At 38.8% G+C, this 62,729-nt stretch overlaps 2 protein-coding genes across 4 annotated transcripts; both read left to right on the forward strand.

The window, feature by feature from the left end:
• The first annotated feature begins 217 nt into the window (after positions 1-217).
• LOC140156085 (propionyl-CoA carboxylase alpha chain, mitochondrial-like) lies at positions 218-38,846 on the forward strand. Of its 2 annotated transcripts, XM_072179204.1 has the most exons (23): positions 218-380; positions 5,050-5,130; positions 5,374-5,490; positions 5,926-6,039; positions 6,999-7,052; positions 7,464-7,557; positions 7,637-7,711; positions 10,348-10,426; positions 11,107-11,209; positions 19,534-19,628; positions 20,073-20,155; positions 20,628-20,695; positions 22,333-22,476; positions 22,742-22,885; positions 23,403-23,478; positions 24,622-24,732; positions 25,693-25,795; positions 26,379-26,481; positions 27,747-27,845; positions 31,120-31,173; positions 31,483-31,623; positions 33,015-33,092; positions 34,944-38,846. In XM_072179204.1, the coding sequence occupies exons 1-23, from the start codon at positions 291-293 to the stop codon at positions 35,010-35,012; spliced, it is 2,175 nt and encodes a 724-aa protein (XP_072035305.1). In that variant the 5' UTR covers positions 218-290; the 3' UTR covers positions 35,013-38,846. The 2 variants fall into 2 exon arrangements, with proteins under 2 accessions (XP_072035305.1, XP_072035304.1); XM_072179203.1 differs by lacking the exon at positions 7,637-7,711 and having other exon boundaries at positions 7,464-7,632.
• Positions 38,847-47,813: 8,967 nt separating this feature from the next.
• On the forward strand, positions 47,814-59,955 carry LOC140156086 (uncharacterized). 2 transcript variants are annotated; one of them, XM_072179205.1, is made up of 10 exons: positions 47,814-47,967; positions 51,374-52,324; positions 52,735-52,935; positions 53,299-53,400; positions 53,558-53,737; positions 55,355-55,513; positions 55,898-56,014; positions 56,722-56,856; positions 57,272-57,373; positions 58,034-59,955. In XM_072179205.1, exons 2-10 carry the CDS (start codon positions 51,487-51,489, stop codon positions 58,276-58,278), a joined length of 2,079 nt encoding a protein of 692 aa, XP_072035306.1. In that variant the 5' UTR covers positions 47,814-47,967; positions 51,374-51,486; the 3' UTR covers positions 58,279-59,955. The 2 variants fall into 2 exon arrangements, with proteins under 2 accessions (XP_072035306.1, XP_072035307.1); XM_072179206.1 differs by lacking the exon at positions 56,722-56,856.
• Positions 59,956-62,729: the final 2,774 nt, after the last annotated feature.

The following is a 62,729-nucleotide window of genomic DNA, read 5'->3' on the forward strand; positions in this document are numbered from 1 at the left end:
CAATGAATCCATGGGGATCCATCCATCCATCAATCCATCCATCCATCCATCAATCAATCAATCAATCAATCAATCAATCAATCAATCGACATGATCAGGCAATTACTCATGATACAAAAGCTTACAAAATACTGTACAACATTTAGTAGAACATCAGAATAGGAAATCAACCTCGAAATCTCGCGAGATTTTGCCCATAAAATGTCGAACACTTGAGGGCGCTATTACCTCCATTTTTTTTACACGCATACAATGTGCACGGTCTTGTTTTCGTGATTTATCACAAAATCATGGCACATTCTGTCAGATTTGCAAATGCTGTATGGAGATCCAGAGTTACGAAACCTGGATCTTTGTTTAGATTGACGACATCGTCCAGGGTATGTATTATTTTAGGGCCCAAAATCGAGCTGTGATGCATCCAACAACCTTCCGAATTTTGCACCCGGCTCCCGTACTAGTAATACGCAGAGTATAGTCCGAATAATCAGACCCAGAACAAAATATTAATTTCTGACATGATCGTGTACTGGGTCTGAACTGTTTCCATATGAAATCTTGATGGCAAATTGACAAGGCGGTAGACGAAGCACATTCTCCCACTGTTCTCGCAGGGATTATTATTATGACTCAATCACCCTATCGAATTATCGATGTTGTAACATGGACTTATACTACAGTGACACTGCCGTCCTGCTGCTGTTGCTTCACATAGGCCTACATGCGTGTATTTATAATTATTTTATATTATTTTAATAATACTTTATTAAAACATTTTATCAAATTAAAGCATTTTATCAAACTGATTGAGTCTCGAGTTATTTTAATAAAAGTTATTAAAAGTCCATTTGTTTGTTTATTTATTTATTTTATTTGGCTTTTTTTTCTTGGCTTTTCTTTCTTTCTTTTAATATTAAAAAGTTATTAAAAGTCCGTTTGTTTATTTATTTATTTATTTTTATTTGGCTTTTTTTTTTTTTGGCTTTCTTTCTTTCTTTTAATAAAAGTAATTAAAAGTCTGTTTGTTTATTTATTTATTTATTTATTTTTAGTTGGTTTTTTTTTTCTTGGCTTTCTTTCTTTCTTTTAATAAAAGTAATTAAAAGTCTGTTTGTTTATTTATTTATTTATTTTTATTTGGTTGTTTTTTTTCTTGGGTTTATTTCTTTCTTTTAATAAAAGTTATTAAAAGTCTGTTTATTTATTCATTTTTATTTGCTTTTTTTTCCCCTTGGCTTTCTTTCTTTTAATAAAAGTTATTAGAGAGAGCAAACATCGCTGTGTGCAAAGTATCCTTTAGATGGTTTCTGTTTTAACATTGATAAATAGCACATGCTCCGTTGGACACATAGAGCACATGCTCCGTGCAGCGACACTACTACGATTATTGATCAACAACCGCAGGATCGATTGGGAGATTATAATCCAACGAGAACAGTGGGAGAATGTGCTTCGTCTACCGCCTTGTGCAAATTGGACAATAGAAGCACATGGTTCTACGTGACAGCTTTTTAATCCCTATTCAGGTTACGTGAATCACGCTATTGTGGACCATCCTTCTGATACCTGAGTGTTTGGACAAGCGGAACGTTTTTTGTCTACCTCTCTGTTTGTAAACAAACCAGGAGGTCGAAATCGCCTCCTCGCCGAATCACGAAAGTCAGCGTAATAGTAACGGCACTGCGCAGAGTAGTGGGGATGTCCACTATCAACACATTCCAACTCAGTGTATGTGGCCACTTACTCGAGAACTCTAGCTTCGAATTTGCACACGATAGTTAGGCCATCATGGGAATTGAAGTAGTAGATTTGCGTCCAGAACTTTTTGAAAGTTACAAACATCGAAAATGTTGCAATTCTCAGTCCCGGTGATGATACTATATCCGCATCGCTGTTTCTTTTCATACATGAATATGCAGGGGGGGCCGGCCAAGATTGGCTGAATTTTGACGTCGTCATTGGTTTTACACGTAAACACAAAAATGTCTCAAATTATTCCAAAACTGTACGTATGTTATTAAGCACTATTTTATCAGTCTAAATCCGTTGAGGTTTGCCAGTGAACCTCATTGTAAGTACTGTTTTTTGAATGTTTTGTATGAATAAGGCCAAGTAAAATAAAATACAAGTTTCTCGTCCCCGCCCGCCTCCTTTTTGGCCGCCGCCTCCTTTTTTTTACTATTTACTATTCAAAAAAAAAAAAAAAAAAAAATTGATTTTTTTTTTTTTTTTTTTATTTTATTTTTAAAGTTTTAACCTGTTTTTCCAACCCTTCCCCAACTCTAACCCACCCCCAAACCTTACTACATGTATACAAACCCACCCAAGCCCAACTAGCCAAACACCTTGCCCCAACCCCCTAAAGGGATTGAGGTGTAAAATTGATTTCAACCCCAAAATCGGACCTATATATTTAGCTTTTAAACTAAGTTAGTAAATGCATGAATTAATAAAGTTTCAATTACTTTATTTAGCCTCATCTCATCAAAATTTTGTATGGCTAAAGGAGAAACCTTTCACATAATTTTGTAAATTAAAAAAAAAAAATTCTAAAATTCTAAATATACCAAAAAAATACATTCAAGTGCAAAAGCTTTTTCTTCTGGGTAAGAATTTTTTCTTACGTGCAACAGCTTTTTTCTTGCAGGTTAGACATTTGATAAATAGGCCCATGCATGCATTTTTTATTATGATGACATACGGTATTTATCAAATTTCTAACGTGCAATAAAAAAGCTGTTGCATGTAAGAAAAAAATTCTTACCCCGAAGAAAAAAGCTTTTCCTCTCGAATGTATTTTCTTGGTATTTTAGAATTTTAGAAAAATGTTCAATTTCCAAAATTATGTGAAATGTTTCTCTTTTATTTTGTTAGGGATGAAAATAACAATTTCGATGAATTGAGGCACAATAAAGTAATTAAAACGTTTGTCAAGCTGAACAAATGTACATTTTCACTGTTTCTGAGTTTTGAAACATGCTATACAAATCATTTGTTTTGTCATACATTGCATCAGTATACTCAAATAGCACAATATCGGTGATTAAATATACATTGAACAGCCATATTTGGCATGGCGGTCATCTTGGAAAAAATAGCAAAAAATTGAAAAATAGTAAATTTATAGTAAAGCCCTGCCTCCTCCTTTTTTGAAAAAAGTCCGGACGAGAAACTTGTTTTTTTTACTTGGCCTAACGCACGGTATGTTTATGATATATACCTAAAATTTCCCCATTGTGTATCACGGTTAGCGTGGTGTAATGGTAACAGTTGCCGCCTGCGCGCGGTGCATAGGGTCCCGGGATCGAGTCCCGTTCACTCCCGGCTATAATTTTTTTCTTCTTCACATTCATTTTGAATCCAAAAATATTTATTTTTATGTGAAAATTTATACAGTCACTGAGAAATATATTTTGTGCATTTTTTTTCTGTAACGGGGCCAATAGAGCTAAAAACACAACTCGGCACGGGGCGTCCAATGTCCAGGCAGTGTTGCCGTCAGAGTCTTAGCCAGAAATCAGAAACCACCCGTCCAAGCAGACACCAAAATTTGACCCTCAAATATAAAACAACTTGTCTATACCCATGGAAGGGTCACTAGGGTCAAATATGTCCTGATTTGGCCTTTACATGTCACTCTGAATTAGTCTCAAGTTCATATGACCTTAAAATCATCTGTTTTAGAGCTATCACATCTGTAAAATCCATTAAATCCACCCGTCTAAAATTAGATTAGGCCGTCTTAAAGACTGGTGGACGCATGGCTGGCTAAGACCTTGGTTGCCGTCATATTGTCTGTTTTGTTTACGATATTGGCTGTTGCCACAGTGAATAATGTATTCCACCCTCGTCTGTGAATATGCATATCTCTGACCCCTGTAAGGTCAAAAACGTGGCGTTGATTTCAACCAATCCGATCCACCGATTGTGATACTGACGACTGACGTCATATCTGATGTGACCAGGATGCAGGAGATACCATTTTGGTCAACTGAACTCGACTTGTGCGTTCTTTTGGTTGACATAAATCGAACAAATTTTTGGAAACTTAGATGTTTGTTTCAACTGATGATGTAGGATCGCAAGGTGAGTGAATTCGTGATGAGATTTGCCTGTTTGAGTGATAGTAGGATACGGGATGTAGGCTAGTCCTCTGTGTTTGACCGGCTCCGGCGTCTCAATTCACGCTGAATTATTCGTACCTGCTAACCAGACAGCAATACTGCGTATTGCTGTATGGAACCAGACATACATAGAAGGGCTGCTCGCATGGTGACGGGTGATTATGACAGAACTACTAGTGCTTCAGGACTCATACGGGAACTCAACTGGGAAATGTTATCGACGAAGAAAGATTTCGCGGGTCAATACACTTCACAAAGCCTTATGGGGTCACCTGGCCCTTCCGGTGTCAGACTACCTGCGCCCAGCTAATCGCCAGACTAGGAGATCGTCCAGCAGCTCATACGACCAATCGGCGTCCTTCTACCGGGCATTTACACAAACAGCATGGAGGTTATTTCATTCCTGTTTCGTGTCAAATGACACGAATAGGCACCATTCCAAAATTTTGACAGTGCCCCCTATCGAAATTCCAGAATTCTGACAGTTCCAGGTTTCTGACGCAGCCTGTCAAAATTCTAGAATTCTGACAATTCCAAGTTTTTGACAGGCTGCATCAGAAACCTGAACTGTCAAAATTCCAGAATTCAACAATTCCAAGAATCTGATGCAGCACTGTCCAGCCGACAAGGTTGTCAAGGTCTTTCTGAAGTAGGATTTCATCTTCAGGTCCTCTGATTGTCTGGTAAACCAGACAATCGTCGGCAAAAAGGCGAATTTTACTGGATACAACTTCACTAATGTTGTTTATAAAAAGTAAAACGAGGTGTGGTCCAAGTACTAATCTTTTAATAACCCAACTCTTAAGAGTGATTTAAATGTTTTAACTTTGTGGAAACAAAAATAAGTTAAAACATTTTGGTATTTAGTGTTTGCTGGGGATGGTGACAGTAGATTGATAATATGATTGTGTTTGTTTTCTTGCAGCCTGTATACCATCCAGCATGTTCTTCACTCATCAGACATTACTGTATCTACACAACATCACCTCTAGATCCAAATGAAAAGGTACAATGCTTTCTCCTCTACATATACTAACATATAGTACTCTTGTTTTTTATTTGCTTTGCTATTACACTTTTACCCATGTGCTCTGTAACTTGTTAATAGTTAAACTCTGATCCCTCTCAGGAATATATGGTATGGGCATATTTAAGAAGATTTTGAAATCTCTAGATTGCTGTTCTACCATGTCATTTAAAGTGTTGATCTTGCTTCCAAACTATTTTCTTGTAATGTTTTTTGTGGTAGACTTTTGACAAGATCTTGATTGCTAACCGAGGTGAGATAGCCTGTCGGGTAATGAAAACATGCCGTGCCATGGGGATCAAATCAGTAGCAATCTACAGTGAGGCTGATGCAAATTCAGTAAGTACGGACTTGACTTCAAGTCTATTTTATATTTTGTTTCAACATATCAACAGGGAATTGGTGTCAACTTTTTCATAGTTAAAAAAAATAGTATGATAGAATTCACTTTACCTTTAATTTAACATGAATACTTTCAGTATATTGGAATGCATGTGTACTATTTACTTAGAAATGGTTTAGGGACCCATATCAAGCAATAAGTCCTCAACAAGTATGATGTCTTAGTGGTCAAGATGTCAACAAATTATAGGCACTTCTGACAAAGTATGACTCCCAGTTTGCCAGTGTACCAAACCTTCTTGTTTCTTATGAATATTTCAACATCCTATTATCAATTTGCACAACTTTTAAATATATTTTCATGATTGAGCAGTACCCATCTACCCAATTTTACTCTGCCCATATGAAGCAATTATTTGTTTTTTCTCACAGCTTCATGTTGAGATGGCTGATGAGGCAGTATGTGTTGGTCCAGCAGCATCTAAAGACAGTTATCTACGCATGGATAGGATCATGGAGGCAATACACAAGACCGGTGCACAGGCTGTGAGTCATTAGAGCATGGGTTTTAAGTTAGATCTGACCAGGTAACAAGTAGGGTTAAGATCCAACATCCAAATTTAAAGAGAATTATGTCGTATTTAGAATGTTTTAGAGATACATGCAAATCTTATTCTATTTGTAATAGAATTCAGCCTTTGGCCCACCTTAGAGCAGTTGGTGCCACTACTATGTTCCATAGAATGTTCTAGGGGAATGCTCCGGAGTTATTATGCCAACTTCATGTACTTCCTGACCAGCTCCAGACTGACCCTCGTCTTCGCTGCTCCCTTAGATCTCACGACCTTGCAGTTCAAATTCCAAGATCCAACCTTGTTAGTCATGAACGGTCCTTCATTCCACGAATTGTGAAACAGTCCCGCTTCAATAAGAAGGTTAATAGATCTCTAGGCGCCAACCCGTCAGCTTTATCGTAATGATAACAGCTGTTAATGCCTGATATGTCTTGACATTTAAAAAAAATGATTCAGACAGCATTATCATGATATGTATGCATTGAATTTCCATATAAAATCACAATTTTTAAAAAGATTTGATTAAATTCTTAATTTATTTTAATTCATTTGTATTTATTTCTATTTTATAATCATTGTTATTCACAAGTTAGTTCTTGGAGAGCATTCAAATGGAAACACAGCATTTGTCTTCCAGAGGAAAATTCTAAATAGAAAACCATAGGACTATAATTGTCTCAATGCTTTCTGCCGATAATAATTAAGTTTATGGTACATTCTCACAAATAATTTGAAAATAGACAATTAGGTGATTCTGAATTCCCTTCAGTTAGGACTACTTTGCATTTTCACACTTTGGATTCTTCAAGCATAGTGTCAGCAAATGCTTTCTTCAAAATTGTGATGGTGACATTTATAAACGGCAGATATGAAACTTTTAAAAATTGTACATATTTGTTTTACTAACATTGGTTTATAATTATATTACAGGTACACCCTGGCTATGGTTTCCTCTCTGAAAACAATGAATTTGCTAAACAATTGGTAAGTTTATTTATAAATAGTTATCATGTTAATGACAAGCAACTAAAAGTACCAATAATAAGCTGATTGTGCACAGACAATCATTTGTAATAGGGCCAAAGATAGAAAAATAATCTATGCATTTTTGGTTGTTATTATTGACAGAAGTACTGTTCTGTTCTCAATATCTCTGGTGTTTTAATTCTAGAAGTTCTTATATTATAATAATATTAATATGTTTATTAGTGATTATTTTAGTTAAGTGCCTAGTATGTTTTAATGAATTGAATTCAAAGTGTAATCAGTGGCCTGAGATTTCAGTACTAGCAGAATCATTGTCAAAGGTAACGTAACAAGATATGACAAACAAGAAAAAGAATACAATTAAAAAAACTATCATTTGGTTATACCATTTCTCCTTCATTCCTGCAGGCATCAGAGGGCATTATATTCATTGGACCTGGTACACAAGCAATACAAGCAATGGGAGATAAGATAGAAAGTAAAATTGTGGCCAAGAATGCAGGTGTCAACACTATACCTGGCTTTGAGAAGGTCATCAAAGATCCGGATGAAGCTGTTACAATAGCGAATCAAATAGGTAGGTGTCAACACTATACCTGGCTTTGAGAAGGTCATCAAAGATCCAGATGAAGCTGTTACAATAGCGAATCAAATAGGTAGGTGTCAACACTATACCTGGCTTTGGTCATCAAAGATCCGGGTGAATCTGTTACAATAGCAAAACAAATAGGTAGGTGTCAACACTAGACCTGGCTTTGGTCATCAAAGATCCGAATGAATCTGTTACAATAGCAAAACAAATAGGTAGGTGTCAACACTATACCTGGCTTTGGTCATCAAAGATCCAGATGAAGCTGTTACAATAGCGAATCAAATAGGTAGGTGTCAACACTATACCTGGCTTTGGTCATCAAAGATCCGGGTGAATCTGTTACAATAGCAAAACAAATAGGTAGGTGTCAACACTAGACCTGGTTTTGGTCATCAAAGATCCGAATGAATCTGTTACAATAGCAAAACAAATAGGTAGGTGTCAACACTATACCTGGCTTTGGTCATCAAAGATCCGGGTGAAGCTGTTACAATAGCAAATCAAATAGGTAGGTGTCAACACTATACCTGGCTTTGGTCATCAAAGATCCGGGTGAATCTGTTACAATAGCAAAACAAATAGGTAGGTGTCAACACTATACCTGGCTTTGGTCATCAAAGATCCGGGTGAAGCTGTTACAATAGCAAATCAAATAGGTAGGTGTCAACACTATACCTGGCTTTGGTCATCAAAGATCCGGGTGAAGCTGTTACAATGGCAAAACAAATAGGTAGGTGTCAACACTATACCTGGCTTTGGTCATCAAAGATCCGGGTGAAGCTGTTACAATAGCAAATCAAATAGGTAGGTGTCAACACTATACCTGGCTTTGGTCATCAAAGATCCGGGTGAAGCTGTTACAATAGCAAAACAAACAGGTAGGTGTCAACACTATACCTGGCTTTGGTCATCAAAGATCCGGGTGAAGCTGTTACAATAGCAAATCAAATAGGTAGGTGTCAACACTATACCTGGCTTTGGTCATCAAAGATCCGGGTGAAGCTGTTACAATAGCAAATCAAATAGGTAGGTGTCAACACTATACCTGGCTTTGGTCATCAAAGATCCGGGTGAATCTGTTACAATAGCAAAACAAATAGGTAGGTGTCAACACTAGACCTGGCTTTGGTCATCAAAGATCCAGATGAAGCTGTTACAATAGCAAATCAAATAGGTAGGTGTCAACACTATACCTGGCTTTGGTCATCAAAGATCCGGGTGAAGCTGTTACAATAGCAAATCAAATAGGTAGGTGTCAACACTATACCTGGCTTTGGTCATCAAAGATCCGGGTGAAGCTGTTACAATAGCAAAACAAATAGGTAGGTGTCAACACTATACCTGGCTTTGGTCATCAAAGATCCGGGTGAAGCTGTTACAATAGCAAATCAAATAGGTAGGTGTCAACACTATACCTGGCTTTGGTCATCAAAGATCCGGGTGAAGCTGTTACAATAGCAAATCAAATAGGTAGGTGTCAACACTATACCTGGCTTTGGTCATCAAAGATGCGGGTGAAGCTGTTACAATAGCAAATCAAATAGGTAGGTGTCAACACTATACCTGGCTTTGGTCATCAAAGATGCGGGTGAAGCTGTTACAATAGCAAAACAAATAGGTAGGTGTCAACACTATACCTGGCTTTGGTCATCAAAGATCCAGATGAAGCTGTTACAATAGCAAATCAAATAGGTAGGTGTCAACACTATACCTGGCTTTGGTCATCAAAGATCCGGGTGAAGCTGTTACAATAGCAAAACAAATAGGTAGGTGCCAACACTAGACCTGGCTTTGGTCATCAAAGATCCGGGTGAAGCTGTTACAATAGCAAAACAAATAGGTAGGTGTCAACACTATACCTGGCTTTGGTCATCAAAGATCCAGATGAAGCTGTTACAATAGCAAATCAAATAGGTAGGTGTCAACACTATACCTGGCTTTGGTCATCAAAGATGCGGGTGAAGCTGTTACAATAGCAAATCAAATAGGTAGGTGTCAACACTAGACCTGGCTTTGGTCATCAAAGATCCGGGTGAAGCTGTTACAATAGCAAAACAAATAGGTAGGTGTCAACACTAGACCTGGCTTTGGTCATCAAAGATCCGGGTGAATCTGTTACAATAGCAAAACAAATAGGTAGGTGTCAACACTATACCTGGCTTTGGTCATCAAAGATCCGGGTGAAGCTGTTACAATAGCAAATCAAATAGGTAGGTGTCAACACTATACCTGGCTTTGGTCATCATAGATCCGGGTGAAGCTGTTACAATAGCAAAACAAAGAGGTTAGTGCCTTTCTTTGTAAGTAAGAAGAGGCCATATCACATCGTTTGCTCTTCAAAGAATTGTAAAGATTGTACTGAATAATAGGAATTACAGGGATCATCAGTAATTTTCGAGACCAAAATACTTTAAATTTATTGCATTTCAGATTTTTGCATTGTTAGAACAAGCAAAGATGTGATAATCAGCTGGATAAATGTAAAAGTATTGTGGCAAAGACAACTGACATTCAAATGAAGATATGATAAATGAATGTGTATCTATTATCATGTGAGTGAGGATGTTGAGTTTGGGAAGGACAAAAGTTTCTGTCCAGTTAAGAGAACTGTCACTAAAATTCATTTCATTAAAATTGTATCCAATTATTTTTATGCCCTGTGAAGTACTACTAAAGCCATGTATGTTCTGTGTCTGTTAGGTTACCCAGTAATGATCAAGGCATCCGCTGGAGGAGGAGGAAAGGGTATGCGTATAGCATGGAGTGATGAAGAAACAAGGTCAGATATATTGTGGGATTCCAGGTCTATGTTTTTTCTGAAAATAATTAACAAAAACTAAGTAAAAACAAGAAAGCAAATGAAATGTGCTGAATCTGCTGATGTCTTTATGTTTTCCTGGTCTCTTTTCATTTTTGGCCCCCACACATATGTGGGGCTTATCATCCAAATGGTTGCCTGCCTTTCAGGTTGTTTGTTTGGTTGTTTGTATGGCTGTCCGGGTGGAAGTAAATTCATTAATCCACTCTGCAGCTCCAACCCAATAACCAATCAATTTCAAACTTGGTATAGTGATAGGATATATAAGTTGTTTTTATCCATGTCATGCATCTTGTTTCTCTTATAACATTGATATTGCCATTATATTAAGTAGATCAAAGAGGCAGTGTGCTTTATGCTGTTATTCCCATTGGGCTATTCCACTTGAAATCCATACACCCCCTGTTGAAGACATGACTCCCACACAGGGGTGTAGATTTTAAATGGAGTCACCCATTCAGGTGGAGAATTAAGGACATGTCGTCCATTGGGGTATTAGCCTGTTCTTTGTGTTATTTCTCTCATATATAATTTAATTTTTGTGTAATGATTCCTAAAGGGCTTAAAATGTGTGATATCAAAATTTTATCTTTATTAAAGCATGCCTATATCAAACATGAAATATCTTGTAACTTTTGCAGGGAAGGATTTAGGTTATCGTCACAGGAGGCTGCATCAAGCTTTGGGGATGACAGGCTGTTGATAGAAAAATATATTGATAATCCTAGACATATAGAAGTACAAGTAAGTGCTGATATACATTGTATCTCTCAAACTTTGACAGTTTTGGGGAATAGTGGGAATCGCCCAGCAAGTGGTACATGTAATCAATATTCATGTTTTTAATAATGTTCAAGGCAATGACAAGGCAATGAATAGTCATGCAAAGGAACTGTGAGGAGGAGGAGAAGAAGAAGAAGGAGAAGACTAAACAAAACAAATACAATATCTATGCCCCGTTGCACGGGCATAGATAAATTGACTTGTCCTTGCTCTTTCAAGGGTCTTTGTCCTTGGATCAGTTAGCTAATTGCTATATAAACTAAGATGATATTCCCTTTGAAAATTATGATTTTTCACAGGTTTTTAAACTGTATCGGGTACCAATGAGACATTTTACCCCGTTTACAGAATAATGCCCTGTGGGGCAAGAATTTTTCCACCCCACTCCTGGCATTCCCAGAATAATACCAACCTAGTCCGAGCAATTTGTGACAATCCCCTCCGATCCTGACCTGTTTAATTTTTTAATACCTTACCGACCTATCCAAACTTCTGCTAGCATCATCCCAATCCATGCAAGCCTTTTCCAGATCCGATCTGATGAAATGTTAATTGAAAACTAAGAATTATGACTGAATATGCATTATAATGTAAACTAAACTTTTGATGTACTGTAAGTAATATTACTCCACAATCATAGCAGACTCAGTACACCGGTCGATCTTACCGTTTCCGATGTTGATTAAGATACTTCTTGCATCGATCCCGAGATGCGGAAAAAACCAATAGTCATTTTGTCCCACATAAATGAATAAATAACAAAAACCCCGATCCCCGAGTGGACTCACCCATTCGGTGACGTCACACACGATAATCACCCTTATCCTCCTTGGTTTCTAGATGAGATAGACGTGTGGATTTTTCTTTACCAACGCTAAGTATCATTACGAACCAAAGGATTGAGATATACAGTTTGTTTGTTACACTGAGGTAAAAACCAACCAGTATAGTCGCTAGGGAGATAGTTTTGACGACATTTTTCGCTAGAAAAGTGACAAAACGATCCAAAAACTTAGCTTGTATGTGTGTTTCCGTTCATATACGGGACACACGTTTTCAAAATGGCCGCCCTTAGGACGCCATTTTATTTTTGTTCTCACGTAAAACGACTATAACAGACTAGTAAGTTACAATAGATGTTTGTACAGTACTGTGTATACATGTATGGTGAGTGATTATCGCTATGTTTATGGTGTGCTCTATCGTTATATCTTTCAGTACGCGTCTGATGACGAGTTACTGCTAAGAGTTCGGTGGGTTTCGAAGGACCAGCCTGACAAATCTTCCCCAAAAGGTTTTCAGTTTTTCATCCCTTTATATATATATTTTTATATCATACCACTACATCAGCGTCAGCCACTGTGCGTGTGGGTCTGTTTATTGGGCTTGAGCTTGTGTTCGGGGGGGTAGTGCTGTACGCTCCCCGATTACTACAATGTCTAGGCCTTGTCAATCATGCCCTTCCCTTGTGCCAGAGTGGGACCCGCATCCACTCTGCTACTCCCACAGGGATTGCTCTAAATCAAATAAGTGTGCTTCCTTTTGCATAGGCTTATCGGACATCCACTTCGAGGATTTAGAAAGTAGCGCTCGTTTAGGTCTTCGACACAGACAGAAGACGAAGACTAAGAAACAGAAGCCTACAGGTAAGATTGATATGGTAGGTCCTAGCGCGGGCGGCAAGGGCCACGCTAAGGTAACCTCTGGGGCTCCGGTCCCGGGCAAGCAGGCGGACCCTCCGGGGAGTGCTAGCGAGCCCGAAGGCCTAGCAGCCAGCGAAAGCACTGACTTTACGTCTAAGCTAGTAGCAGGCAGCAGGGCGGTACTTGCCCTAACAGGCGAGTACCAGTCTACCAGTGAGATCTCTAGCGAGCTTCTTGCAGGTGGACACCCGTCTATTGCTGGCGAACGAGCGGGTCTAGCACACGCGGAAGTAGCCGGCGACGGACAGTATGCCAAGGGTACCCGGGCTTGCCTGGGTTGAATCCTAGCAGACAGCGTGCAGCGGGCATGCCTCGGCCGGTCTGTAGCACGCAGCGTGCCAGTGGAACCCGGGCTTGCCTGGGTTGATCCACGCACGCAGCACGCCTTTCGCTCCCGCAAGGGTCGAATGAAAACGTGCATGGGTTTAGCAGAGACGATACCGGGCTAACGCTTCAGGTGTAGTCTTAGCAGAACCAACTGGGGTTGTCACACGGCAGCGTTCCATGGTGGGACCGCCGAGTGATCCCCTGGGCCTTGGAATGGCTGCCGGCTGTCCTCCGGGACTGGCTAAGCGGCTATACCGGGTTGGGCTCGCAGTCTCTCACGGGACAGCGACCCAAGTGCAAACAGTGGCAGCTACCGAGGCGAGCTACGGCTTGACTTCAGTGGTAGCCACTATGCACGCGCCCATAGCTGCCGTGAGTGGTCCGCCACACACAGCGACCTTGGGCGAGGCTCAAGAGGTTAGGGTAGGTAGTTTGAACAGCCTGGCTGATCAACAACCCACTTATGTCCTCGAGAGCCAGCAGAGCGTGGTGATCCATTACAGTCAATGGGTCAATTACCCTCTTATGATCGATCACTATCTATTCAGCGGAGCATGGCTCCATTGATTGATACTGCCTATTCAGGTAGCGAGGTGACTGATCGAGGGTATACACGCTCAGCTACCCGTGATACTAGGCAAGCTCCTTTTAGCCAAGGGACAGCCAGTATAGCGGGTACCCATACACTGCAACTTGATCCTCTAGCGGGAACGCTGTGAGGCATGGGTACAGTGGTGCGCGGCCGGAGCCCTACCGGGCACCTACGCTACAACCACGCAGGTACCGCAGTACTGCGTCCTGGTTACCACAGTCTCTGTGGCAACAGGGGGAGGCGGTACTGGTACTGCCGCTCCATGGGGTTTCCCTGGTGGCGGATCCTTTCAGGGTCAGCTACCAACAGGGTATGCCCGTGGTATCCGCCGCAGGGTGGTTTCTTCCACGGTCTTCCACCGTGGCAAGTGCCGCCTAGCGTTGGGCAAGCAGTACCACCAGTTGTTACCCAACCCGGCGGCGAGTGGCTAACCCTGATACAGCTCAGGGTAGGCCGCACACTGCTATGGCTAGGGCGACAGCAGCGAGAGCGTCGCGGATCCCGGGTGCTATAGCTAGCATCTCGGGGTCTAGCGGGAGTACTCCCTCTTCTGCTGGTGTTCAGTTGGCTAGCCACACGGTGGCGACACCTCCTGTCCACCTTCAGATGCCCGTCGTCAGATCTCTTCCTCATCAGAGAGTGAGTCAGAGTCTGAAGGCGAGGGAAAGGAGTCGGAAGATGAAACCAGTAGCGACTCACAGTCTGATGAGACTGTGCAGCTAGCTTCAGGTATCCTTCCCCGCTTCCCGTGAGGAACTCGCTAGCAATGGTCTGCCTCACGGACACCGCTGAGGTGATGAGCCGTGTGGCCCAAGGTTTGTGCCTGGCTTTCTCTCAGGAGGAGTCCGTTCAGGAGGACCAGGGCATCTTTCAGTAGGATGCCCAGCTAGCGGCGTCCACACAAGGGTCGCCCGCACTTGCATTCCCGGCGGACCTCAAGGGTAGGTTTCAGTGGGGCTGTCAGGCTCGCTGGAGCTTCGACGCCGCGTGCTTGCACGCTTCCACTGCGTGTTTCGCAGGAGGACTACTGAAACCTACCTCAGGGTCCCTGACATGGATCCAGACGCGTTGCCAGCGCCTGCCGCTAGCGGCCAAGGCGCCGGGTCGTTCTCCCCCAGTGGGAGGAGGAGCTAAAGCTCATCGATAAGCGAGCACGCCGCTTATCAGAGTCTCTAGCGTCGCTACCACGCTTGCCGAGCACCTCGGTAGGAAGGTAGCGAACGACCACGGGCAACGTCCGAACTCTTCCGCGAGGTTAATCTGTTAGCGGTGCTAACAGATAACCTCAACGAGAGTTCTATGGGCCTAGCCCATAGGATGTCATCTCGCCGCCGGGAGAATGCCTGTCTGTCCCTCCAGTCAACTTACGGCTCCGACTTTGCTGATGCAATGAAGAAGTCAGACTCGGTGGGACAGGGGCTACTCTTTGGTCAGGCCTTTTGCGCTACGGTTGAGGACCGGGCAAAGAAGGCCACCAATGAGAGCACTCTGAAGAAGTCGGAGGCTGCCCTGACCAAGGGGGAGGGCAGTAAGGCGAAGAAGAAGCACAAGAAGAAGAAGTCTTCTAAGCGTTCTTCAGCGCCAGCTCCGCTTCAGCAGGACGCCGCACCACAGACTACACCCGAGCCGAGGCTACTCCAGCACCTCCCAAAAAACTGGGAAGCGCAAGAGTAGTGCTGGACCAGATGGCAAGCCCCCTAAGAAGAGCCGTTCTTCTAAGGGTGGCAAACCAGATCGGTCCTGAGGGCACGGGCGGTCGACAGTCCATGCCGGCAGGCCTTGGACTTCCACAGGGATTCCCCTGTGGGCGGCCGCTGACAGCATTACGCCCAGAGATGGCATGCCATCTCACCGGCGCCTGGGTATTGTCAGTGGTCAGTGGGGGTTACAGGCTGGAATTTACCAGCCACCCCTCGTCGCCTGCACGATTCAGAGGTCCACGGTAGTGCCGCCAGACGGCCCCAGCGTCGGGCACTACTGTCAGAGGTCACTCAGCTTCTCACGAAGCAAGCGATTGTCCCGGTCTACCCCCCCCCTTTCACCAAGGGGTTTTGGAGCACGCTTTTTCTGGCTCCAAAGAAGACCGGCGACTGAGGCCCATTCTGAACCTCAAGCCGTTGAACGAGTTCATCAGGCCCAAGAGGTTCAGAATGGAGACTCTCGCTTCGGTGCTAGCCTGCCCCATCAAGGGTATGTGGGCGGCATCGCTAGATCTCTCGGACGATATCTGCATGTTCCGATCGCACCTCAAGATCAGAGGTTTCTACGCTTCAAGGTACAGGGTCAAACTTACCAGTTTCGATGCCTGCCATTCGGCTTGTCCACCTCCCCCAGAGTGTTTACACTCCTGGTCAGGGCGGTGGCAGCGTACCTGAAGCGCAGGGGAGTCAACATGTGTTGCTACCTGGACGATTGGTTCATTTACGGACGCACCCCGCTGGAGACACAGTGTCTCGTGGAGTTAGTAGTCCGTGCGGTGCGGGACCTGGGATTTCTGATCAACGTCAAGAAATCCAATTTGGTCCCGACGCAGACACCACTATTCTTAGGGGCCCAGATCAACCTCAAGGAGGGGATCGCGGTGCCCTCACCCGAGAGGGTGACGAACATGGCGAGGTGTGCCCGACTCTTGGCCGAGTCAGAGGGGGCGCCCGCTGTGGCATGGATGAAGGTTTTGGGCCTTATGGCCAGTATGGTAGACCTCGTGCCGCACTGCCGCTTTCACATGAGGCCTATACAACTACACCTTCTAGCCTTTTACAGGCCCAGTCGTCACCCAATATCCCTCGCGTTCCGATGTCGGAGATCGCGCGAGAGAACTCTGGTGGTGGACCCATCAGCCCAATTTGACTCAACGTGTCAGGTTCCCTGCCCCAGCGGTGCGACACGTAGTGACGACCGACGCGTCAAAAGCTGGGCTGGGGGGCCACATCCACGGGACTCAGTCTCGGGCCTATGGTCGGCCACGGAGACGGAGTTCCATATCAACCTTCTCGAACTTTGGGCAGTGGAGAGAACTCTCCAGCATTTCTCGAAGGTGATTGTGGGACCTCATATCGTTGTCCAAACAGACAACACAACCGTGGTGGCCTACCTCAACAGACAAGGGGGCACCAGGTCACCACGGTTATGCCTGCACGCACTACGCCTGATAGGGTGGTGCAAGGCCAGGCAGATTACGTTGAGAGCGATGCACATAGCGGAGTCACCAACATCCTCGCGGACGATCTGTCACGAGGAAAGGTGTCGGGACCTACAGAATGGTCCCTTGCTCCGCAGGTCGCCCAGACGATCTTCGAGGTGATGTACCACCCCTCGATAGATTTGTTCGCATCTCATCGAAATCATCAGCTGCCGGTGTATTGCTCAAGGGTCGCAGACCCACAGGCATCGCCGTGGGCGCTCTGTCCGTGAGACTGGGGAGGAATGACTGCTTACGCTTTCCCCCCGATCTCACTGCTCGCAAGGGTGGTGACCAAGATCGGAAGGGAGGATTGCAACGTCATTCTGATAGCACCGTTCTGGCGAAACACCTGTGGTTTCGACCGATGGTGGATCTACTAGCGGCTCAGCCGCGAGTACTCCCCGAGTTACCAAATCTACTCCGGATGCCCGGAGGAGAGGTACCAAGTCTACCACTAGAGCACCTGCAGTTAGCTGCATGGCCCTTATCAGGGAACGTCTCGGCGGAGGGAGGCTTTTCATCAGAAGCTGCTTCTCTCATCGCCGGGGTAGACGAGTCTACCCTCCGCACGTATAGTCAGCGTTTGGCTCCCTACTACGCATGGTGCGATGAGAGAAATACATCTCCCACTAGAGCCCCTGTGCCTCTAGTGGCAGATTTTCTGACAGAAAAGTTCAGGTCAGGACTTCAGCAGGCAACGATAGCCAACTATAAGTCAGCCATTCTCTCGATTCATCGGGATTTGAAGACGGGTCGACTATCAATTCAGATGGGTCCCTAAGTCTTCTTCTCGACGGTATGTTCAACGAGCGCCCGCCGGAAAGGAAGGTGGTCCCTCCATGGGACCTCAACACAGTCTTGGAGTATATTATGGGTCCCCTTTTGAGCCCCTGTCAAAAGCGACCCTTAAATACGCCACTCTTAAGGCGGCCTTTCTTCTGGCGTTGGCTTCGGGACGGCGCTGCTCAGAGTTGCACGCAGTCTCGAAGTCAGCCTCCGTATTTACTAACAACGGAGCGACGCTGTTTCTTCGCCTGGAAAAAAAAAAAAAAAATGAGCGAAGTACATTCCGACACTCGCCCCCTTCCTCCCCAATATTGGGCAGGGTTCGTCAATAGCCGAAGACAGGTTGTGGTGCCCGTGAGGGCGCTACAGCACTACCTTGGCGAACACAAACCTTAAGAGGGGCTCATGACCGCTTATTTATCACTCACGCAGAACCGCACGGTCCAGCCGCTAAACAGACTCTGGCACGGTGGCTGGTCCAGGTGTTGGTGGACTCGGGCGGCAAAAGACGCCGCCCCAAGGCCCACTCAACCAGATCTATCTCATCTTCGTGGCCTACCATAGGGGGTCCCCATAGAAGAGATTTGTCAGGCTGTGTCTTGGAAGAACCCGTCGTCCTTTTCCACGGTTTACTACAAAAAAACGTAAACCAACGACCAGGCGATAAGTTCTCCAGGGCTATTCTGCGGAGATAATATGGTGGTTGGGTATCAGGTGTTTTATGGACAATCAGAATTCCAACATGGTAAGAACCAGTGTTTCTATTTCAACCACTGAACTTTCAGTTCAGGGTTTTTGTCTGTTCACGTAGTCTTTCTGTTTCCGCCGTGAGGGGGGGAAATAGTTTGACCTCGCGATTACCATGCTACCCACTCTCCCGATCCTTATCAGATGCTGGCCAATCTTGTACCTCCATCCGTCGGTTACTTGCTAGATCGATCTTTCAGATGTTGATGCAAGAAGTATCTTAATCAACATCGGAAGCGGTAAGATCGACCGGTGTACTGAGTCTAGTCCCAAACAAAAATGTTTGGTAGACTCATAACCGTCGCGATCTTACCTTTCCGATGTTGATTATCCCGACCCCGCCGCCCCTACAAGTTTGGCCGGTAGGGGCTGCCCAAGTCGGATAAGGGTGATTATCGTGTGACGTCACCGAATGGGTGAGTCCACTCGGGGATCGGGGTTTTTGTTATTTATTCATTTATGTGGGACAAAATGACTATTGGTTTTTCCGCATCTCGGGATCGATGCAAGAAGTATCTTAATCAACATCGGAAGGTAAGATCGCACCGGTTATGAGTCTACCAAACATTTTTGTTTGGGACTATTCTTACTCAGTTCTTACATTGCAGATGGAAACATCTGTACTTTTGTATTGTGTATTAAATATTATATTAACTTTCAGTAGAGTTTTTTTGCTGCTCCGACCCAAACTGGAAGAAAGAACCCCAGCCCTTTAAAACTTGCCGATAACTAATCCTCCTGACTCAACTCAACCCGCTGATCTGATCAGCCCACACCCGTGTATTTAAACATTTTAAAATATGATTCACTGGATGGTATGGATTGGTCCAGGTATTTTGGATTTTCGGGATGCCCTGCAGAGCATTATTACAGTATGATTATATGATTGGTTGATTGTGTAATCATCTGTAATGTGTCTTTTGAATTTGTTCTCTATTCTCTATAGGTTTTAGCAGATTCACATGGCAATGCACTTTACCTTAATGAAAGAGAATGTTCTATACAAAGGCGGAACCAGAAAGTCATAGAAGAGGCACCAAGGTAGGTATAATTGTAAAACACAATTCATCTAAAGGGTTTTATTAAATTAAGTTTGTATGTAGATATTGGAAATATGATTTGTTAAATTTATTTGCAAAGTGACAAACAGGGTATAAGTAATGGCACATTCCAGAGACTAACATATGGGGTCCATGTAGGGAGCCTATGACTGGTACCCTTTGCTTAGTCAAGGGACATATCCTTGGGGTTCAGAAGGTCTTGATTATTACACTTTAAAAATTTATTTTTCACATTATGTAGTATGATGTTGGCAGAAGTTAATAATAAAAAAAGCTGTATGCTGCTCAAATGGTTGCTGTATGTCATCTTTAGTTAGCCTACCAAGGGCTACAAGCATAAATATCTGATCATGGTAATGGTTGTTTAACATCTGAATTGAGCAAACAGTTTTACTGATTGACTTATAATTATTTTTGTTTACAGTGTATTTTTAACTCCAGAGACTCGTAAAGCTATGGGTGAGCAGGCTGTGGCCTTGGCAAAAGCTGTCAATTACGTAACAGCAGGTAAGAGCCAAAATACTGCTCATTAAAAATGGTGTAAACCAGACTTATGATACAGTCACAAATGTTTTATTGTTTTGGCAAGTTCTGTATGCACAATCCTAACAATGACATTTTACCCTTATCTTTTAAAACCGCTTACTATAATCATAACCCTTACCCAAACCATTTACCATAAGTTTTTACCCTTATCCTAAACCTTTATAACTCTTTTCTCTAACCCTACCTTAACCTTTCATCCCATCTGTAACCCATATCCTAACTTTTTAGCCTTTAGCCCAGTCCTAACGTTTTTCCCTAAACCTAATCCTAACTCTTACTGTAGTGATAACCCAGCCCAAGTAATATACAGGACTGAATCTGATACAGTGCCAGTAATTCTCTTATGGCATTTAGTTGGTAACGGAATGCTAAAATATTCTGTGAATCCCCTATACTTATCTGCCTTGTTTCTTTCTTGTTTTTGTTTGCACAGGTACTGTTGAATTCCTTGTTGACTCACAGAGAAATTTTTACTTCTTAGAAATGAACACCAGGTTACAGGTAACTTCAATTTTGTATTATTATTTTGATAATCAAACAAAAGTTGTTGTCACTGTAACAATCAATATCGGCATTACAAATTCCTAATGCATTGTGGGTCCATTTCAGCAAATTTTAGTACAGTGAACGTTATTATTATAATACAGGGTGTCCCCCCAAAAAAGAGGCCCCTCATTGCGCCCTCTTTTTCTCCTATTTCTGAAAAGTTGATTAAATATATTTTAGTATGTAAAGAAACCTTTAATCGTTAGCTTTAATGATCCAACAATTATTTCAATCGGCTCACAACTTTTGAAGATATGCCCTTTTGAATAAAAGTACCCGTTTTTCACTCTGTCCACGGATAGCAAACAGAGTGGTTGGGATGGCTCATGCTGTGGAGTTGCCTGCACGGTCACCAGACCTCACACCGCTTGATTTTTTTCCTTTGTGGCAAAATCCAAGATCTTCGCAAACGTGTTACTGAATGCATTCGCAAGTATCCGGCGCACAAGGATGGTACGCAACGCAATTGATGCAATGAGGACCAGGGCTGAAACCTGTATTCGCCAAGGAGGCAACCAGGTAGAGGGCAGAGCAGCACAGTAAACTCACTTCAGAAGAACCAAAGACAAACCAAACAGCCTTTTGGGGCTACCTTTTATCCTAAAAAGAGAAATGACTTATGTTGTAAATAAAAAAAAGGAAGCAAGAAACAACAAAGTAAGAAAGTAAGAAACATAATAAAACAAAATGGCATAAATAAACAAGGAAAAATAAGTAATTGTAAGTAAAGCATAAGATGTCCCATTCGCATCCATTTTACCCACAAATTAATGACACTATTAACAAAATCCATTGCCCATAAACCCACCGGTAAAGCCCATTCCATAAATAAAGTTATCATTGAGGAATGTTTGATATTCATGCATGGCATGGTAATGTGTACTCCTTTTCAATCTTTGAAGTAGCCAAACCTTCTCCATGGACAGAGTGAAAAACGGGTACATTTCTTTAAAAGAGCATATGTTCAAAAGTTGTGAGCCAATTGATATAATTGTTTTGGTTTATTAAAGCTAACGACTTAAGGTTTCTTTACATACCAAAATTTATTTGATCAACTTTTCAAAAATAGGAGGAAAAGAGGGCGCAATGAGGGGCCTCTTTTTTTTTGGGACACCCTGTAAATGAAAAATTATTGACTAAATCAATTTTCCCAATAGGTTCAACTGTACCCAAATTATCCCTTAAGCATTTGTAATAATGCCAATATAGTTTATTGAAAGATATGGTCAAAAGAAGTTTTTATTGCCATCTGCAACATGAAAATATTCATATCACAGAAAATTATAATTAAATTTAGATTGAGCTTTCAGCCTGTTAAATGGGCAAAGTGGAAAAAAATTAAATTCATCATTGCACTTATGTCCTCGCAATCCTGGAATTGAAAAAGATTCCATTTGAAAATGTGTGTTTGGAACCATGATTTGTTAGTTTGCTTTTTGGATTGTGCCATATTATTGATGCTTATGTAGCCTTGGTCACTTGCCAAATGGGTTGGGAACTGCTGATGTTGACAATAGTAAGATTTAACAGTTATAGGAAGTATCACATATTTCCATGTTGTAAAATGCATTTTCATCATTTCCACATTCTAGGTTGAACATCCTATTACAGAGTGCATTACAGGTGTTGACTTGGTACAAGAGATGATCCGTGTTGCCAACGGTTACCCACTTAAATTGAAGCAGGCTGACATTCCTATCAATGGATGGGCTGTTGAATGCAGAGTCTATGCTGAGGTAAGATGTCACCCTGTGCTCAAATATAATTTGAAGATTGGTGGTTTAGATAATAATATAAACATCCTTAGTTGTATGCATTTTATTTGTATAGCTGAAATTGTAATAAACAAATTCTTCACTTGCACATTTGTTCAGTTGTTCAGTGTGTCATGTTGTGACATGATTTATCAATTATAATTTGTATATAAAACTTGTTTCATTCACTTTAGTATTTATTTCATATTTATGGAATGACTTTGTCTTTTCTTGTTTGTTTTTGTAGGATCCCTACAAATCATTTGGTCTTCCATCAGTAGGTCGTTTATATAGGTATCAAGAGCCAGTACATATACCCAAGGTGCGGGTTGACAGTGGTATACGAGAAGGCAGTGAAATCAGTATTTACTACGATCCAATGATATCCAAGGTAAACTTCTCGAATTTTGGTGTGAATAGTGTGTGTGGGTGGTGTGTTATGTATTGAACATTTTTGTGTGTATTATATTCACTCATTTGTTTTAAGAGTAAAATCTGAACTAAAAAGCCTGTGTTACTTTTGCCAGAGGTACACATTTGTCAAATGGCTACCGTTTGGTTATGCACTACACAACTGTATTACACCTACATGTATGTGATGAAATGATCTTGAGAGATAGCGGCTCACTTTTACACAAAGTGTACCTCATCTTTCAAACACTTTCCTTGGCTAATATTACATCTTTTCTACACGCTGTTCCTAAGACTAATCTCTGAATTTATTGAAAGTGTAGATTAAAGAATAATAATTTAAATAAAGATGAAAGAAAATAATAATGAGCATTGTAATTCCAAATTTTGAGAGATTCCTGTTTTTTTAAAGAAATTTTCAACTGCTTGAGTTTTACAAATTGCAAACATAAATTGTATTTATGTGATTGTTAATTTGGTGTCTGTCATGATTACAGTTAGTGACCTATGGACCAGACAGGGAAGAAGCATTGGAAACAATGAGGCAGGCACTAGACTCATATGTAATCAGGGGTAAGAATATGACATTGTTATTGGTGTATTAAAGGTAAAAAGTAATAATAATAATAATAGCGACAAGGCACATATCCACTCAATTAAGAGCGCTCAAGGCACTAAAAAAGTTGTTTTAGGCCAATATTCATATAAGTATTGTTGTTGTTGCAGAAAACTAATCCATAAAACAAGAGGAAAATGAGTAGCACTAGCACTCCTGGCTGTGCCCCCATTATTCAATTATGAGAGTATCATGTACATGTATATAGCAGAAATTTGAAGGCTAGTTGATTAAGTCCATCAAGGTCCTTCAATCCATAGTGAACAGTGTAGTGAACAGTAGAAGGTGAGAAAAAAATTAATAGGAAAAAGTTTTATTTTAAACTACATACTTTTGTAGATACAGAAAATGGAACATTCACTTTGCAGTAGAATCATGGTTGTAGCTAGCAGCGTTTGAGTAGTGAGCGGCACTTTACAGAAACTTAATATTTTTAGTACAGTTTTACAATACTGGACACTTTAGGATACATTCAGTAAAAGAAACATGTTCTTGAGTTTGAGTGGTGGACCCCAGCATTGAAATTAACCTTTAGTGGTGAGCTCCAGAAATAAGTGGTGGGCTCCACTACCCACCATGGCACCTTAAGTGGTGTGCTCCAGAAATGATAGGTGGGCTTCACTACCCACCATGGCCTACCTTGATAGCTACAGCCCTGTTTAGTAGGGTGGTGAGCTCCAGAAATGAGTGGTGGGCTTCACTACCCACCATGGCCCACCATGATAGCTACAACCCAGTGTAGTAGGAAGAATAAGAAAGATCATCAGACCATCTGAAAGTTGGATTGCATGAAAATGTTGGTAGAGTTTCATACAAGCCACAGTGCGGCAGACATTTACCTAGTACTTGCCAAATACTTTTTGTACCTTGCCAGTTAAGTTTACCCACAGGATGTTATGGTGTACCATGAGCTGACGCAACATTGTAATCATCTGTTATTGATTATAAGAAGTGTAACTTACCAACCATGGAAATAATTTGATTTGCACAAGATCATAATAATTCTTGTGATGTTCCATGACATAACAGCAAGTGTGCATAATTGGTTCAAATATTTGACACTCTTACCCATTTCTTGACTTTCTTGTTGTTATTTACAGGAGTCACACACAATATATCCTTACTACAAGATGTAATAGCTCACCCAAGGTTCATCTCAGGGGACATTAGTACCAAATTTCTAGAGGAAGAATATCCAGAGGGTTTTAAAGGTAAATGTTGAATACAAGGCATAAAATGGTGGAAGAAAAATTAGTGCAAGTAAAATGGTGGAAGTAAAATTATGTATTTAATTTATAGGACGCAAGTAAGACTTTGAGTACATTAAAGATGTGCGACCAGATTGTGGTCTGATTAACCCTTTGAACCCTGAATTTGAAATAGGCAACGATAGTGTGACCCTGAATTATCTGCATAAATTACCATATATTTGCCTAATTGTAGGGCATAAAATACAAGGCATAAAATGGTGGAAGTAAAGTGGTGGAAGTAGAATGGTGTAAGTAAAATGTATTAAGTTTATAGGATGTTTAAGTAAGACTTTGTGTACGTTAAAGGTGTGTAACCAGATTGTGGTCTGATTAATGCATTGAGTTTTCTACCTCACATTGAAGTCCATCACCAAAACAGTCTTATTCTCTAACTCTTAAGGCGTGTGATAGCAATGTTTGCAAAGTATTTTTGTGGGACATGAGAGCAAATCAGACATATCAAATAGCATTCTGAATACGAGGAATGTCCTGAAGATATCAAATAATTTTGATTTTTTTAAAATTTGCAATATAATACAAATTTTATGGCAAGTTATTAAAAATTGATATTTTTTTATTTGTGATATTTAACAGTCCATGAAGTAAACTTTATATATCTAATGATATGTACTTAAAGTGTATGTAGCTGGGGGGAAAAGCCGACCATCATTCGAAAATGTTGACCTTTCATATTGAAGATATACATTTTCCCCCAAAACACTTAAAACTTTTTGGGGAAAATGTATATCTTCAATACGAAAGGTCAAAAATTTTCAAATGATGGTCAGCTTTTCCTCTCAGCTATATTTAAGTACATATCATTAGATTTATAAAGTTCACTTAATAATTTGCCATAAAACTTGTGTATTATATCACAAAAAATATGATAATAAATGGTATATAATATGTCTTAATGTTCAGGTCTACAGCTGTCTTCCAGTGAGCAGAATGTATTAGCAGCCATTGCAAGTTCCCTATTCCTTAAAGATGCAAAGAAAGCCACTGCATTCATCAATCAAACAAGGTGAGCCTGTGATCAATGTTTAATAATTGTTAGAAGGCTTGTACTGATGTCCAACCTCAGAGATTTATCAGGTTTGTTGTACAGTTTATTCAAATGTCATTTGACTTTGTTGAAGTGATGGTATTGATCCAGCTGTCAATAGATGAAACTAGATGGAATTTTCCAACAAATGCTTTGAAACTTTTTTTACCGATACTTACGTTACTAAAAAATGAAACTGGCTAATTTCTCCAAAACATATGTGCATCAGAGCTACTCTGAGACAAATGTTTTTGCCTTATTATGATATAACCAATAAGTAATAATAATAATAATGTAGGGTTAAGTATACCTTAAGTATACCTTAATTGGCTGGTCCTAGTGTTATATGTTACAAATGGGATACAAACAGGATTTTGTTTTATATAATCATCCAATGAGAATATGATATTTGTAATGACTTGAATGAATGCATCAATCTGCCTATGGATCTCTCTTCTAAATCCACATACAGAGTTTGAAAGTAGCTTCTTGTTTGGATCAATATTAGTGCCTATTATTTTACTTGAAATAAATATACAATGTATGTGTTTATGTATTTCAGAATTCCCCCAAGAGAAAGCGAAGAAAGTCAGATGAAATTGTTAGTAACAATAGGAGAAACATCAAACACAGTAAATATCACAAAGAGAGGTGAAGCATATCAGGTAATGACACAGATTTGTTAAATCTTTATCTTATCCACATCATTAATTTCATGGTAGTTTAAATACCATTTCCGGTTTATTAAATCTTATTTTGTTTCATTTTGTTGGTGACATGCCAATGTATTATCAAAGTTTTCAAGCTGCTGCCATTTTTAGAACAAAAGTTTTATCAGGTTAGATGGTTTTGCCAGTTAAAGTGTTTTATTCTCTGATTATTATTACGTAGATAGTACAAAATGAGATTATGGGGGTGTAGAATTGTCACCCCTTGGGCAATTCAAGATTTCCAAGATCTCAGTTTATACATGAGTCAGAATTCAAAACTGCTTTTTTTTTTATCGTTCCAGATTTATATAAGCCCAAAGGTTAAATTTGAAGATCCATAGGTGCTAAAATAGATAAAATGCTCCAATTTGGATGAAAATTTTCTCAAATTGTTGGTACTGTTATCTCAATCCTAATAAAGAATAGATATAACTACCTGTAATGCCTCATCACCTAGGTAACCGTTCATGGAAATACTGTTAGGTCATCATCAGTAGGACTCAATTAACAGTGACCTATTTTCATGTGTTACCTAGGCAACAAATCATTTTCGGTGGTCAAAAACTATTCTTTATTAGAGTTGTCATTGCAGGAAAAACAATTTGAGACAATTTTCATCAAAATTGTAGAATATTTCTATTTCCGAGTTCCCTATTTAACCTTCAACCTTTTTGCTCATAACTCCACAATGATAAGTCATAGATAGGTGAAACAATGCATTTTCTGAATCTTTATGACAAGAGGAGTAATTTGGCATAGGTTTAGACAAAACTGGGTCACCCCTCTATGAACTTGCCCAGGAGTGACAATTTTACACCACTTGGAATCTGATTTTGTACCACACATAGAACAGAACAATAATCAACAAAGAAAAACACTTTAAATGGCAAAATAAACTTACCTTGCTCTGCCACCAGACTATATATTGCAGTTGGCTTCCTTGAGATAGTAAAGTCTATGTGTAATACACACACAATCAAAAGCAGTGTATCTGTAAGGTGCAGTCACTTCACATCGCATTGCACACTACAGATTCACCCCCTTTGATCATATGTGTATTTCATGTGAACGCTACTGTCTCGAGGAAGACAAATGGAACATATGTCACCATCATATTTGTAGGTGACCTCCAATGGCCCAGATTCAAGACCCAATTTACACAGAATTTCCATAATGGCACAGACAAATGTTTTCATTCCTGATGATTTTATATTTTGCAGGTGACAGTTGGTGATGCAAAGTTATCAGTTGATGACAGGTGGAAACCCACTAGTGATGTAATTAGACCAGTAGTAGATGGCCAAGAATACAGCTTACAGGTAATTTTAAATACTCATTGTTATATAAGTAAACATTGGTGAACATGTATTTGTGACATAATGTGGCTTGATATAGAATAGCGTACCTGCCATTAAGCTCGGCACATACACCATGTACACTATGCACAAATTGTTTAATTGTTGTGCAACTTTGTTAATGCATGAAGTGGCTATATAATAATAATAATATTGCCACTGTAAGGACACATTGACAAAAAATATTTTTTCCTATTTCAGTATATGGTCAATTCCAGCGAAAGCGGACAAAATTCTCTCTATGTTAACTTTCCACTTTAAAATGTCATTAATAAAGGAAATCACGTTATTGATGGAGCATATCATGTCACGTCCAATGTGCTCTCTTTGTGCATATAGGCCTTTACTAGCAAGTCATACCAGGGGACAAGTTATGATAGCTTAAATGAATTGGCGTTACCCACTTAATTCAAAGATAAAGCACCATATATGTCATTGAATGTCCTTCAATCAAAATGAAATTATTACCGTTAGAAAGACGTTTGCATGATCTCTCATCATGTGTAAAACGATTGAATTCCACCAAAGTTTGTGGATTCTAGAGGCCATTAAGTCAATTTGGCTAATGATTTTGTTACCCGCGTATCAAAAAATAAAATGATCGCTTTTGAAAATGTTAAGTGAATATGCCATAAATGACTATATCATGAAACGAAGTTTCGTTCTATAATTCTGAGGTCCAAGTGATTATTTTATGCAAATATGTTTTACCCATAAAATTCCATAAAATCAAATTTGACGTTACCCACGTATCAACTGTTACCCACGAGTCCAGCAAATATAATTGCCATAACTTAAATTAACATTTAATGACTTTGGACACTGAATTTAGTTTGACAAGCGCTTAAAATTGTAAATCGTAAAAATACGTTCACAGCTTTAAAAAAGAATCTACGACGGTTTAAACTTTTGTTAACCACGAATCCAGAATAGATGCTAACCTTGAAAAATAAGGAGATTGTTTATTTTAAGTTTAAATCAGCACATATTCAAGCCATGGGTATGCTATAATTTTGACAGTACTTACAGTTTATACACCTAAGAAACGCAAACCTCAAACGGTAATATAGTACTTATAGCTTTACCCACTTAATTCGGCGTTACCCACGAATCCAAGGATTTACTCAGTAAATTATATGTTTCTTATGCATCTTAACATTTTGAAAACATGCGAAATAGGTTCCAAAACAGTCCTGTTTAATAGCGTCCTCTTGAAGGTATACTGAAGCTGGCTGCATCATGAAGTTTTGATTGATTATCCTAAATTACCATTTTTTGGGTAAATGCAATTGGTTAGAGAAACAGGAATCATTGAAACACAATGGAGGAATAACCGCATGGTGGTTTCCAACCTTCTGTAATATTTTCTATTTTGCCGCTTACCAATACATACCTTCAAATATGTGTTACCCACGAACATTTTGGTTACCCACGAATCCCTACTTAAATTATAGTTAACAATGTATTGATAGTGTTTTAGTTCATAGGAACTGTCAAACACGAGTTAATAGAATATTGCTGCATGAAAATATGGAATGATTTTACTAAAATAATAATATAAAACTGTTTGCTCTGTCTATTTAAATTTGGCAACTTCATTATTCTCAAAATTTGTATACCCAAAATGCCATAATGATCCATTCTAAATATTCCATGTAGTCTGTATTTTGATTAAAATTCATTTTAGTGCCATTGCAGCCTGAATTATTGACATACGGAAAAGTATTTTTATTTTTATTTAAAAAATTAATAGGAATTGCTATTTTCCAGACGCTGTTACCCACGAATCCATCCGAGATCCTCATCCTGCGACGAGATACAAAATCTAACTTTATATTTATATGAAGCATTTATTCTAATCTTTCAAATAATACAGTAATGTTAAATGACAGCCACTTTGGAAAGAGTTCAAGAATTGACACAATCTTAACTGTACACCTGGTTCTTTCTTAAAAGTTGTAATAACCAAAATATTTCTTTGTAGATATATGTAATAAAATTCTATTTTACGCTCAAAGTCTTCACCGATTTCTAGTGTATATGAGTCACATATAAAATATTGAAAGATATTAAAGAAAGTGAAATTTTATGGCGTATAACAGGTGAAAAATGCTTGAATTGTGGGTAACATGCATATGCGCATTTAACACTTTATTTGGTCTAGCAAGAAAAGTTATTTTTCAATCCGATGGCACTTCCACCTGATGATTCACTAGACATGATCGCCTCATTTGATAAGTCTAGAATTGAAAAGGAAAACATTTTCAAAATGGCCCCCAGAGAGAATTTTGGCCCGCTTTGGCTGGAATTGACCATATAGTATTATCATCTGGGACAAAGTTAATGATTGACAGTAAGAATCAAGCTATTTATTGAATACTGTGAAATGTTTTCGTGGGACATTAATTAAGTGCCTGTAGAAATGACCAATAAGAGATTTTGCAGTCAATGCCATTGAGAGAATGTGAAGTGCAATATAAGGAAGCACAAAAAGAATACATATGTAGGTATCATGACCAAGGAAGAAAGAGTAGTGTTACAGAGATGAAGACAAATCTAGAATGGGAGCCCCTGAAGTATGCAGGAAGATAGCAAGAGTGACAATATTCCATGGGTTTTCTCGCCATCCCAGTGCAATTGGTCCTATGCCCGGTCCAATGCTCATCAAGCCATTCTACAAACAAAAACTGCTACAAATTCTTGTTTATTCCAAAAACATTGGTGGACTGGAACTCTGTACCTTCCTACATAATGTCAGTAGAAGACAAAGACAAGTTTAAGGCTGTGTTATACCAGCACTACATCAGCCAGACTGAGTAACCAACTTGTTCTGCACCATTCCTGCTAGATTATTTCCTTTGAGGGGTGTTTGCCAGTATTGAAATTAGAACCAGAACCACTACAGTAGGAATTCCAATTGAATGAACACAGCTTTCAACAGCTGTACTCAATCCAACCGTGATCGTATATCGCGTATTTCAAACTACAACATGAATGCATGACCTTGGATACAAATACTAACCAATCACGAGTGCTTTGGCATGGTTGGATTCACTTCCGCGTCACTCACGCACAGTTGTACATGCTGGCGTCCATAACGCAATGTACGCAAAAAACATCACGCTATGTCGGGCTGTGTTCATTCAATTGGAATTCCGACTGTAATAAGCCGTTTGCTGTTAATCATGTACTATCAATTCCTTTATTACTCTTCATCTTCCTTGTCAATTGCCCACAGATTAAATCCCATGGTGCTACTGGAGCTATGCAACTTCAATTTAGAGGAACAGTGGTAAGTATGGCTCGGGTTTTTTGTCTGTTTTTATCTACACATCACATTTGTCTGTGTATGAAAAGTTCATGGGAAGATTACTCACAAATGAGAAGAAGCCTTGTTCATTTTGGTTTAAATCAAGAATCTTTATAGTAAAATCTCAATGCTATATTACATAAAGCAGTCAATTAGAGGAAACTTCTTTCATATTACAGGAACATAGACCACACAAGAAAAGCCAAGATCTACTTCTCATATCAGTCAAGCCAATAATCCATGTTTCGATGAATTTTCGCTAAATACTATCATTTTGTGTTTGAATTTCAGTTTCCAGTGAGTGTTGTGAGGAAAGAAATTGCTGAATTACAATCCCTGATGCCAGAGAAGCCCAAACCTGATCTTAGCAAAGAAGTAATATCACCCATGCCTGGAAAGATTCATTCAATCAATGTTGTAGAAGGACAAATGGTAGGTTTTATTTGTTTGCTTACAGGCAGGCAGGTCGCATCACCCATTTTTGCTTCTGTTTTCTGCTCTTTTCCTTTGTTCAACATATATCTGTCCGTCTTTCTGTCTGTTAACTCACCTCACATTCTTGTTTTCCTTCTTTTTGATGTTTTCTACTCATCTTTCTTACCGTGTTTTTATCCTCGAATAGCAGCTGCCATTAGAAGAACATATTATATTGTTATTTGCTATTATAAACAAATATTATGAGGTTTGATGGATGAGCTTTTTGAGAAATAATACATTGACAACATATATTTCTGGTTCTATACGTCGTCCCAGTTTGGAGGGTAGTTTCAGGCAGGCAGCGGATGACATGATCGAGCCGGCAACTCGTGAAACCGCCCGGCCGTATGGCATTTTCGATATACTCGTTAGTTTTGTGGGGTTCATTATCGAACCCCAACGGTTTTAGCTTGTATTTATATTATTTATCAACCCAGGCCTATTTGTTTGTGATATTTCAAGCGCTTAAAATTTCAAAATAATCCCATTCAATTACACGGTTGACGATGAAAATTTACTGAATTTAGGGAATGCACGTCATACACCACCTGCAATCTCAGAAAATATTGTTCGAACACTTTAAAGGCCTTATTGGGAATAGTCCCCCTTCTACCCCCGTACAATGTTGGCATACCCAATATGCTCATCTTCACATATCTTCTCCCAACATTGATTGGTGGGGAAAGGGAGGGATATGCTTAAGATGAACATTGAGAGAACTCTATTATAAATCTTAGTTTCCAGTGACTCATATAGCGTGCGCACTATACTAAGATGAACATGGGAATTACAGTGGGTGTTCGAACACATTTTTTCCGGGATTGTGGTTTCAGGTGTGGGTGCATGTGTATGTGTTTATGTACTGTTGGTTAAAATTTGGTCGCATGAAAATTCAAATCATATTGCAACCATTATTATGTTTTGGTGAATCCAAGTGTGTGAAAATAATGGATCCAAAACATAATAATGATAAAATTGGATGCTTTACGCCCAATATTGATTGCTTTCGCTATGAGTTTTAAAATATTGGACACGACATATAAATATGGGCTCAATTGATTCAATTTTATATTAAACTTGGGTCATAGCTGCACTATGGGAATCTTCATTTATTGGTGGTGTTCAAAGTCACATACTGAAGTTTGAGGTCAATATGTAAAACAGGCTGAAATTTTATTTTATGAAATCCATGCCCAAAATAGCTCTCCTTGAGCCTTCAAATAGGCTAAAAAGTTGCTGTGAGTCGCGATTTGTCCGTATTGTTTTGATAGTAACCAAGTGGTTTCAGGATTTTTTTTAAACCCCAATCACAAGTCTGATAATGACACATGTTTCTTTTATCTCAGGTTACAGAAGCCCAAGAAGTCTGTGTAGTAGAAGCTATGAAGATGCACAATAGTTTGTTTACTTCTAGTAGTGGAAAGGTAAGCCAGTCAGTACAAGATGCACAATAGTTTGTTTACTTCTAGTAGTGGAAAGGTAAGCCAGTCAGTACAAGATGCACAATAGTTTGTTTACTTCTAGTAGTGGAAAGGTAAGCCAGTCAGTACAAGATGCACAATAGTTTGTTTACTTCTAGTAGTGGAAAGGTAAGCCAGTCAGTACAAGATGCACAATAGTTTGTTTACTTCTAGTAGTGGAAAGGTAAGCCAGTCAGTAATTCATTTGTTCTTGAAACTGCATGTAAGAAAATGAGAAAAGGACATTCAGTGATCTGTCACTACTGAACCACAGTTTCCCCGCACATGTTATTTTGTTATTTTTGCATGTTTACTCAATTTCAATTGTAGTAACTTGCCAATGCAATGAATAAGTTGGAAACTGGTTTTATGTCAATAGAGATAAAAACAAAACAAAATGGCAAAGATATTGTATTCTCTCTAATTAACACCCCCAGGGCATTACATTTTCCAAAAGGAAGGTGTTAATTAGAGGTATTTTTTACAATGGTAATCCCCATTGAAAAAATACTGCAAACTCTGTCGATAACAATGGCCGCACACATGGATATCGTGAATTTGGCAATCGTATGTTCGAAAATATAGGTTCTGTATTTTGACAGCATTCATGGAACAGTTTGGTCGGAAAAAAAATGGTGGGGCATTTATTAGAGGGGGCTTATATTAGAGCGAATATGTGACCCGTTCTGACAAAACCAGGAACAAGTCGCATTTTTGACATTTCATAATTTGAATAAAATGTAAGCAAAGGAAAATAAGCTTTCAAATGATACCAAAATTATATACATAAGGATAATTTTGTAAATGATACCTTGCTATTCTGAATAATGGGCTAATTAGTTTTCTGCTTTACACAGGATTGAATAGGGATTATCATAGTTCAACCGTCAATTTTTGATTTAATTAAACTCTTTTTAATAAGTACTTTCAAGGATTTTAAAGTCCACTTGGTCCCAAGGTCAAATACCATAAAATTAAGAATTCCAAAATTTCATTTTTTTATGGGAATGTCATCTGTTAAGGCCTATAATTCAAAAACATGCCCAGCGACTTGTTCCGGGTTTTTTTGGAGCTGGTCACATATATGATATTCAAGTCTTCATTAACTTTTAATTTGGAACAATTAGTTCAGCATTTAAAGACAGGGTGATGCAGCTTAAACTGAACCATGCTTTGAAGATTGTTCGTGACTTTTCTCCCGATTATTTGCAACTCCATTTTACATATATAATATAATTATAGAGTCGTAGATAATAAGTAAAAACAGTACCAGTTTGTTGTATAAAACACACAATGGTTTAATATAAACACACAACGTTTTGGACCAATGGTCCTTTATCAAGTGATGCTAAAAATTATGTACATAACCACACTATAACTTTGTTGTTCTACTAGCTAATGGGCAAGCTAAATATACTTTTTATTAGACCACAATCCATCATTGGAACTCACTGCTAAATAATATCAATGAGATTGTTGAGTTGCCAGTATTTAAGGGGTCCGTTACAAAGTTTCTTTCTGTGCACGCCGATTAACCTAAGTTGGTCTCATTTGTGTTTTTTTATTCACTTTTGGTGTGTATTAATATTTAAGCTCAGCTATGCATGTAATTTAGTAGTGTATGTTTTGAATTAGTTGTTCTTTGTTTCCATATGCCCCTTTATTGTAAGAACCCCAGTGGAAATAAGATTTTCTTTTGCTAAGGCTGTTTGGATTATATCAATCAAATCAAATCGAGCCATTTTGTTGAAATCAGGAGTACGTATTGTAATCGGTTGATTTCATTTGTGTTTTTTTGTTGTTGTTTTTCTCTAGGTGAAGACAATCTATTTCAAGGAAGGCGACAGTATTGGTGAAGATGACATCATCTTAGAATTGGAATGAGACACTCAAGAATAGCAATGTAAACCCATTTTGCCTTAACACCAAAGTCACTGATTATTGAGGATAGAAATCAATGCAAGCATGAGGCCATACACATATTGCAATACTGCTGTCAACATCTCAATGCCAGCTGTTGGCAAAATGGCATGGTTTCTCTCTATGCTATAAGTGCAGCATATATTGTGTAGTTGACATTTTAACCCAGCTTGTTTGTGAATGCCTCTAAAGGGTGATCAAAAATGCAAATAGTTGTATAACATTTTCATAAGATTTAAATGGTTATGAAGATAAGTTTAGGATGTCAAGTAATATGTATTTTGCTCTTATACTGATGAGCTTCCAAAATTACTATACATATTTTCGTTGCATAACATTTGTATGGAGAAATACTGGTGAAGAAACTGTTTTCATGTTATTGGAATGTATTCAAAAGTGTGCTGTGCTCACTGTGCCGAGTATTTGGATTATTCTACTTTGATTCACTTTAAGTTCGGTAGTGAGGTAGTGCATATTTCACTAGTGGCAGTATCGAATCGTAAAGTAAAGTTAATCACTCAGAGCATACACACATGCATAGAAGTACTGCATGTCAGCATGCGTGTGGTGCAACGTCGAAAATGGATTGAGGTCACCACTGAATTTGATGTGAACCAAAGTATAGTTTCAGAAATGTATATGCTTTCTGTGAGGAAATGGAATATTAACAGTCCTGAGAAAATGGAACCAGACTTAAAATTCCATCTCAGTGCAATTTTGAACCAAATAGAACTCATTGATGTAAAATGCTAGTGAGTAAAAACAAATATTCAGAGGTGCTGACCAGCCAAGTTTCAATTTTGTGAAGTCTTAATGTCAATCTCATTGTTTACAGTGTGACAGATTGATAGAGGTATCTGTTACACAAACAATATCACAGTAGCACATTGTAAAATTGATGCATGGTGAGTATTGCAATTTTGTGTAGTTGACATCATTGAATGAATAGCTCTCATTTTATATCAAATGGGATATTTCAAGAAGTATAGGAGTGAGTTGAGAGAATTGGTTACAGAAATTAATTGGCAAAATAGTATGTGAAGATTGCAGTGGAATTGCATAAAATGTCACACAAAGCAAATGTCGTACTTGATGTTGAAAACATGGAGATACATTGAAAACTTAGTAAACTGAAAGCATAAAAAACAAATATGCAGATGTACTGCATTGTTTTATGACATGACAATGATTGACAAAGGTTTCTGTCATTTATTCTCATTCTTAAGCAGTTAATTATTATTTTAATAACTAAAACATATTTTATTTAGCAAAAATTAAGTTACTGTCGTGAAAATTTCCCTTTTCCTAAAATGAACAAATGGTGTTGGCAACTTCAGTTGCGCATACTTCGATCTTGTATTATGCACTAGGCATATGCCTTCAAACCGCACATTCGTGCGGCTCGACCTGCATGTTGCGCAGCGATGCGGCCACTGTCGCCTATTGCCTGATAGACGACACTCAGGAACCAATAAAATTTACAGTTTACAAAAGTTAAATCAAACCCAGTGTCTAAGAATGTACAATTGTGTGTGTAAATATTTGCAGTGACTTCATTCCTGTTCCAGTATTGTATGATTATGAAATCACAAATCTGCAGGTATTACTAAGCGCACAAGTTATTTATTACATACTATAGTTTGATCAGCTCATAATCGATGGGCCTCATAACATCGCGGATTAATATCAATATATTTAATTTTAAGATCGCCTTGTGACATCTCGCCAGAAACATCACAGATTATTCAAGTCCTATACTTCAAGTCTACTTCCTTCAACACGCACATTATAGACCATACAGGTCAACTATGTCACTCTTAACGTGGGTCTATTTTTCGGCATAGTGGTAAAAACCTAACAATTCCCGCTGATTATGAGCTGATCAAACTATAGTGTTTTTTTTTAAATGTATATAATGATGTGGTTAAAAACGAGACCAAGAGGTGAAGGAAAACTTGCAAAAAGTATCAAATGGGATAAAAGCCTTTAGAGAAAGACTAACATCAATATAACTTGATTATTATGTGTCAATGTAAGTGAACAGAAAAGGAAAAGTTCAATGACATCCTAGGAACAAGGTCTTTTGGGTCAAAAAGTATGATTACGTTCGTAAAAAACTGGTTAAAAAGTTGAACTTTTGAAGTTGAAATTTTCAATATTTCACACTTGCATAACAAGGAGGGAGGGAGGGGGTCACCCACCTAATGAAAGCACTGTTGTTTATAAGATGTCATCAAACTTTCGTGTTGTTCCCTAAGCACATTCAACTCATTGGTAAAGCCCCCATTTGAAATTGTTTATGTATGTGACATTTTAAAGAGATCTTCAGCTCTTCTGAGACCGTAAAGGAATGATGCAAGCTGTGATTGACAAGTGTGTCCCAAGGAAATGTTGCACAAAATAGCCAAGTCATGATATTACCCAGTGTCAGAAAGAAATAAGACAAAATTTGAAAGGGCCATTCAGGTATAGGTCCGAAAATTATACAGGCCTTTTTCAACACTCAAGGGCTTTTGGCGTGAGGGTTTGCCTTATTTATAACACTAGTCATTGTAGAATGGTAACCACCACAGGTGCTGCCAACTCACAATTTTGTTGTTTGTTTTTATTTATTGATTGCAGAGGCTGAGGAGTATTTGTTACTTATTAGTCATTTGAAATTTAGGCTAAATCTTGTTTCGCTTTTTGTGTATTTTGGTATTTGTGTGCTAGAAATATGTTAAAATGATTAATCATACAGCTGCAGCTGATTTTAATATACAAAATCTGTTGGTAATAATCCACTGAATTGTCAGACTTCATCACATTTTGTTGCTTGCAGGGGATCTTAAAATCTGGACATATAATGTTTGTGCATGTTTTTAACCCTGACTGATCTATATGTAGGTTTTCCATACTTTAAGTACCTGTACTTAAATTACACGTGGTTAGCAAATTGAAATCCATGCACTCCATATGGAAGACATGACCTTAAGTGTGAGTGGAATTTTAAATAGGGTTACCTAACCCTGGGTGACTCCATTTGAAATTTACACCCCCTGTCTGGGAGTTTAAGGGCATGTCTACTATAGGGGGTGTATGGATTTCAACTGGAATAGCACAATGTGCAATTATCATTGTACACTTGTGAATCAAATGATAGCACAACATTATGTGGTCCCTATCAAGATAACCTCATAGAGGTAGTTACTAGTTTCATGTTTTGCTGAAAGGTGTATTTCAAGGGACATTCAGAGATCTGTCAATCCCAAACTTTACTTCACCATGTTTCATTTTTTCGCACTTTTAAAATATTTACTAATGCAGTAACTAACCACTACAATGAATTAGGCACATGTTTCAAGACAGACAAATTTGAATTCTTTATACTCGGACACAAGGAATTCTGTGAAAATCAAGTAGGGGATGTGACGGTAAAGGCCAATCCCTTTAGTTTTCTGCATGTCTTGTTGAAAAGAAAATGGTTTAAGGGTATTTTTGTGATTTATCAACAATTTTCAAGTGACTTCAGAACATTTGACATGTTTTTGGTCCTCAACGGAACTCTAACAAGAATCGCAAGTTATCTTTTAGATACTTAAAAGTATAAGTATAAGGGTTTAGGAGCATAAGGTATTATGTTGTTATCAAATTATATGGGTACAATTCTTGTTAAAATGTGCACAAGGATGTATATTTTCAACCCATTTCATTTTATTCCTGCAATATCATGAACCATAGATTATATTTTAACAATGCTACTTGCAGGATTAAGGTGACCATGAAAATATTATAATAAATTGAGGACAAAATAATGTGGTTACGAGTAATGTTATCTTTCTCATTTACAATGACCAAGACTGGGATCAAACCAAAATGCAATTAGTTGGAGCTCCAGTGATGGCAAATTTGTCAAAAGTCTTAAAATGTGACATTAAAGGGGTCAAGTTGGTCAATTTTGGTTTTAAAGTAAGCCCTTCACCTCTCATCCTAAGAATTCAGAAATATTATAGTTTGACCTACTTGCGATGTACTGTTCACAAGTTATAAGCAAAAGGGTCCAAATTCAAATTTTAGGGTCTCAGGAGGGTCAAAATCTGCCAAGTGCTCCAATTTCAGCGAACATAGACTTCTCTGTAGTCCACTTGCCCATTGTGCATACTAGCTATTATATTTACACATTAAGGGCGTCACCCCCCCTAAAAAACACCTCGTTGTGCCCTCTTTTCTCCTATTTTAGACAAGTTGGTCAAATATATTTTGGTATATAAAGAAACCTTTAATCGTTAACTTACTTAAACCGAAAAAAATATTTCAATTTGCTCACAACTTTTGAAGATATGGTCTTTTAAGGAAATGTACCATTGTTCAATCTGTCCACCGAGGAGTTTTGGCTACTTCAAAGATTGAAAAGGAGTACACATACCATGCCTGAATATCAAACATTCCTCAATGATAACTTTATAAAATAACGGAATGGGCTTTACCGGTGGGCTTATGGGCTATGGACCCGGACTATGGATTTTATTAATAATTTTATTTATAATTTGTGGGCAAAATGCGTGGATGTGGGATATGACATTTTTTACTATACTTGCAATTACTTATTTTTTCTCATAAAAAGAAAGAGAGAATAAACTAGAAGGCTATATATTTGTACACAAATACGGCTATACCCGCATGTTATCGGTTTACACAAACTTACAGTCCTTATTTGCTGAGGACTTATTGTCAGTCTCTAATTCACAGTGAAGCTATGCAATTTGATAGATTGAAATTCACAATATGCAATTTGATTAGGAGAAAGCTATTCCAGAGGGAGTATGTAAATTAAATCGAACAGCCATTTCAGAGGGAGTATGTAAATTAAATAGAACAGCTATTTTGGGATCATTTCAGAGGGAGTATGTAAAATAAATGGAACAGCCAAAGGTATGTAAATTGAATGGAACAGCCTTAACGCTTCACACATGGTATTTCCAATTATCATCATCTATAATTATTATAGGCCTAATACGCTATTGAAATTCACAATATGCAATTTGATTAGGGGAAAGCTATTCCAGAGGGAGTATGTAAATTAAATGGAACGGTCATTTCAGAGGGAGTATGTAAATTAAATAGAACAGCCTATTTTGTGGCCATTTCAGAGGGAGTATGTAAATTAAATAGAACAGCCAATGGGTATGTAATTTAACTGGTACAGCCTTAACGTTTCTGTCATCTATATTATTATAATTACGCTATTGTCTGTGAATGGGGTGGGGTGGGTGTTATTAACAATATAATTCGCAGGTGCAATCTGTGTACAAACTCCGAGCACTGAAGCTGCTTTATTTGATGATAAACGGACGGCCCTTTTTTAACATTTGGGGCCCTGGCCCATAATATTTGACTTATGAGGCTGTACACATGTTGAAGTATAATTCTCAAGTGCTATCAGTAGACTCAAGCTGGGCACTGTAGCTGCTTTATTTACTGAGTAACGGCTGGCCCTATGTTTTAGCGTTTGGGGCCCTGGGCCCATACTATGTGACATATGGGGCTCATATGTACATAAAACAATATAATTCTCAGGTGCAGTCTGTGTACAAACTATGAGCTCTGAAGCAGCTTTATTTGATGAAAAACGGCCGGGCCTTTGCTTTAACATTTGGGGCCCTGGGCCCATAATATTTGACTTCTGGGGCTCATGTGCATATGTTGAAATATAATTCTCAAGTGCTATCAGCAGACTCAAGCTGGACATTGTAGCTGCTTTCTTTACGGAGTAACGGCCGGCCCTATGTTTTAGAGTTTGGGGCCCTGGGGCCCATATTATGTGACACATGGGGTTCATATATACGTATAACAATATAATGCTGAAGACCTATTAGTGTACCAAATCTAAACCCTGTAGCTACTTTATTTGCTGAGAAACGACCGGCCCTTTGTTTTAACATTTGGGCCTCTGGGGCCCCTAGTCTTAAACATCTGGGGCCAAAATGGGCAGAAGACACATTACAACTTAGGGCCCATACATGTGCCACATATGAGCCCTAGTGCCCTTGTAGTTTTATAGCTGGCCTTGTTAATCTGTTGCCCCTTATTTTAACATTTGGGGCCCTGGGGCCCATAATATATGACATATGGGACTCATGTATACTTGTATATATAGAGTACCCTGGAGCTATCAGTGTACCAACTCAGGGCCCTGAGGCTGCTTCATTTGATGAGAAACAGCATGCTTTGTATTTTTACATTTGGGCCCCTGGGGCCCGTGACCTTTGACCTCTGGAGCCAAGATGTGCAAAGGATAAATCTACGGGGTAGGGCCCATAAGTGTATCACATATGGGCCCTGGGGCCCTTATAGTTTTAGCACTAGCCTTGTCAATCTGTTGCCCCTTTTTTAACATTTGGGGCCCTCGCGCCCATAACATATGACATATGGGGCTCATGTATACTTGTATATATATAGAGTACCCCTGGGGCTATCAGTGTACCAACTCAGGGCCATGAGGCTGCTTCATTTGATGAGAAACGGCATGCTTTGTATTTTTTACATTTGGGCCCCTGGGGCCCGTGACCTTGACCTCTGGGGCCAAGATGGGCAAAGGATAAATCTACGGGGTAGGGCCCATAAGTGTACCACATATGGGCCCTGTGGCCCTTGTAGTTTTAGCGCTAGCCTTGACAGAATGTTGTGTTTGATGGAGGAGGAGAAGAAGGAGAAGAAACTAGAAGGCTATATATTTGTACACAAATACGGCTATACCCGCATGTTATCGGTTTACACAAACTTACAGTGCTTATTTGCTGAGGACTTAGGTGGCTGTTGTCAGTCTCTCTAATTCACAGTGAAGCTATGCAATTTAATAGATTGAAATTCACAATATGCAATTTGATTAGGGAAAGCTATTCCAGAGGGAGTATGTAAATTAAATGGAACAGCCATTTCAGAGGGAGTATGTAAATTAAATGGAACAGCTATTTTGGGATCATTTCAGAGGGAGTATGTAAATTAAATGGAACAGCCAAAGGTATGTAATTTGAATGGAACAGCCTTAACGCTTCACACATGGTATTTCCAATTATCATCTATAATTATTATAGGCCTAATACGCTATTGAAATTCACAATATGCAATTTGATTAGGGGAAAGCTATTCCAGAGGGAGTATGTAAATTAAATGGAACAGCCATTTCAGAGGGAATATGTAAATCAAATGGAACAGCCTATTTTGTGGCCATTTCAGAGGGAGTATGTAAATTAAATAGAACAGCCAATGGGTATGTAGTTTAACTGGAACAGCCTTAACGTTTATGTTATCTATATTATAATTACGCTATTGTCTGTGAATCTGTTTAGTCCTACGTGTATGGGGTGGGATGGGATGGGCGTTATTAACAATATAATTCTCAGGTGCAATCTGTGTACAAACTCTGAGCCCTGAAGCTGCTTTATTTGATGACAAACGGACGGCCCTTTTTTAACATTTGGGGCCCTGGGGCCCATAATATTTGACTTATGAGGCTCATGTACATATGTTGAAGTATAATTCTCAAGTACTATCAGTAGACTCAAGCTGGGCACTGTAGCTGCTTTATTTACTGAGTAACGGCTGGCCCTATGTTTTAGCGTTTTGGGCCCTGGGGCCAATGGTGTGACATATGGGGCTCATATGTACATATAACAATATAATTCTCAGGTGCAATCTGTGTACAAACTCTGAGCTCTAAAGTTGCTTTATTTGATGAAAAACGGCCGGGCCTTTGCTTTAACATTTGGGGCCCCGGGCCCATAATATTTCACTTCTGGGGCTCATGTGCATATGTTGAAATATAATTCTCAAGTGCTATCAGCAGACTCAAGCTGGACATTGTAGCTGCTTTCTTTACGGAGTAACGGCCGGCCCTATGTTTTAGCGTTTGGGACCCTGGGGCCCATATTATGTGACACATGGGGTTCATATATACATATAACAATATAATGCTTTAGACCTATTAGTGTACCAAATCTAAACCCTGTAGCTCCTTTATTTGCTGAGAAACGACAGGCCCTTTATTTTAACATTTGGGCCTCTGGGGCCCTAGCCTTAAACATCTGGGGCCAAAAGGGCAAAAGGCAATTTACAACTTAGGGCCCATATATGTGCCACATATGAGCTCTAGTGCCCTTGTAGTTTTATAGCTAGCCTTGTCAATCTGTTGCCCCTTATTTTAACATTTGGGGCCCTGGGGCCCATAATATATGACATGTGGGGCTCATGTATACTTGCATATATAGAGTACCCCTGGATCTATCAGTGTACCAACTCAGGGCCCTGAGGCTGCTTCATTTAATGAGAAACAGCATGCTTTGTATTTTTTACATTTGGGCCCCTGGGGCCCGTGACCTTGACCTCTGGGGCCGAGATGTACAAAGGATAAATCTACGGGTAGGGCCCATAAGTGTACCACATATGGGCCCTGGGGCCCTTGTAGTTTTAGCGCTAGCCCTGTCAATCTGTTGCCCTTATTTTAACATTTGGGGCCCTGGGGCCCATGATATATGACATATGGGGCTCATGTATAATTGTATATATAGAGTACCCCTGGGGCTATCAGTGTACCAACTCAGGCCCCTGATGCTACTTCATTTGATGAAAAACGGCATGCTTTGTATTTTTACATTTGGGCCCCTGGGGCCCGTGACCTTTGACCTCTGGGGCCAAGATGGGCAAAGGATAAATCTACGGGGTAGGGCCCATAAGTGTACTACATATGGGCCCTGTGGCCCTTGTAGTTTTAGCGCTAGCCTTGACAGAATGTTGTGTTTGATGGAGAAGGAAGAAGAGGAGAAGGAGAAGAAACCATAGAATGGCAATATACCCGTTCATGCTTCGCATGCGGGTACCATACAGTGTGGGCCAAAAACAACTTTACCCAATTTCAGAGGGTGGTTGCTCGAATTGTAGAAGAGCTATTCATGATCTTGTTACATATTCTAAATGTAAATCTTTCTAAAAGTATGTGATGAAGAAATGAAAGCAAAAGAAGCTAAATTAACAAAATGGTGCTAGTTCTACGTCCGAGGGTCAAAAATGACTTTGTCCACACGTAATTCAATGGGATGTGTCCGATTGCTAAGAGTAAGGCATACATATGCGTTAGGCATACATGTACTTGGTAAACACGTTTGGCTTGTCTTTGAAAAGTGATGATTGTTTTACATGCATGAAAGAAATACAATCGATTTTAACCCCCATTTACTTGTCATGTACTTGAATTTCACTCCTGTCATTGACCAATAATGAGCATAAAAAATACACAATTACAAAGGTTTCATCTGGCGTAATTCTTGAATTTAAAATAGGCCTTCGTGCATTTTGTGACTGCGTGGCTTATTTCTAAATAGGTTTGCAAGGTGTCAAGATAAGGCAATTCCCAACACAACAGAGATCTGTTATGGCAGAGGTATACTTAAGAACAGAAAGCTTTTTGGAAGTGCAGCGTCAATTTCGGATTCGTTTCCCGAACGCAAGAGTCCCGCCGAAACCTACTACAACTATACAACGAAAACTTTCACCACCTCGGAAGTGTGATGAATATGCAAAGCACGGAGCGGACGTCCAAGAACTGACCGTTCAGCTGCAAATATTGCAGCGGTTCAAAGGAACTTGCAGCTAACCCCAGAGTCAGTTGTCGACGCAACAATTTGTCGAAAATAGGCCTACCTAGAACGCAACAAGTGCAATAACTTCTAACTTTCTTGTAGATAAAATTTCGTTATGACAAAAAAATGAGGTCTGAGGTTACAATTGCTTTGCGCATATTTGAAGAGCATTGTTTTTATATCTTTGCAGCATGAAAGCTGCATATCATGACGAAATATCGTAGCTTGACATTTAAATAGTTTATGTTTGATTTATTTGATTGTGTTATATAAAATTGCTAAACAAATTTGTGCGTATACTGAGTCTTTCTCATTCTCTATCGAACTCGCTATTACAAGCGATGCGACGCGACGTCTAGTAGGCCTTCGCGTGGACAAAGTTAATTTTGACCCTTTGATTTCAAACTAGCGTCACGTATTTATTTTAATACATTTTTGAATAGTTTTTTCATCAAATACTCTTAAGAAGATGTTTTTTACGAATATGTGAAAACAATTTGAAGCAGACTTTTCAATTTTGAGATATGAACCTTTTAAATTGGGTAAAGTTGTTTTTGGCCCACACTGTAGAATGGCAATATACCCGTTCATGCTTCGCATGCGGGTATAAGTATGTAAACAGGCCCGTACGCAGGATATTTTTGGGGGTGCTGATTTTGAAAAAGTGGACATTTTTCCGGGGGGGCGATTTTGAGAAAATTGAACTTTCTTCCCAAAATGTGGACCTTTTTTGACCAAAAAGGCGTAAAAAACACGCTATGCTCGCATATTGTAATATTCTGGGACTATTTTTAGACTTTTGCAAAAAAATTTTTGGGGGGTGCGCACCCCCTTCCCCGCGTACGGGCCTGTATGTAAACCATTCATTAATCATGAAATGCCCTGGTGAAATGCAAATAAGCAATTGCAACCAGTGGTGTAGCCGGGGGGGGGGGGGGGCAACTAACCCCAAGAAATTTTCATTGATAAAAATGGGGACGGCAAAGAGTAAAATGTCTTTATGACTAAAAATGGGTCTAAAAATCCGCAAATGTGGACGAATATATGGTGTTGCCCCCCCTACACTAAAAAGTTAGCTACGCTGCTGATCACAATTACTGTTGAATTACCTCTGATCGCAGTTACTGATGAACTACCTCTGATCACAACTTACTGTTGAACTACCTCTGATCACAATTACTGTTGAATTACCTCTGGTCACAATAATTGAACTACAATGATCACAATTATTGTTGAATTACCTCTGATCGCAGTTACTGATGAACTACCGCTGATCACAATAATTGTTGAATTACCTCTGATCACAATACATTAACGTCTGGTTGTAGTTACTGTTGACCTACCTCAGATCACAATTACTGTTGAAATACGTGTACATCTGGTCACAATTATTGAACTACCTCTGATCACAATTATTGTTGAATTACCTCTGATCGCAGTTATTGATGAACTACTTCTGATCACAGTTGAACTACCTCTGATCACAGTTACTGATGAACTACTTCTGATCACAGTTGAACTACCTCTGATCACAATTACTGATCTTTTGAAATGCTAATTGCACAAAAGCACCTATAGGAGCACTATATTGACTAAAACAATAAAAGGGCCAACCCAAAAAGAAAAGTTGAAAAAGGTGGTCAAGAAGGCTGTGTTCGACATGTTTCTTGTATTGCATGCCCCAACCGAACATTTTCAGTATCGACACAAAATTGGCCGATTTAGTCAGTTACCATTGAGCTATTTCAAACTTAGGGCCGGATTTACCATTAGACCAGATGGGTACGGGTTCAGGCCCCTAAAATAGCCTAAGTTATGTTCCCCAAAACGCCATGTTTTGGACCGAAATATATGGTAACATTGCAAAATTTTGCCCGCTTCGCGCGCACTGGCTTTTACGTAAAATTTACCTTCATTTTGGGCTGAAATTGGACATTTTTAACCAGGAAATTAGCAAGAATTATGGCCAAAATTCATTTCTATTAACCAGGAAATTAGCAAGAATTATGGCCAAAATTCATTTCTATTAAGACCAAATTAGTAATAAAAAACAAATTTTTCTCGTGGAGCGCGCAATTTCTTTGAAAAAGTAATAACCCAGTTTACCATTTTCCCTCTTGGGCCACTGTATTGCCAAATTTAAACTTATTTCCTTTGTTTTTTTATTTTTCTTTGATATATTTGAAAGTGTACTTTTCTTTGAAAGTACTCTTTTCGATGGGGGTGCGTCGCACCACCCGCACCTACCCCCATTTTTGTTTGGTGGATTTGGGCCCCCGCCCCATACAGGCTTGCCCCACCCCTGGAAAAAATCCCAGCTACGCCACTGCTTTTAACCACAGCTTTTTTGGCCGCGTCCCAGACACCCGATCACAAGTTTCATAGGCACAATGGATAATTCACTTGCTTTATCTTTCATTGGAATAAAGTTAGTCTACAACAAAAACGGCATTTTATTCAGTGGGGATGGCGGACGGGGCGCCGGATGGGTCACATAAGCTTTGAAGTTTTGTCATGGGCATTGCCTTTGTTTGCCAACAGGGGTACTTTTTCTCTGATCAGTGAGTTCTGAAGAATTTGACATTATTACGGGCTGTCGACGTACAGCCCCCCCATGATTTTTCGCATCATAACAGTAACATTTGACGCCCAAGATATGTTTCTGACATGATAAGTGCCACTGAGTTCTAGATATCCGCCCACCGGTCCCGGGCCGCTGGAGCACTATTGAACAACTCAAAATTTGGAAACATTGTTTTAATATAGGCCCGAGGCTCAATGGAGGATATATAGAAAACAGTGCAATCGGACCGTAAATCACCACATGACATTAAGCCCTACGGTGTGATTACTGGGTGGGGGGGCACCAACTGAAACGGTTGGACATCCCCGCACCTCGCTTATAAATATGAACAATAAAAGAGTAAAAGAATAAAACCCGATTTGCTAAAGACATCAACGGGAGTTATTGCTCACAGTATAAAATAATTATGACCACACCCTAAAAGCATAAACCCCATCATTAATTTTATTCTGACTGTTCCCTTATTCTGCCATCAAGCTCATAGCTACTCAAGTCACGTGATAATAACAATGGTAGGCGGATAATAGAATCAGTCAAGCGGCAGTAAAATATTGTATTTTGCGCCCAAATAAAAAAATATGCAGCAATAGCCTTGCAATGCATTTATATCGATATCGATTTCATTAACATATTTCTGCATTAGCACGTACGAATGGCGATTTTAGAGGAATTTTGGGACTAAACCATCGCTTTTATTGGTGGAATAGCTATCAAACCATAGGTAAGTGTGTTAAGATAAAATCCTGTATGTTTTTGTAAAATGTCATGTTTCTTATAGTTTAGTTTAATGCGTAAAATGCTTTTATAATGTATACAGTTAAAGATGTACATAATTGTATTTAAGGTCAATGCGTATGTACCTGCATGTCTATTCTATTATTTTAATTATGAGATACATCGTCAGATTGTTTATTCAAGATTCATTTATTTCTATAATTCACATTAAAAATGACAAAATATACTACACTATATACATAAAATACAATAATCATGGGGAGATATGATGGCCAGATTTGTGTAAATACTGACATATATTTTATATATTTCACTCAGAACATGTATAATAAAATGCAACATCGATATAGTTCATTGCTGTTTAATATTTTACAAAAACTTACCTACATGCAGCTAGTATTATGTTGTATATCGATATATAAAGTAGGCCTATGTGTTTAAAGGGCGGGTGCTTTTCGTCGTTATGCTATCTAATTAACCGGACGATACTATACAAATATTCGTCTCTAAAAACGATCGAATTTATCAATATAACTACATGTGTCAATCAGTATACGCTGTTAATGCAGGTGCTTTACTGGGGAATATTAATGCACCTGAGATAATGCATTTTCATTTCCGTTATGGAAATTATGAAGCTAAATAATTTGTCGAACTTCGTGTTCCGTGCTTGTGTTGTTGTTGTAATTTTAACTTGACAAGATCAGAGGATTTATTACTACAACATTTTTACCGATATGCAGACTTGTAAACAAAAATTGTATCAATTGCATGTTCTTGAATTTTATCTCTATTTTTAAAAATGAATATTATAACAAAATAATGCGATTCTATATTAGTTGCCTTATTTGGGGTTAAATGGTCATTACCATGAGAGGGTTCCATGCCAAGCACATGCACACCATAGACCCTATGATCAGTAAAACCACAATAGTTGAAATTTCCCAAACTTCTTATAAACTTTTGTCTTGTGTTCTATGACTCATTTTGGATCAATAAGGGGAGCACATCTAAACGTGATGTGACCATACAAATTAACTAGACTGGAAAGTTGAGTTTCTCAACTTTCCTCAACTTTTTAGTAAGCCATTTTTAACGATAAGATAAACGATGCTTTTTATTTTGATTCCCAAAAAACACCGATTGGTGAGTGAAACTTTAGCTATAATAAACATGTTTCAAAATAAATTTGGAATCTATGCGTCTTCTTTCTTAATAATATTATATTAATTACTAAATATTATAAATTATTAGTGCTTTCATTATTTAATTGTTTTAGTATTTATTACTATTATTATTACTAACTATGTTATTATTAGGCATATTATTATTATTATTATTATTATTATTATTATTATTATTATTATTATTATTATTATTATTATTATTATTATTATCAACAGCATTGGTTAATGTTAATATACATGGTCTTTAACAAGTATTTTTTCTTAATGTATGATCTTGTTTCAAATAGGAAAGTCCCGATATTCTGTGCGGACCATGAAATCATGAATTGTTTTCAATAATCACGGTCATTCGCCTGTGCTGTCTTTTCTTAAAATTCTTTGTCGTCGTGCAAGCACGATTACTTCACAAGTTCACAGGGTATTTAAAGTGTCTCAACTGCGTCTGCTTTTGTTCGTATTCAAATTAAGACCTTGTTGCCTGATTTTCTGACCCAAAGAAGCGGTAATGTTAAGATGACGTCACCCGACCGCAAAAAATTGGGGGCTTTTTTGGTTATTGTTAAACACAAAAGCTGCTATGGTTCCCTGAGCACTTTCCGCTAAGGATAGAAAGTTTCAGTGTGTAAATCTCATTTCTATAAAAAAATATCCTTTGTTCATGAAATTTGGTTATTTGTGTAGTGCATTTATCATGAAAATGAAATTGCCTTTGAATTTAACATGTCGCACTTAAAAACAAACCCCCAAAACATGATAGCCGTGTACGTTATAATATATCAAACCCCTTCAAGACAAAAATAACGGTATTTGTTGAAATGTTCAAAAAAATAATAGCGGAATACCGAATGGAGTGTTATTTTAAAGACATGCTAAAGTAAAAAAAGAGTTTATATTTTAACTTTAAACTTCGCTTCTTTTTTATTTATCCAAATTTTTGAACACGGTGATAGACCCTTCATTAAAACGATTTAAAAAGACGCTTTCCGTGTCAATAATCTCAATTTTAAAATTAATCTCATCATCTCCATTTGGTTTGTAGTTAAATAATTCATTGATTTTCAATAATATTATTGCATTTTAGTATCACTACCTTCATGAAATAAGCAAACCAAAGAATGATAACTGTCTGTTAGTCTGTGGCGTAACCAAGGTAACCAGAGGATGGGCGGGGTGCGGGACTCGTCCACTCGGAGGAGGGGAAATTAAAGGGAGAATGGTGAAGGAGAAAGAAGATGAAAATTTTAAAGAAACAATTAAGAGGAGGGAAAAATAATATGGAGGAAGGGAAGAGGAAGAAAACACAAGACAAAGGAGGAAGAAAGTAAAATGGCAAAGAATTAACCGTCCATTTGTTACCGAAATAAGTAACATATAATTGAGAACACAAATGGACATAGATGGTTCTGGGTTTAAGCCATCGATATATTATATTGCCACCACTAATAATACATACATGTACGCACACAGCAATTTGACGTTATATCATTTGATATCAGGCGATAAAGCGAAGTAAAAAAACCGTTTTTACGCCATAAAAAAATGTAAGTGACATTGGGGTATATGCATGGTCACTTGTGTTAACTAACTGTTTAAGTGACCATGCATATGCCCCAAAGTCACTTGCATTTATTAGGGCAGAATTAACCGTCTATTTTTTCCCGAAATGAGTAACATGTAATTGAGAAAACAAATGGACATAATGTGGTTCTGGCTTTAAGACCATGACATACTGTGCGCAATGTCTATGGTATTCCGAGAAACGGAAAACGCACTTTGATGTCATGGTTGCTCGCAGTGTATACTGCAGTGAATGTGGCCGTTTGAGATTGCTGATATAAAAAAACCACAACTTGAATAATTGGTTTTATCATTGCAAATTTTATGATAGTTTGCTAAAACTTAATATATCAAAAGGGGCGGATCAAGGGGCCCATTCTCTCTCTAACAAAGAAGAAAAAATGATATGAAAATAAAATAAATAGCGGATCTGGGGACTCAGGGTCCGCACTTCGTGTTAGTCTTTATTTTTGTCACCCCGTAACCTAAATATGGGTCCGCCAATTTTGGCGAGAGAAGCGAGCTGACAAGTTTTTTAGAGCTCCCTCCCGCTTTCAAAAACCTGGATCCGCGCTTAAATTTCACAAAGTATTTTGGAAGAATTCTTTTCCTGAACCGATCTGACCAAATGTTTGTTTCTTTTTGCAGGAAAGATGTGATAGGGGATTGACAACTGGTGCACCATGAATGGCCATTAACCGGATTTGGAATTAATGGAAAGCATCCGACACCTAGTCTTGTGTGGTTCTTAAATCAGGCGGATGACAATCACTATGAATGAAGACTGGATCATCCACGAATACCAACTGCAGTATCAAGAGCAGCTTGGATCTGGAGGGGACGGGGAAGTCTATCGTGTCTTGTTAAAAACTGAAGATGGCAGAACAATAGAAGCAGCCGCAAAACGATTCAGAGAAAACAAGAAAGAGAGTGAACTCGAAAGTCAAAAGAAAGAACTTGACTTTCTACGACAGCTTAGACATCCAAACATAATTCAATTCTTCTATGCAGTACTAACTCCACTTACCATAATAGTTACTGAATATGCCTCCAAAGGATCGCTCTATGAATATCTTAAGAGGCGCACAAGATTACCAAAGGCGCAGATGTTAGAATGGGCTCGCCAGGTAAGCTGCGCTGTTCAGTATCTTCAGGAAGAGAACGTGGTTCACAGAGACATAAAATCCAGTAATATAGTCATAACAGCTGATGATACTCTCAAATTATGCGATTTTGGGATAGCCAAAAGACAATGCAATACCGAGAAGACAAACCATGAAAGAGGAACGATATCTTGGATGCCACCTGAAGCGTTCGTCGAAAAGTTGTCTTCCAAAGCATCTGATATCTACTCTTTGGGTATAGTTATATGGGAACTTATGTCATGCAAAATTCCCTATCAAGGAAGAGAAAGCCTCAGTGTATTGTACGCGGTAAAGGTGCACAAATTGAGGCCTGAGATCCCCGCACACTGCCCGCCAGCTTTGAAGTGTCTACTGGAGAAATGCTGGAAAGAGAATCGGAAGAAGAGGCCAGGTATCCGAGAAGTACTTCAGACGATTGAAGGCCTCATGGAGAAGGAGCAATGCAATGTTAAAGGTAAGAACTACATTCAAGCCCCTCTCTGTGGGTGTCTCTCATCTAATACGTTTGCAGTGGATTAGGAAGATTTTCAACATGGGGGGGGGGGCTGGACGGGGGAGGTGGCCGCGCTAAATTTTGTTTATAACCTATTCTGGGTTTGCCGTCCTGGGGGGGGTCGGAGGAGAAAATTTGGCAATTTGTTTTTCACATTTTGTTTACTTCACCTGACGATGGAGGGCTGAAGGGTATTTGAACACCTGCACCCGGCCCCTGTACCAGAATTATTGAGAGACTGAGCCACTTAGCCCGGTTCCTAAGCCTATGGTATAATTATGTTTATCAATGTTTAAGTAACAATGAAACAAATTAGCATGTTAGATGAAGGTCGATATTCATATAAATAACTGCATTATTTTGTTTCACAGTTGATTTTACAGATGGCAGGAAGAAGGAGATCTATCATCTATATCAGAAGCATCTAGCAATGGAAAACAAACAAAATGCCCTGACGGAAGTCAACATTCCAATAGAAAATGGCATGTTAGATGCAAGAAGTCTGGATATTGACAGCAACTTTGAACAAGTGGATGTCAACGGCAACATGTCTTTCATTACATCTGTTAGGAGTAAGTCAACCTCAAAACTTATAATGTATATAACTAAATTGTGGAAAAATGCATATACCAAGGGAATAAAAAACAAACAAAAAGAAAAGGGTTCAGATAAATATGGTGGATATGTCATCATAATTGTGAATTTAATTAAGATATATATAAACAATAAAATTAAACAACTTTAAAGATTAAACAATTAAATTAAAAAAACGATAACCTTTGGATAATATTATGACGCACTAAGATTTTACCTATCAAATTTTGAGATGATTTTTTTCTGAACAGGGTTTTAAAAATCCAACACTACATCCTATCATTTTGTTTCAATTAATTCCATAGTTCAAAAACTTACGTCAAATGTTTTCTTTTTAACAGAGAGTTATGGGCGTTGCCTGCGTTTCACATTGGCGTTCGTTATCATCATCCTTGCTGTGATGGGTGTATCTGCGGTTGTATGGCATCTACTAGGAGGTGCAAGTAAGTCAACTTCACTATTTACACAAAATATTTTTAAAAGCTCTTTTCTAGTCCATGTGTCAGTGGAATATTTTGAGTTAAAAGAAAATATTGAATCATGATGACCCACTTAATCTCAAGACACGTTACAGAAATACTGATTTTTTAATACTGATAGATTCCAGTGATTGCACGTTACCCGAGATCGACCATGCTAGTTCCTTTGGCTTGCAATGTAGTGGGAAGCCCTGGCAATGCCTGCAGGTAAACTGTGAAGATGGGTATTCATGGACAGGAGGGGACAATATCATCGTATGTGAAGCGGGAACATGGAATATATCATTATCCAGTTGTAAGAGTAAGTCAGCACCTTTATGATATAATTATAATTCAACAACTCTTCCTATACCTTTGTACAGGAGCCAACCGTTGTTAAACCGTGATGAACCCACACTTTTACTGTAGCGTATACGCGAACGCGAGCGAGACTTCGCGTTACGCGAGAGCGCGTAAAATTCGTCATGCCTGGAACCTTTGTGCGTATGCCAGCTTACAAGTTGAATTCAGTATTTGTCAGGTAGCGGCTAAACATTGCCGTTTTATTCTGTAGTTTTATTGCTGATATCAAAAGAGAAATCATCGAAGTTTTTGTAAAGCTGAGTGGCAATGATTAACTGACATTCCTCGTAAAATAACCGTGAAATATACGATATTTAGCTTCTTTTCGTTGTTGAAAGGATTCAATCATGTTTCACCGTTGTTCATCACCGTTTAACAACTCGCGTCCGGCGCGTCTGCGTGGTTTACTTCGCTCGGGCAGCTAAAGCTGCCCTCGCGAAGTAAACCACGCAGACGACGCGGCCGCATCGTTGTTAAACGGTGATGAACAACGGTGAAACATGATTGAATCCCTAAGTCAGCACCTTTTATGATATAATTATAATTGAATTATAAGTCGAAGATTTAAATCACCGACGGGAAATAACAATGTCTGATCTTGACAATTGCGCGATTGTTTTGCATATTAATTAAATTTCCAATCTGTCTTTAAATTATTGATAATAATGGTGATAAAACATTTAAGTATATTTTAATTTTCTGTCAAGTTCATACTTACGATAATATTGACTAAGTTTCCCTTTCAAATGCCAACAAACAAACAAGAAAAGAAAAACTCGGATAGCAACATTTGCACAGTATTTTTGTGGGACATGAGAGCACATTGCCCAGATGTATCGAATAGCATTCTGAATACGAGGAATATCCTTTTGACATCAAATAATTTAGAATTTTTTGAAATTCGCGATTTAATACAAATTTAAAAATTGATATTGTTTTTATGTTTGATAATACAGTCCTCGAAGTAAACTTTATAAATCTAATGATATGTGCTTAAAGTGTAAGTAGCTGGGAGGAAAAGCCGACCATCATTTGAAAATTTGACCATTTTATTTATACATTTTTCCCCAAAAGACCTTAAAAGACCTAAAATGTATATCTTTTATGTGCTTTCGTGTCCAACAAAAATACTGTGCAAACATTGCTATCCGACGCCTTAAGGCTTTTTATTTTTCGTTTGACGCGACGAATGGTCTGTTCGTATACAATTTCAAATTCTGTCTTCTGGCCCAAAATATGTTTCCCGTAAGCAAAGATAGCTGGTTTAAACAACTGTTTAAACTTAAAACAGCATTTTCACTGTGTATAAAATGCAACACGTGTCCCATCCTTCAATTTTTCGTATCTACCGGTATCCGGTATATACCGATACCGATGTTCATTTATTTCGTTTCGGTATGTTACTTTCTATCCGTCCATATGCTAACATTATTTCCACCTGCGTTACTTTTAGTAGTGTAGTTCATGCATAGCTCTCAGACAGTGGTAATCTCAATCTTATTGACGCAATAGGCCTATCATAAAATGATATCCGTATTATTTCAGTAATGATTAATATTTATTTTAAACTTTGCAGGACTGGATGGTATGAAATATATGAAAGTCACCACTGCCAAATCTAAGGTTATGTTACCAGGAGTCAATTCGCCGTCTGATTCCGGTGCATCATCTATCACAGGTCAAGGTTCAGGAAAGGCGACTTCGATAGATATTCAAAGTGATAAGAACAAACAAGGTATGAAACATAATAGAGTTTTTGAAAAAATTGTCAAAAACTGTCAAATCAGCAGTTTTTTTAGGTAAAAAATCTCTAAACATGGGCATGGGTTTCAGAGCTCCAGCGGCACATTCCTATCCAAATATGATTCGAGTTTCTGCTTTTATTTTCAATATTACAACAAAACACGTGGGAATTGATGTAAAAATGTTATTACATTCAACAATGTTTTGTTATTAAATGTTGTTGTTGTTGTTTTCATTTCTATCCGATAGCTCTGAAAGGAGACCTATTGGTCGATGTTAAGAAAGAATAGACCCCGGGGAATATACATGAGTGGCATGATAAGTTGATCTTATAATGTTGACAAAAATAAAACCGCCATTTTTTTGCTTTTGCCAGACCAACCATCACTACCTGTATCTCCAGTGTCTGACGTAATTGTGACGTCTCCCCAGCATACAGAAAGTGAGACTTTGACACAAAGTCTGGAAATGGAGACCATTCCAGGACAACCAGGTAAGATAAATCAAGAACGTATATTTATGATTTTCAGCTCTAAATATTATATTGAGATTTATATAATGACTTTTTTAAATTTTATTTGATTTGTTCGGGTTTTGACAACCCTGGATAACCCAAGAAAGCCTCTATTGAAGCTTATTTCCATTTGGGTCCATTTGAACACCGGGACGGGTTGGGAACAGTCAGGGGTTAACACCCTACTCTTTTCGAAACTGGCTGCGAGATACATGTACAGGTATGGCTCTCTGTACACGGGACCGACGGCTTAACGTCCCCTCCGAAGGACGGAGTACTTTCATGATTCATTCACCCAATTCTAAATGAACCATGGGAGAGCGGAAGTCTGAATTTAATCTACAGAAGTTGCCAATTAATTTCAGACTTTTTTCAGACTTTTTTCCAAGTCAATATCCCAGCAAATCGCCACCACCGGAATCGAACCCGGGACCTCATGCACTAAAGGCAAGTACCCTAACCATTGCGCCACGCAATCAGAAGGTGAATCATAAGGTGAATTCCTTACGTGCCGTAGGATTAGTAACTACAATATCTTTCAGGTTTCACTCTGCCATTACAGAACTCCGTCAAAATATTGACTAAGGCTACATTTTTAAAGTTGGTTGACAAAAACAATGGACCCACTTCTTCAAAAAATTTACCATAAATAATTTACCACTGGCCTCTGCTATTTTCTTCTTCAGGTCCTAATCGGTCATCAACTAAACTGCCGATGCAAAAATTACCTGCTACCAACCAACCAATGACAATATCACAACCAACACTCAATGGTGAAAATCGTGAATATCATCTTCAATCAGAGCCTTCTCAGGGTGCTGGTAGGATAATTTTCTCTCACAAACTTCAGTCACGTTAAAAAATCTTTCATTGATATCTGAATAAGATTTGTTCATACACAAGGTCTATAATATCTCTAGGGTACGGTGGGTGATGACTGGTGTCTCTAAGGTGTGTAATGACTGGTGTCTCATGACTGATTTCTCTGGGATGGACTGATGTCGTTGGGTTGGGGGAATGACTGGTGTCTCCGGGGTGGGGAATGACTGTCTCTGCGGGCATGTAGTGTTTATAGAGGTGGGGAATGACATGCGTAGGCCTATAATAATATATCTTTATGGTTGGGGAATGACAAGTGTCCCAGATGCAGAGTGAGGAATGACTAATTTCTACTAAAATTGGGGAATAACTTGGACTCTTTATGTATTTTGTCTTCCTGGGATTTTATATTAATAGGAGTCTACAGACTAGATTTAGCCAGGATGCAAAACGCAGATGAAAGCTTGAATGCGACCATTTACAGAGACAGCAATGACACCAGTATCTCAGGAAGAGTAGGTAAGCTATTTGAAGACACGTTATGAGTGTTTGTTTATCTACATACCTAGATACAGAAAATGTTTCCCCTTTTGACCCAAAAAGACCCATTTGCGAGAAAATAGAGGTTTTGTTATGACTTTTCAGTCAAAAAAAGTTACAAAAATGTCCACTTTTACAATATCCGCACTCCAAGTTCACTTTTTCAAAATCAGCCCCCCCAAATAAATCATGAAGGCTGGATTGGGTCGGGGGGGGTGTTCTCCTTGTTGGAGGTATACGGAGATGTACTACGGTTTTGAGTTACCTTTTTGGCGATTTTGATGTGCATGGGTTTTCAATGGAGACGAATGCGCCAATTAGGCGCATTTGGACAAAAGTGACCTTAAAAACGCCAAATTAGGCAATTTGGGTGCTTCGGGTGTTTTTTTTGTGTGAAACTGATGGGTTGCAAAAACAGAGAAAAGTAGGTGTAGTGAAAGTCAGCATCCGAAAATCAGGGCACAACATCCGGGGTGGTGATTTCAGAGGGTAATAAAGAAAGGAAGGGAGAGAGGGGCATACGTAAACTTCAGTCTTGCATATCATCGAATATTCTTCTTACAGAATCCTCTAATGAAACCCTAACTGACACCATGCTGACTACATACAATAATACGATACATTATTTTCTGTTTTCAGAATTATGCTTGGCAGGCAACTGTACAGTGGTTCATTTCTCACCAAATTCAACAGTAGTTGTCATAAAGTTCGCTGTCTCAAATCAACCGTCTACCACCATCACGGAATCGAACCATCTACCTAACAATTCATTTCCCGTAGAATTGTATTACTCCCAAAATAATGAAACCAAGAAAGAAGTAGGCATCCTACCGTTTCGACATGATGCCCATGTTGTATTCAATGTGCTCAATGAAGGGAGCTAGATGAGGAGGTGTAGACCTAATAGTCTAGTCATAGGCCTACTTGATCTCTGAACTGGCTAGAAACTAGTTATCCATTTTAGAGAGATTTGAAATACAAAAAAGGGACCGTTGGACCTTTTTGACAATTTTGTGCACATGTGAAAAATGTACAAAGAAGTTCTAGTGAAACGTTTCTTATGAGAAAGTCATCCAAAGGTGTCTTACCGTATATGCCTAATAGTACCAAATGTCGTGAATTGTAAAACAACCTTTCAAAAGATTTGAAAAGCTGTTACGAATCACATACATATTCCTGATAGTGATCAGATATCAAAATGAGTCAAATATTGAACAACATCTAGGAGATGCAAATTAGCATGAGAAGATGCATGTATAATAGAATTATGTGAATATTGTGCAAATGAGGATTTTCTTTTAAAGGTGATGGCATTTATTAAATGAGTCTTTATATTTTTTATACTTGGTATTGTAGATTTTGGATATAATATTCAGTTTTAGATGGCACATTTTTGCATATCGTGGCATGAGATTCACACTACTTTTTCATCAGCACAAAACACTTATTATGCTTTGATCGGTACCCAAACTTCGGGTCCGCTTCAAAATGCCATCTGTCTTGCATGTAGGATTTGTGCACTGTAGAAATTAAAACAAAATGGATAGGTATTAGCAATGCGGGTCTATTTTCATTTCATTATGTTTTCATTTCAATTTTATTTGTGCACGGAAAATGTCCAGATCAGTCCTTTCCTGTCTTCTCTGAAGCCGTCACGGTGTTTTAAAGCAGAAAATTACACATTTATTTTACAGGCGTATAAATAATAAAAGCCTTACAATTTCCACATTATATAATGCGTTCGTCAGTTAATGATCAAAGTATATTATAGAGGCGGTAACTATAAGAATATCATAGATTAAGCCTAACAGAAAATGTTTTAAATGAATTTGTTTTCGATTAATAGTCTTTGAATAGTCGTGTACAAAATGTATAGTGTATATACATATAGCTGTATTAAAGACGTTTGTCATCAATTTCCCTAAATAATGACCTGATAGTAATTTAACAAAACAGTAAAACAGGTTAAAAGCACTCCTATCTAAGTTATACTATATACATTCCGTTCAACAAAATGCGTTTTACACCCATAATATAATACAGTATTTTGAAAGTATATTTGCAGCACTGTCTACAACCAATTGAAAGAATTGTGAAAATGTGCCTCGTTTCTGTGTCACTGGTTTAAGTGCTTTTTTGAGGATTTTGCCTTTCGGTACAGAAATAGTTCACGTGCAAAGAAGTTGCCAGTCCAGTAGGGCATTGTATTTAGAATACGATCAAATCATATCTGTTACTTTATACACAGCCATAATGCCTTTCAAACTGAAAACCTTGATTTAGAAAGTATTGTTGGAAAGACATAATTATGCTGCCTTTATCTGTTTTCATATGAGAAAAAAATCTACTATTAAACATGCACATGTTTGCACTGTTTTAAAATATCGATATTTTTATATTTGTATATTTTGGTACAAAATGTATAGCCTGAGTATTCTGTAGAAGAAATGTAGCATATTTTCTGTATGTTAGAATAGCTTAACATGGAAATGCACCGTGTGTACGATTTACCAATCAGTAAAAAAAAATGACCGAACAGTTTTGTTTTTGTGATAATGTTATTTGTTGTCTTTTAATTGTCCATCGTGATATTTAGTTGTCTTTCACAGGGCTATGGACGGGAGGGGGAGACCCTCTAGCGATCCCTAAAAAAAGAAAAGAGAGAAGGGAAGAGAGATAGGGATTGAGAAGGGGAAGAGAGGGAGAGGGAGAGAGAGAGAGAGAGAGAGAGAGAGAGAGAGAAGAGGGGGAGAGAGAGAGAGACATAGGCGTAGATCCTGGGGGGGATGGGGATTTATCCCCCAATATTTTGCCAGGGGGATGCTCCATACAATCATCCCCCCCAATGTTGACGCCTGAATATAAGTTTCTGACCAAATTAACCTCATATTTGCTCATTTTAGCCCCAAAAGTACAAATTTTCGCGCGTTTTGCGCGCATTTATTCCACTTTTGCACCATATTTCATATGTTTAGCTTAAAAATAGCAAAATTTGTACCATTAACTTATTCTGTCACCAAAAGGTGCTGCTTTCACTATACTTCAAGAATTTTTTCCAACCCCATATCCCCCCCAATGTCAAAAAGAAATCTACGCCACTGGAGAGAGAGAGAGAGAGAGAGAGAGAGAAGAGAGGGAGAGAGAGAGACAAAGTGGACAACTAATGATCATTTTACAAGATCGACAATAATATAATGTTCGCATCCCATTACCCCTCCGCATCGCGCCCTTCAGCACCAATATAGATTAGCCATGGGCATAGACGTAGATCCCAATATTGATAGGGGATGGTCCATACAATCATCTCCCCCATGTTGACATCCATGTATGTGGGTTTCTGAACAAATTAACCTCATATTTGGCCATATAAACCTAAAAAGTGCCAATTTTTCACGAATTTATTCCACTTTTGTACCACTTCATCAGTTTAGCTTTAATATTTTTTCACGCACTTCACGCGCATTTGTACCATACTATACTTCCAACCCCATCCCCATACATCAAGCCACTGGCAATAGGGCAGAGTGGCAAGTCAGTCCTCTCCCCTGCTTAGTCGACAGAAATGTTGCGTCAAAAATGTACGATTTGCATCTTCCTTTTGGTCAATTTTAGACCCAAAATTAAGCCCATTTTGGAACATTTAGTATTAAAATGCCAAATTGTCTTTATCTCGGTAAACCCATTCAGTGAGTAGATCCATTAGAAATTGCTTTTTTTTTCATCTTAAACTTAAACACGATCACGAATCTCAAAAATGAGAGTTATAATTCCACCGTTTCTATTAAATCATTAATATGAGTGGTAGGGCAGCTCCCCTTCGCGCGCATTTTGTCCCGGTAATGTTATTTTAGTGGCAGATTTGGAAATTTTGCCGTCTGGCTCGGTCCGGTACATAAATGATTGCAGATGGATTGACTCATCATCAAGCAGCTGCTAACCTAGGAGTGCGTCAGAGAATGATCAGCAGAGCCGTCACACAACACAGACAAACAGGACAGCATCGGGGAGTATGAAATCGCAAAGGTCATCGGAGGCCAAAGGCTAGATCAAATATGAAGTTGCTCCGATCGGGCTGTAACTTGTAGAAATTGATCCATTATACACTTGGGGAGTATGAAATGCTAAAGGTCATCTGAGGTCGAAGGTCGGGAAAGGTCAAATGAGGTCAAATGTGAAAATTTCCCCCATTGGGCTTAGATGTGATGCAAATTATCCTTGATTTGAGGTCAATCAAAAGCCACCACCTGATATTTGTGGCTCGTGAGCGACAGTAACTCTACTTACAGTACCAAAGCTTGGAGTCAACGTTCATGTCAGGTGGTGTATGACGTGCAGTCCCTAAATTCAGTAAATTTTCATCGTCAACCGTGTAATTGAATGGGATTATTTTGAAATTTTAAAACGCTTGAAATATCACAAACAAATAGGCCTATGTTGATAAATAATATAAATAAAAGCTAAAACCGTTGGGGTTCGATAATGAACCCCACAAAAGCTAACCGAGTATATGGAAAATGCCATACGGCCGGGCGGTTTCACGAGTTGCCGGCTCGATCATGTCATCCGCCGCCTGGTTCATGTAAGGCTTTATATTAGGGGTCATTTTTTTGAAAATCTTTGTGTAAAATTGGATAAAGCAGTTATCATTGGCACGTATGCATGCAACTATTTTGGTAATGAGAGAGATGCTTGGGGTTTTATAAGATATGTCTATTGGGCTTTCCCGTGGTTACTTTTCTAGTATTTGGATCACATGAAATCATGCCTTCCCATGATGCATTTATGAGAATCGATAGTGATAGTGGTTGTTAATATTAAGGCTCAATAAACAATAAGGCTATGTGGTAGATGTTATATAGTTTTTACTGATGGCGCAATAATGATGAATAAGTGTGTGTGTGGGGGTGTTGGGGTGTGTGTGTGTGTGTGTGGGGGGGTAATATTTGAAATATGTTCGAGTGGGCTTAAGAGATTTGATTGCAACGTTTGCACAGTATTTTTTGTGGGACATGAGTGCACATCAGACATGTCGAATTGTATTGTGAATACGAGGAATGTCCTTCTGATATCAAGCAATTTTGATTTTTTTTTAAATTGGCGATATAAAACACATTTTATGGCAAATTATTAAAAATTGATATTGTTTTATTTTTCATATTTAAAAGTCCTCAAAGTAAAATTTATAAATCTACTGATATGTACTTAAAGTGTATCAGTGGACTTCGGGTATATATATAAATGCGCTTTTATAAATGCGCACGTGACATCTACAGGCCATACCGTGTTCAACGATGTAAGGTACCCGGATGTACACAAATTCCACACGCAAAATAGT

Source organism: Amphiura filiformis, chromosome 6 (assembly GCF_039555335.1).
Source record: "Amphiura filiformis chromosome 6, Afil_fr2py, whole genome shotgun sequence".
NCBI lineage: Eukaryota > Metazoa > Echinodermata > Ophiuroidea > Amphilepidida > Amphiuridae > Amphiura > Amphiura filiformis.

Bases quoted from the DNA above. Each gene is read 5' to 3' on its own strand.
- LOC140156085 (XM_072179203.1), top strand. From the start codon at position 291: ATGGCACATTCTGTCAGATTTGCAAATGCTGTATGGAGATCCAGAGTT. The intron at 5,131-5,373 runs GTACAATGCTTT...TTTTTGTGGTAG, and splicing joins CTCTAGATCCAAATGAAAAG to ACTTTTGACAAGATCTTGAT. The intron at 22,477-22,741 runs GTAAGATGTCAC...TTGTTTTTGTAG, and splicing joins AATGCAGAGTCTATGCTGAG to GATCCCTACAAATCATTTGG.
- LOC140156086 (XM_072179205.1), top strand. From the start codon at position 51,487: ATGACAATCACTATGAATGAAGACTGGATCATCCACGAATACCAACTG. The intron at 52,325-52,734 runs GTAAGAACTACA...TTTGTTTCACAG, and splicing joins GGAGCAATGCAATGTTAAAG to TTGATTTTACAGATGGCAGG. The intron at 52,936-53,298 runs GTAAGTCAACCT...TCTTTTTAACAG, and splicing joins TTTCATTACATCTGTTAGGA to AGAGTTATGGGCGTTGCCTG.